Genomic DNA, 72,089 nt, shown 5'->3' with positions numbered 1-72,089 from the left:
TTCCGTGGCCTCCAATTGCTCTTAAATACAAGTAAAACTAAATGCATGCTCTTCAACCGATCGCTACCTGCACCTACCCGCCTGTCCAACATCACTACTCTGGACGGCTCTGACTTAGAATACGTGGACAACTACAAATACTTAGGTGTCTGGTTAGACTGTAAACTCTCCTTCCAGACCCATATCAAACATCTCCAATCCAAAGTTAAATCTAGAATTGGCTTCCTATTTCGCAACAAAGCATCCTTCACTCATGCTGCCAAACATACCCTTGTAAAACTGACCATCCTACCAATCCTCGACTTTGGCGATGTCATTTACAAAATAGCCTCCAATACCCTACTCAGCAAATTGGATGCAGTCTATCACAGTGCAATCCGTTTTATCACCAAAGCCCCATATACTACCCACCATTGCGACCTGTACGCTCTCGTTGGCTGGCCCTCGCTTCATACTCGTCGCCAAACCCACTGGCTCCATGTCATCTACAAGACCCTGCTAGGTAAAGTCCCCCCTTATCTCAGCTCGCTGGTCACCATAGCATCTCCCACCTGTAGCACACGCTCCAGCAGGTATATCTCTCTAGTCACCCCCAAAACCAATTCTTTCTTTGGCCGCCTCTCCTTCCAGTTCTCTGCTGCCAATGACTGGAACGAACTACAAAAATCTCTGAAACTGGAAACACTTATCTCCCTCACTAGCTTTAAGCACCAACTGTCAGAGCAGCTCACAGATTACTGCACCTGTACATAGCCCACCTATAATTTAGCCCAAACAACTACCTCTTTCCCAACTGTATTTAATTTTTATTTATTTATTTATTTTGCTCCTTTGCACCCCATTATTTTTTATTTCTACTTTGCACATTCTTCCATTGCAAAACTACCATTCCAGTATTTTACTTGCTATATTGTATTTACTTTGCCATCATGGCCTTTTTTGCCTTTACCTCCCTTCTCACCTCATTTGCTCACATTGTATATAGACTTGTTTATACTGCATTATTGACTGTATGTTTGTTTTTACTCCATGTGTAACTCTGTGTCGTTTTATCTGTCGAACTGCTTTGCTTTATCTTGGCCAGGTCGCAATTGTAAATGAGAACTTGTTCTCAACTTGCCTACCTGGTTAAATAAAGGTAAAATAAAATAAATAAATAAATAATTTTCAGAGTAGCTTTCCCAACGCTATCATGTATGTGTGTGTGTGTGTCTGTGTCCACCTTGTTGGAATGGAAATCCAAAGCGTGTATCTTAATTAGGCCCCAATGCAGCCAGCAGTAACTGAATTAATGATTCAGAGGCTTCTCTTGTGTGTGTGTGTGTGTGTGTCCTCTCCTGCCTTACATAAGGCTTCTCTAACAGTGCTGGGCAGAGTGCCACCAATACACCCTGAAGGGTCTTTCTCCTTATTCCTCTTTATTAGAGCTAACGCAGCTCTCTACATACATATTAACTTACACTCCCTCCCTCCCTCCCTCTCTTGATCTCTCCCTCTCGCTGCCATCTGGACAGCACTATCTGGTTTGTCCTTCAGGCAATGACTCTATTTTGGAACTCAGAACTCATCTGATTCTCTTTTGGAATTCCCGAATCCTTGTAAGATTCTATTTTGGAACTTGGAATGCTTCCAAGATTCTCTTTGGGAAAGCTAAATCCTCGTTGGATTCTTTTGGGGAATTTATTTTTGTTCTTTACCTCTTCTTCCTTTTCTCTTAACTGCTGATTTAAGTCAAAGAAAGAAAATAAATTCCCCAAAAGAATCCAATGAGGATTTAGCTGCCCCAAAGCGAATCTTGGAAGCATTCCAAGTTCAAAAATAGAATCTCTCTTTACCTCTTCTTCCTTTTCTCTTAACTGCTTATTTAAGACAAAGAGAGATCAAGTGAGGTGGTTGTAATAGCAGAGGGAGTGATGGAGAAAGAAGAAAGGATGAAGAGGTGAAGGGATGAGGGGGTAAAAGTGGTGTTGACCTCTGTCTGTTTACATCCAGATCCTAAATGGAATGGTCACGGCTGATGGATGGCCAGTAACCATGGAGATGACAGATGTGGATGACGCATCGTGACTGTATGACCTTATAAGGTTGTTCCCCTTGCTGCTTCCTGTTGGTAAAGTTAAAATGAGAGGAATTAGAACCAACCAGTGTGTGTGTGGTTGTGTGTGTGTGTTGGTACAGTCAAAAAGAGAGGAATGGGAACACAGGTTAAGTAGGAGGAAAATGGTCAGAACACTGCAGTTGTGCGAGATCTCAAATTCTCTCTCTGTCTCTTTCTCTCTCTTTCCTCTCTCTCTCTTTTTCCATCTGCTTGTATTTTTTCTCTATACTATATGTTTATCTATGTCCTGTCTTTCTCTCCCTCTTTCATTCTCTCTCTCTCTCTCTCTCTTCTCCCTCTGTTGCCTCTGTCATGCATCACCGATGTTCAGTTTCATTGAGAAAAATCTTGCTTCCCGTTTTCCACTTGATCGGAGGGCTGATGTATGGTTTGTGAATGTAAACACACACGTACATACGCACACAATTGGAGGGATGGGAAGGAAAGGGAAAGGTGACTGCAGATATGTGGGAGAGGAAGGAGAGAGATTCTATTAGAGAAGTGCTCATCGGGGTGTGACGGAGGGAGGGAAAGAGAGAGGGAGGAAAGGAGAGAGATAGAAAGAGAGCAGGGAGAGCGAGAGAGAGACCAGTGTAGTGGCAGTGATGAATGAAAGGTGAAGTGTAATTCAGAAACGAGATAAATGCAGTCTGAGAGAGAGAGAGAGAGAGAGAGAGAGAGAGAGTGTGCACCCACACACACACACACTTACACGCACGCATGCACACAGACACACACACTCTCTCAAACACACTATTGACTTACCAGACACACATTTAGATAGAAAATGGATGATTAAATGTGAACAAAAATCTAAATCAAAATGACCTTGAGTGCTTCTCCTTTTTGCTGCTCACTTTGCAAGCATTTGCGTACACTGTGTCTATGTGAGCGCCTGTGTCGCTCTGTATCTCCATGTGTGTGTGTGTTGTCTCTGTGTGTCTGTCTGCCTGTCTGTCTGTCTTCCTGTGTGTGTGTGTGTGTGTGTGTGTGTGTGTGTGTGTGTGTGTGTGTCTCATCCACAGCTGTGTGTCCGGTTGAATTCACCTATCCAGCTAATGTTTGAGCAGTGGCATTATTATTGCGGCTGGCAGGTGATTTGCTGCTTTGTTTGATCCGATGGAGCTTCTGGTCCAAGTCTGTCTCTCCCACGCACCTTCACCCCCCATTGCACACTGTGTGGGCGGCAGGGTTGGGAGGGGCGGACGGAGGGATGGAGAGGGAATGGGGTGCAATCGGGAGTTAGAGAAAAGGTGGAAGAGGTGGGATGGAGGGATAGAGAAGTGGGAGGAGGGGTGCAATCAGGAGTTGGAGTTGGAGAAAGAGGTCCGCATCGTCTGTCGAGCGTAATGTTCAGGGATGGGTTTGGTCTGGGATAGATTCATATTAAATTAAAGGGGCACTTAGCAGTTGATACAATAACAAAGGATATCCCCGTCCGGTTTTGGTAAAAAGCAGAGGGATGGGGCTGTAGAAATGTAACCACTCTGAAATGCATAGACAGATACAGTAAAAATCGTCCGATTTAATCGGTATCGGCTTTTTTTGGTCCTCCAATAACCGGTATCGGCGTTGAAAAGTCATAATCGGTCAACCTCTAATTGTAGCTCACCAACCAATAAGCAGTCCTCTGAGAAGCCCAGTTTAGAGAGAGAGAGAGAGAGAGAGAGAGAGAGAGAGAGAGAGAGAGAGAGAGAGAAAACACGTGTGTAGGCGTGTGTGAGTAGCACAAGAGATATATGTTTCTCTCGTTTTATTTCTCACCTTCACTGAGTGCTATAAAGGGCCACTCCCTCACTTGGCTGTAGAGATCCCCACATTAAACCTCTCTCTCTTCTCTTTCCTCTGTTTTTATCAAACAAACACATTGTCCCACTCCCTTTCTCTTTTCCTACAATGAAGTTTCATGACTTCAGTCCGCTGATTTGCTCACTGGACCATGAAACAGTCCAGACAGAGACAGAGGAAGATTTGCACGAGTACGAGTGATGTTGAACAAAAGAGAAAATACGAGGGGAAGAATTATGTTGAGAGAAAGATGATGAAGCACTCTCTGCTACTGACACTGGGAGTGAGTGAGTGTGTGTCTTCAGACAGGAAAGACTGTTTCCTTCCAGATTACTTTGACCATGTCTTGCTGATGATATGCACTAACAACGACAATAGCTCAGCTAAGCCAATTTCAATCTGAAATGGATGGAGCGAGGGGGAGAGAGAGAGGGAGGGGAGAGAAAGAGAATGCGAATGAGAGGGTAAGACAGAGAGAGAGAGAGAGAGTGAGAGAAAAAGAGTGAGGGAGAAAGAGGGAAAGAGGGAGAGGAGGAAATGCTATGAAGCATTATATGGGCAAGACAAGGTGAGTCATCGTGATGGTACTGGGCCAAAAATGGGCAAGTGGCCCCTCAACACAATCACAGAGAAGTGGAACATAAACATAAACATAAACACATACATGATTAGTTACCTGTTGAAGGTGTATTGGTTTTCTTGTTTGCATTTTGTTAACTTTGATATTAATGATTCATGAAGATTTGAGGAAGTAAATTCCATAACAATATAATTTCAAAAGTGTATTTCTAATATTAATTTAATGGGATTAAATAACACCAATAGGAACAAGCAGTTGTAAACAATGCAATATTCTCTGCATAGCAATTGTGTATAGGGACATCTGTGTTGGGTAGACTGCTTATGGAATATGATGTAGAATGCAATACATCAGTAGAGAGGAAACATGTCTAAATGTCAGAAAGATTATTTGATATCAGAAAGGTCAACAGGGAGGAAAGAAAAACAGAAGGCAAGGTAGAAAGAAGGACAAAAGGGTAGAATACAGAAAAGCAGATTTCCCAAGTTATAAATTGATATCATGGTGGCTACCACTGTACGCTTGGGTCATTTAAAAATGCTAGAATAACAGACCTTGATAGTACACACACGCACGCACACGCGTGCACACCTTAATGTCTTGTCACACTTCATTGCCTCTTGTTGCCTCTGCTGGTGCTCCAGCACACAGATCGTACAACAGCTGCTCTGTGACGTCACACACACACACACACACACACACACACACACACACACACACACACACACACACACACACACACACACACACACACACACACACACACACACTCTTTCATCCACCTATTTCTCTACCTTTGAATCAGGCAGAATGTGAATGGCCAAATACCAAGTGAGATATCTACAGTACGTGCAGACATGTTCTTTAATTTTTCTCTCTCTCCATATCTTCCTCCTCTCTCCGCCCCTCTTTCTTACTCTCTTTCTCTCTCTCAAAAGATAAAAACAAGGCGTTTTTTCTTTCTCTCAGGTCTCAGGTGAAATCCAGAATAAGGCAAGAAAAGAGAACGAATCTGCAGTCTTTAATCAGTCAACCACCAAATGGCCTTCATTTACCATCAATAATTTACTGTAACTATTAATTGTGATCTGAATTCATTCTTTCAGGAAGCTGCTGTGGATTTATTGTTAAGGATGCACAGAGCAGGGCACTACCATGTTCATCAAACTCAGGATAAGACCCAGATGCAGACAGCTAGAGTCACATATGTTAATTGACCCAAACAGGGGGCAGGCAAAAGACAGGTCAAAGGCAGGCATTGGTCCGTAATCAAGGGCAGAGTCAATAAGGTACAGAACAGCAGGCAGGCTCGGGGTCAGCGGAGGCAGAATGGTCAGAACCGGGGAAACAGAACTTAAGAAAGAAGGGAGACGGGAAAACACATTAACGAACTGGCAACATGCAAACCGAGAACACAGGTTTAAATACACTGGGGATAATGAGGAGAGATGGGCGACACCTGGATGGGGGTGGAGACAAGCACAAGGACAGGTGAAACAAATCAGGGTGTGACAGTACCCCCCCCCCCTCCCAACCCCTCTAGGGGCGTCCTACAACCAGGGATTGGAATCCCCTGCCCCGTGGTCAAACCTTCAGGAGCGCCGATGACCCGATGAGCGTGCAAAACCGGGACAAGAACCAGGATGAGAACTTATGGCCCCTGTCGGAGACCATGTCTACCGGGAGTCCATGGATCTGGAACACGTGCTGCACCATGAGCTGGGCCGTATCTTTGGCAGAGGGTAGCTTGGGGAGAGGAATGTAGTGGGCGGCTTTGGAAAACTGGTCCACTACTGTCAGGATGGCGGTGTTGCCATCAGACGGGGGAAGACCTGTGACGAAGTCCAGGGATATGTGAGTCCAGTGACGGTGAGGGACAGGCAGTGGTTGAAAGATGACCAGCTGGAGCTTGCAGAGGAGTCTTGTTCTGCGCACAGACCGTGCAGGCTGCGACGAACTGGGAGATGTCTGGGACCATGGTAGGCCACCACCAAAAGCGTTGTGGCACAAAGGTCAGGGTCTGACAGGAGCACAGGTGGCAAGCAAGCCTGGAGGAGTGGGCCCACTCCAGGACCAAGGATAGGACAGCATCAGGTGCAAACCTGATGTTATCTGGGCCCCCCCTGAGGTTTGTCTGGGAATGCTGCGCCTCACGGACCTGCTTCCCTATTCCCCAGCTGAGTGCTGCACCAGACACGAGGTGGGAAGGATGGTCTCGGGGTCTGAGGGTGTAGCCGATGGGTTATAACAATGTGATCCAGCTTGATGTTCTTGGATCCTGGTCGGTAGGAGAGGGAGAAGTTAAACCGGGTGAAAAGCAGGGCCCACCTAGCTTGCCTGGAATTGAGACGCTTGGCGGTGCTGAGATCTTCACCGCGAGAAGCTCACGATTCCCCACATTGTAGTTCCTTTCCGTGGCATTGAGGCGATGGGAGAAGAAGGTGCAGGGATGTAACTTGAGGTCCAGGGCAGAACACTGGGACAGGAAAGCCCCCACTCCGACATCCAAAGCATTGGCATCTAACCATGAACGGATGGGACGGGTCAGGATGAACCAATATGGGAGCAGTGGTGTAGCGCCCGGTCAGCAGCTGGGGACCATGTGAAAGGAACCTTGGGAGAGGTGAGTGCAGACAGGGAGGAAGCCAGGGTGCTGTGACCTCAGAAGTTGGCGATAGAAGTTGGCAAATCCCAAGAAACATTGCAGCTGCACTCTGGATGTAGGCTGGGGCCAATCCACCACCGCTCTCACCTTCCCGGGATCTATCTGTACATTCCCTGCAGTAATGATGTAACCAAGGAAGGGGATGGTGGAGCGATGGAATTCACATTTCTCCACCTTCATGAAAAGCTGGTTCTCCAGGAGGCGCTGGAGGACCTGTCGGACATGGAGCACGTGTTCTTGGTCTGAGTGGGAGAAAACGAGGATGTCAATCGAGGTGGACGAAAACGAACCGGTTCAACATGTCGCGGAGAACGTCATTAGCTAGGGACTGGAATAAAGCAGTGGTGTTGGTAAGTCCATATGGCATGACCAGGTATTCGTGGTGGCCTCTGGCCGTGTTGAAGGCAGTCTTCCACTAGTCCCCTTCCCGTATCCGCACCAGATTTTAGGCGTTCCGCAGGTTCAACTTGGAGAAAACGGTGGCTCACGGGAGCGTCTTGAAGGCCGAGGCGATGAGTGGTAGCAGGTAGAGGTTCTTCACCGTGATGTCATTGAGGCCCCGGTAGTCGATGCACGGGCGCAGGCAGGGGAGGGCAGAAGGACAGATACACCCTGCAGCTAAGAAGTCCTCGATGTAGGTCTCCATAGCCTTGGTCTCCGGACTTGACAGAGAGCACAGTCTTCCCTGAGGCAGTGTGATGCCTGGGAGAAGGTCGATCCCGCAGTCATAGGGTCGGTGCGGAGGAAGTGAAGTGGCCCGGGCCTTACTGAAAACCTCCCGGAGGTCTTGGTACTCTGCGGGAATGCGGAGTGGTCCGGGACAACTTCTTAGCCCACAGGAAGACGTCCCGGGGCAGGGTGTGCTGACTTCAGACATGGGCGTGGCAGAACGGGCTCCAGCCCATAATGGCACCAGCAGTCCAGTCCATGATGGGGTTGTGTTGCTGGAGTAGCGCTCTGGAGGAGGTAAGTGGGGTTCTCAGGACACTGGGGTAGGCTGGGAGATTACAGGTGTGACCCGCTGCCCAGTGGGGAATCTGCGGAATTGCTCCAGCAATGTATCTAACGCTTGGTCATGGAGTTTTGCCAGGGTATGGAGTCCCTCCATAAGACATTGCAGTAACTCCTCATGTCTTCCAATGGTGGCTCATTGCAGGGAGACAGCATTGTGTAGCTGGTCTGAGTCTGCTGGGTCAGTCATGGCCAGTTCGAACTCAGGATAAGACCCAGATGCAGACGGCTAGAGTCACATATGTTATTTGACCCAAACAGGGGGCAGGCAAAAGACAGGTCAAAGTCAGGCAGGGGTCCGTAATCCAGGGCAGAGTCAATAAGGTACCGAACGAACAGCAGGCAGGCTCGGGGTCAGGACAGGCAGAGGTTCCTAAACTGGTCAGAGTCAGGCCGGTACAGAATGGCAGGCAGGCTCTGGGTCAGAGTAGGCAGAATGGTCAGAACCGGGGAAACTAGGAAACAGAACTTGAAAAAGCAGGGAGACAGGAAAACACTCTGGTAAGACCTGACAGGACAAGACGAACTAGCCCTCAGAAACAGTACTTTTTGCTTGCTTTAGGTTTTTGCTTATAACCAAGGGAGGTGTTGAGTGTATGATTCATATTTAGGGTTTAGTGGGTTTGGAGAGAAGATGCGAGACCGACGGTAAGTAGCACCTGGGCTGGGAGGTTTTTAAATGACAGATTTTCCATCAAAAACTAAAAGGCTTTGTCAGTATTTTTTTATGTGGCGAACCTGAGTCACACCAACTTCCGCTGTTCTTCTGATCTGTGTTTATTGACTGTGATACCGCATTGATGATGGCACAAACACACATTTCCCAACCATGGAGCCACCAAACCAACCAAACTTCCTGTTTCAAAATTGCGTAGTCTAACACAGGCAAACCAAGTACAATTAATTATGGAAGTATAAGCAGTGTAATACGGTTGCGTGGCCAAACTCACTACAGAGCATGACACACACACAAAATGTAATTACTGTAAATGGACGTAGTAGAGAGGAGAGCGGATAGCCCCATTAGACCAAGAGAATTCTGGGAAGGATCTGTGGCCGGCATTAGAGACACATTAAATTAGAGTCTAGACTGATCCACAAGAGTGGGAAGCGCGAAGGGGGGGGGGGGGGTAGCTTTAGCCAACTCCTGCTGTAGCCTGTGAGCTAAACACACAAATGCAAACACGCACAGATGCGCAAACACACACACAAATACTCCCTCTCTCTCTCAATATCACAAGCTGCTGTGGACGTCCATGTGAGTTCAGTCAATTATGGCGAGAGAGAGAGATGAAAAGAGAGAGAGAGGAGAGAAAGAAAGAAAGAGTGGAGACAGAGAGGGAGATATATATATATATGAATGAGAGAGAGAGACAGAGACAGAGACAGACAGAGAGAGAGAGAGACAGAGAGAAAGAAAGGGGAGGAAGAGAGAAAGTGGGAGAGGAAGAGGAGAGGGAAAGGAGCTAGGGAAAGAGAGAGTGGGAGAAGGAGGGAGACGAAGAGAGAATCAGATGGGCCAGACAGAGAGCTCTTATCACTTCTGACACATTTATCAGTAGCCTACTGTGTTTGTGTGTGTGTGCGTCAATACTCAGAATGAAAAAAGGATTGATTATCTTGCTTCCAGATCACTGTCAGTGTTTTGTTCCAGAATATATAACGTGATTGATTGCTGTGCAGTATTTGCTTAATGCAAGGACTTCCCCTAGCCCATCAAAATATGTGTGTAATTTCTACATTAACATTTGTGCTTGTGTGTATGTCTATCTGTCGCGCAGTTGTGTAAATAACCAGTATTTATATGGATGACCACCTGTGTCCCTGTATCCATTTGATCTGATGTGTGTGAGTGTGTGTGCACACGCGCACATCTGTGTCCCCGTGTGTTATCTTCTCCTCCAGCCCAGCGCTGGTGACGCACGACACAGAGCTGCAGAGCTGTGAGTCATATTGCCCCCAGAGCAACCAGCCAGCTACACCCGTCCCTCTCTCCCTCCTCTCTCTCACTCTCTCCTTCCTTCTCCCCCCCTCTCTCTCCACTGTCGCTCTCTCTCCGCTATCCGTCTCTGCTAGCTCTCCCTCCTTTTCCCTCTCATTCAATCACTCCTTTTGTTTCTCCCTCCCTTATTTCTATTGTGTCTGCTTTCATCCCTTGTTCAATTTATACCCTTCTCTGCATTCTCCCTCCCTCCCTCCATCTCCCAGTATGAACACACAGCTACCTTTTCCAGATGGATTAACTAAGCTATTCCTTCATGGTAGTATATCCCTCTTCCCCCTGAGAATATGCTTTACAGAACACCATTACTAATACTAACATGTCTGTGTATGTGTGTGTGAATGCAGCCAGGTCATTCAAGAAGCAGGATGTCGGGAGATTACTTCAAAATCGGTCACTAGGGGCAGCGGTGAGCGCTACTACCATCAAGTCGGCTTAGGTTTTGCTAGGGTTTTACTTGGGTTTTGCTAAACCGCGAGCACCAGCTCAAAGGGTGTTTAATACCACTTTTTAAAAATCCTATCCCAAACCTTAGCTCTTAACCCCTTGCACTCATGGGAGTTGGCCTATATGGATAGGTCTAAACTGAAAAGTTTCTAATAGAAGAAATATGGAAAGCATATGCCTATGATAGACTATGGAGAATAAATATTAGTTCATCATAGGAGAACTGTAGGTTCGCCCACCGGTGATGTGGAGCAGAGCATGCTGGGCAATCTCCAGCTCTGAGAAGAAGTAACAAGAATAAAGTTAACTGCCAAAGGAGGCCAGATCAGACAGCATTGAGCTTTTGCTCACCCAAGAGAAAGAGGATTCACTTGCGTTTACCCTCCGCTGGCACTGCCAGTCGAACACCATGGGATATGAGCGTCAAGCTGTGGACTACAGAGTGCCGACCATGCGGAATGTGAACAAGGTGCTCGCTACCCAGTACGACCCCCTTGGGTTCATTCTGCCATACACCACTCGAGCCAAAGTGTTGGGGCAGCGCCTCTGGGACTTGGATTTTTTATTTGATTTATTAGGATCCCCATTAGCTTACGCCAATGGCCACAGCTAGTCTTACTGGGGTTCGACACATAACAAAAAAGACATTACAGACCCACTTCTCCCTCGAGACCTACTCCGGGCTTTGAACAATTGGGAAAGAGAGCTACAGATCCTGTCAAACATACACCTGCAGGTGTCGACTATTCGAGTGTCACCAGAGAGGTCCATGTGTTCTGTGTCTGTTGTGTACCTGAGAACAGAAGATAGTCACGGCAAGACTTACCTGTCCTTCCTCAAGCCAGGTCCAGAATTGTTCCTAAGCGACTACCTTCCATGCCAAGACCGGGGGTCGGTGCAGCCATCATCAGAGCCGAGCTTGCCAAGCCACTAGAGCTTACCTTGAAATTCGACCAGATCAACCTGTGGACACATTCCACAACCGTGCTGATGTGGCTGCAGTAGGAATCTTGCCGCTTCAGAGTTTCCAAGGACACCAGGGTACCCGAGATTCAAGAACCTACAGACTTCCATGCATGGCGCCATGTGGACACGGCAAGGAATCCCGCAGATTACACAAAGAGGCAAAACTCTGCAAGACCTTGCAAACCCAACAGGTGGAGCTACATTTCCTCCTTCAAAGTCAAGTCAAGATCAAGGACAGAACCAACACCAGTCCTGTCATCCGGTTAGTCGTCCTCTCAGCTACCCTGGACAGTGAAGACATAGCCCCTCCCAAGAGCCCTTAGCCTTTCTCAGGAGTCACAATTTGGGGGCAGCTGTACGAAAGGCTATGGAAAATAAATATTAGTTCATCATAGGAGAGCTGTAACTCTGTCCGCCGGTGATGTGGAGTAGAGTATGCTGGATGATTATTTAAAAAAAAACAATTATTTCACCTTTATTTAACCAGGTAGGCTAGTTGAGAACAAGTTCTCATTTGCAACTGCGACCTGGCCAAGATAAAGCAAAGCAGTTCGACACATACAACACAGAGTTACATATGGAATAAACAAACATACAATCAATAGTACAGTAGGAAAATCTATATACAGCATGTGCAAATGAGGTAGGATAAGAGAGGTAAGGCAATAAATAGGCCATGGTGGCGAAGTAATTACAATATAGCAATTAAACACTGGAATGGTGGGATGTGCAGAGGATGAATGTGCAAGTTGAGATACTGGGGTGCAAAGGAGCAAGATACATAAATACAGTATGGGGATGAGGTAGATTGGATGAGCTATGTACAGGTGCAGTGATCTGTGGGCTGCTCTGACAGCTGGTGCTTAAAGCTAGTGAGGGAGGTAAGACTCCAGCAGATTTTTGCAGTTCGTTCCAGTCATTGGCAGCAGAGAACTGGAAGGAGAGGCGGCCAAAGGAGGAATTGGCTTGGGGGTGACCAGTGAAATATACCTGCTGGAGCGCGTGCTACCGGTGGGTGCTGCTATGGTGACCAGGGAGCTGCGATAAGGCGTGGCTTTACCTAGCAGAGACTTGTAGATGACCTGGAGCCAGTGGGTTTGGTGACGAGTATGAAGCGAGGGCCAGCCAACGAGAGCATACAGGTCACAGTGGTGGGTAGTATATGGGGCTTTGGTGACAAAACGGATGGCACTGTGATAGACTGCATCCAATTTGCTGAGTAGAGTGTTGGAGGCTATTTTGTAAATGACATCACCGAAGACGAGGATCGGTAGGATGGTCAGTTTTACGAGGGTATGTTTGGCAGCATGAGTGAAGGATGCTTTGTTGCGAAATAGGAAGCCAATTCTAGATTTAATTTTGGATTGGAGATGTTTAATGTGAGTCTGGAAGGAGAGTTTACAATCTAACCAGACACCTAGGTATTTGTAGTTGTCCACATATTCTAAGTCAGAACCGTCCAGAGTAGTGATGCTGGACGGGCAGGCAGGTGCGGGTGAATACGGCTGCACAGTAATGTCTCCTATCGATGGCAGTTATGATTTTGTTTAGGACCTTGAGCGTGGCTGAGGTGCACCCATGACCAGCTCTGAAACCAAATTGCATAGCAGAGAAGGTACGGTGAGATTCGAAAAGGTCAGGAATCTGTTAACTTGGCTTTCAAAGACCTTAGAAAGGCAGGGTAGAATAGATATAAGTCTGTAGCAGTTTGGGTCTAGACTGTCTCCCCTTTGAAAGGGGGATGAACGTGGCAACTTTCCAATCTTTGGGAATCTCAGACGATAGGAACGAGAGGTTGAACAGGCTAGTAATAGGGGTTGCAACAATTTAGGCAGATCATTTTAGAAAGAGAGGGTCCAGATTGTCTAGCCCGGCTGTAGGGGTCCAGATTTTGCAGCTCTTTTGAGACAAGATAGTAGCTACTAAAAACAATTGGATACCACGAAATTGGGTAAAAAAATGTTTAAAATAATATAATACGATTTTACAGTTCTAGGCTTTCATATGGCAATTCAAAGAAGCAGATTGTAATTTGGGTGTGCATAGAATGTCATGAGTGCATTCAGATGTGTGGTCTGCGGCAAATTGCCTTCACAATACAATAAACAGACTCATTCTGTTCAGGACAACCCATGTCATCTTGCAACTGTACATCAAACATAGTAATTATAATCTTTGACACTGTGTATTAGTGTATGTGCACTGTATGTGGTTGGGTGCCTGTAGGTTATCCCTGTTCCCCATAGACTAGCTCTCCATCTCCGTTACTAACACCATGTCTCACTAAAGACTGGGATTCCCTATAGCTTCTGGCTAGCTTCAAGCAGACCTTTATACTCGGCTGGGGGTATAGAAGACAGGATACACCTGCTCAAATCGGATTACTATTGAACATACTTCTTTCCGTAAGAAATATTATAGTTTGATTACATTTTAGGGTATCTGGGGAGTCAATAGAAATGTATTTTGATTTGTTGAAAGAAAGTTTAGGGATAGATTTTCGGATTCCTTTCTCTGCATGTTGAACGAGTGGATTACTCAAATTCGATGACTACATAGACTTTTTGGGATATAAAGAAGGATTTTATCTAACAAAACTACATGTTATAGCTGGGAATCTTTGGATGACATCAGACAGATAGAACACACTTATATGTACCTAAATGTTTAATATCCATCATTTTTATGATTATTTATTTGAATTGCGCGCCCTCCAGTAAGTTGTCCCGGTAGCGGGACGCCTATCCCTAAGGCTACACAGTGCATTCGGAAAGTATTCAGACCCCTTGACTTTTTCCACATTTTGTTATGTTACAGCCTGATTTTAAAATGTATTAAATCGTTTTTTCCCCTGATCAATCTACACACAACACCCCATAATGACAAAGCAATGACACTACAAGCTTAGCACACCTATATTTGGGGAGTTTCTCCCATTCTTCTCTGCAGATCCTTTCAAGCTGGATGGGGAGCGTCGCTGCACAGCTATTTTCAGGTCTCTCTAGAGATGTTTGATCGGGTTCAAATCAGGGCTCTGGGTGGGCCACTCAGAGACATTCAGAGACTTGTCCCCAAGCCACTCCTGCGTTGTCTTGGCTGTGTGCTTGGCGTCGTTGTCCTGTTGGCAGGTGAACCGTCGCCCCAGTTTGAGGTCCTGAGCGCTCTGAAACAGATTTTCATCAAGGATCTCTGTATTTTTCCCATGATGCTGCCACAACCATGCGTCACCATAGGGATGGTGCCAGGTTTCCTCCAGACATGACACTTGGCATTCAGGCCAAAGAGTTCAATCTTGTTTTCATCAGACCAGAGAATCTTGTTTCTTGGTGGTTCTTAATCCATTTAAGAATGATGGAGGCCACTGTGTTCTTGGGGAGCTTCAATGCTGCAGACATTTTTTGGTACCCTTCCCCAGATCTGTGCCTCAACACAATCCTGTCTCGGAGCTCTACGGAAAATTCCTTCAAACTCATGGCTTGGTTTTTGCTCTGACATGCACTGTCAACTGTGGGACCTCATATAGACAGGTAATGTGCCTTTCCAAATCATGTCCAATCAATTGAATTTACCACAGGTACACTTCAATCAAGTTGTAGAAACATCTCAAGGATGATCAATGGAAACAGGATGCACTTGAGCTCAATTTCGAGTCTCACTGCAAAGGGTCTAAATACTTATGCAAAAAAAGTATGTCTCTGTTTTACATTTTTATTACATTTGCAAAAATGTCTAAAAACCTGTTTTCGCTTTGTCATTATGGGATACTGTGTGTAGATTGAGTGGGGGAAAAGTATAAGTATAAGGCTGTACAGTAACAAAATGTGGAAAAAGTCAAGAGGTCTGAATACTTGCTGAATGCACTGTACTGGTATTCCCGTGTTGACTGGTTATTTTAAGTAAACACTTGAATAGACACCAGTTGGGGAAAATCATCATTTGATACACATAATGTAGATAAACATAAATCCTCTCCCGGCTATGAGTCATTACCCTGCCTTTGTTACGTGTGGGAAACTAAGCAGCCTATATAAAAATAATGATTTGCACTGAAGTAGGATAAGTTCCCTGCACCTGTCTCCTTACTCTAGAACCCATTGAATAAGACTGAAAACCACTGAGTGGAAAGCGTGTTCACGAAAGCAACTCTTTTCCTGTCTGCAAGCAAGCGCACGCATGCACACCAGCTGGGGGAGAGAAAGGGAGAGGAAGATGCAGAGTTTATTTACTTTCAAGGGGAATAGAAAAGAAAAATATGATGGTGGATGTGACAGCAGCAACAGAGCCAGACCAGGGGTGCACAGCTGTTGCCCATGGCTACTCAATCAGTCTGCACTCTTCATATGGAAAAACAGTCGGTGTTCCAATTCAGAATTCTTCCGAAACAATTCAATTCAATTGAAAGGGGCAATCTGCAGTTCCTGCATCGATTACTGGACTTCATGATAAATTGATGATATGTACCTGTAACGGCTCTCGTTGGGAGAAGGAAGAGTGGACCAAAGCGCGGCGTGGAAAGTGTTCATGATCCTTTTATTAAAAAAATAAAAAATTAAACACTCGAACAAAAACAAAAGAGCACAGTTCTGTCAGGCAGAAATACTAAACAGAAAGCAAGATCCCACAAAACCCTCTGATTGGTCCCCAATCAGAGACAACGAAAGACAGCTGCCCCTGATTGGGAACCACACTCTGCAAAAAACAAAGAAATAGAAAACATAGACTTTCCCACCCGAGTCACACCCTGATCTGACCAAACATAGAGAATAAAAAGGATCTCTAAGGTCAGGGCGTGACAGTACCCTGATTCTTGAAGAATATAACTTATAAATACCTCATGAGCTTAGTTCAACTGTCTTACCCCATCGGAACCCAAAACATAAGCTTTTTTACTTCAATGTTTATAAACAAAGTAAATGTGAACAAACACTATCTAACCTCAAAACATAGTTAAAACTATACTTTCGATATAATGGATGGTCAGTCCTTGCTTGCATCCATATACAGTTGAAGTCAGAAGTTTACATACACCTTAGCCAAATACATTAAAACTCAGTTTTTCACAATTCCTGACATTTAATCCTAGTAAAAATTCCCTCTCTTAGGTCAGTTAGGATCACCACTATATTTAAAGAATTTGAAATGTCAATAGTAGAGAGAGTGATTTATTTCAACGTTCATTTCTTTCATCACCTTCATAGTGGGTCAGAAGTTTACATACACTCAATTAGTATTTGGTAGCATTGCCTTTAAATTGTTTCGCTTGGGTCAAATGTTTCGGGTAGCCTTCCACAAGCTTCCCACAATAAGTTGGGTGAGTTTTGGCCCATTCCTCCTGACAGAGCTGGTGTAACCGAGTCAGGTTTGTAGGCCTCGTTGCTCGCACTCTTTTTTGGTTCTGCCCACAACTTTTCTATAGGATTGAGGTCAGGGCTTTGTGATGGCCACTCCAATATCTTGACTTTGCTGTCCTTAAGCCATTTTGCCACAACTTTGGAAGTATTCTTTGGGGTCATTGTCCATCTGGAAGACCCATTTGCGACCAAGTTTTAACTTCCTGACGATGTCTTGAGATGTTGCTTCAATATATCCAAATAATTTCACTTCCTCATGATACCATCTATTTTGTGAAGTGCACCAGTCCCTCCTGCAGCAAAGCACCCCTTGACATGATGCTGCCACCCCCGTGCTTCACGGTTGGGATGGCGTTCTTCGGCTTGCAAGTCTCCCCCTTTTCCCTCCAAACATAACAATGGTCATTATGGCCAAACAGTTCTATTTTTGTTTCATCAGACCAGAGGACATTTCTCCAAAAAGTACGATCTTTGTCCCCATGTGCAGTTGCAAACCGTAGTCTGACTTTTATATGGCGGTTTTGAAGCAGTGGCTTCTTCCTTGCTGAGCGGCCTTTCAGGTTGTGTCGATATAGTACTCGTTTTACTGTGGATATAGATAATTTTGTATATGTTTCCTCCAGCATCTTCACAAGGTCCTTTGCTGTTGTTCTGGGATTGATTTCCACTTCTCGCTCCAAAATACGATCATGTCTAGGAGACAAAACGCGTCTCCTTCTTGAGCGGTATGACGGCTGCGTGGTCCCATGGTGTTTATACTTGCGTACTATTGTTTGTACAGATGAACGTGGTACCTTCAGGCGTTTGGAAATTGCTCCCAAGGATGAACCAGACTTGTGGAGGTTTACAATTTTTTTCTGAGGTCTTTTCTGAGGTCGATGTCAAGCAAAGAGGCACTGAGTTTGAAGGTAGGCCTTGAAATACATCCACAGGTATACCTCCAATTGACTCAAATTATGTCAATTAGCCTATCAGAAGCTTCTACAGCCATAACATGATTTTCTGGAATTTTCCAAGCTGTTTAAAGGCACAGTCAACTGAGTGTATGTAAACGTCTGACCCACTGGAATTGTGATACAGTGAGTTATAAGTAAAATAATCCATCTGTAAATAATTGTTGGAAAAATTACTTGTGTCATGCACAAAGTAGATGTCCTAACTGACTTGCCAAAACTGTAGTTTGTTAACAAGAATTTTATGGATTGGTTGTGTACATAAGTGTATGTAAACTTCCGACTTCAACTGTATATATATTTGTAATAATGACAATTACAACAATACTGAATGAACAATGAACACTTGTATTTTAACTTACTATAAAACATAAATAAAATATTTTTAGTCTCAAATAAATAATGAAACATGCTCAAAAACACAGTGTTGGAGAATAAAGTAGAAGAGCAACATGTGCTATGTAAAAAAAGCTAACGTTTAAGTTCCTTGCTCAGAACATGAGAACATATGAAAGCTGGTGGTTCAATATTCCAAGTTAAAAAGTTTTAGGTTGTAGTTGTTATAGAAATTATGACACGTCGACTATTTCTCTCTATACTATTTCTATTTCACCTTTGACTATTGGATGTTCTAATAGGCACTTTAGTATTGCCAGCCTAATCTCAGGAGTTGTTAGGCTTGAAGTCATAAACTGCGCTGTGAAGCAAGCATTGCAAAGAGCTGCTGGCAAACTCAGTAAACTAATGCTTGTGAATGAATGCTTACAAGCCTGCTGCTGCCTACCACCGCTCAGTCAGACTGCTCTATCAAATCATAGACTTAATTATAATATAATAAACACAGAAATACGAGCTGTTGGTCCTTAATATGGTAAAATCCAGAAACTATTATTTCGAAAACAAAGCGTTTATTCTTTCAGTGAAATATGGAACCGTTCCGTATTTTATCCAACGGCAGCAACCCTAATTCTAAATATTGTTGTTACATTGTACAACCTTCAATGTTATGTCAGAATTCTGTAAAATTCTGGCAAATTAGTTTGCAACAAGCCAGGCGGAAGTGACACAATTTCCCTAGTTTAATATTGCCTGCTAACATGAATTTCATTTAACTAAATATGCAGGTTTAAAAAAATATACGTCTGTGTATTGATTTTAAGAAAGGCATTGATGTTTATGGTTAGGCACATTCGTGCAACGATTGTGCTTTTTTCGTGAATGCGCTTTTGTTAAATCATCCCCCGTTTGGCCAAGTTGAAGTAGGCTGTGATTCGATGATAAATTAACAGGCACCGCGTTGATTATATGCATCACAGGACCAGCTAGTTAACCTAGTAATATCAACCATGTGTAGTTAACGAGGGATTATATGAAGATCGATTGTTTTTTATAAGATAAGTTTAATGCTACCTAGCAACTTACCTTGGCTCCTTGCTGCACTCGTGTAACAGGTGGTCAGCCTGCCACGCAGTTTCCTCGTGGAATGCAATGTAATCGGCCGTGTTGATTACTAATCGTTATGAAAACTTGAAATCGGTCCTAATTAATCGCCCCATTAATCGGTCGACCTCTAGCTACAATAGCCCGTTGTAGGGCTTTAAGTCAGAGGGAAAATAATGAATGAGAATGCAAAACAGAGAGCAGCGAGAGAAGAAGAAAATAGAGATATAGAATACAGAATCAATGCAAAGAATACATTTAATAGGAAATCTATACAATCACAGTTGAAGCATCTGTCTAACCTCTCAACAGAACAAGAACAGGTACTTTAGGCTTCTGACTGACTGTGCGTTGGAAAGAGGGCCTGGTCTACACAGGGAAAGGGTGTAAGGGAATGTGTCCCCACCTCACAGCTGTTTCCTTCCAAACAAAAACGCGAAGTGAACTGAGTTACATTTGAAGGTAAACTCTTTTTCCCGTCCTATAACCTTGGTTCTGTAGATTCTGAATGGAAGTGTTGACCTGTTTGTCCTCCCCTGCTGTCCTCTTCATCTCTCCTCTATCACCTCAATCTCATCTTTCTCCTCTTCATTTTCACCATTCTCTCTCTCAATCTCCCTCGCTTTTCTCTATCATTTTCTCCTCTCCTTAATTTGACCACTCTTCCCTCCATCACCCCTCCTCACCCCAAATCTCCCCACCCTTCTCTCTGCGTTCTCTCCATCTTCTTCTTCTCCATCCATCTCTCCCTTCCTGTGACGCACATTTCACCTTGCTCACCCTCCATACCTACTCTCCTTAAATCTCTCCTCTAACCTGTCTCTCCTTTTTTCCCTTCTTTTTTCTCCTCTCATCGCCCTCCACCTTTCATCTCCTATGACGCACACAAGTGATACATTTCGTCTGCATCCCAAATGATGCCCTTTTTCCTTCATCGTGCACTACTTTTGACCAGAGCCTGATGGACCCTTATGATCAAAAGTAGTGCACTATGGAATTTGGGACACAGACTCCGAGTCATCATAGAGCCACTTTAGTGCACCAGAAACTTTAAACTGTTTTTGGGGCGAGTTGACACAGAGAGGATGGGAGCTAGAAGATAATGTGTGTGTGTGTGTGTGTGTGTGTGTGTGTGTGTGTGTGTGTGTGTGTGTGTGTGTGTGTGTGTGTGTGTGTGTGTGTGTGTGTGTGTGTGTGTGTGTGTGAGATAGAAGATAGATAAGGAGAAGATCATATGAGAGTGAAAGTAGGCGTGTTTGAGCTTCCTCGCCGTCCAAATTGATGATAATTTGCCACAGAGAGTGATGTGTGTGTTAGTGTGTGAGCAGCAACGGAAGTATGTCATTACGTTCATCGCCATCCTAAGTATCATGATTAGCTGAGGACCTGTCTCTCTCTCCCCCTCTTTCTCTCCCCCGCTCTCTGACTCTCTCTCTCTCCCTCTCTCTCTCTCTATCTCTCTCTCTCTCTCTCTCGCCTTCTCTCCCCATCCCCCCCTCCTCTCTCACTTTCTCTCTCCATCTAAGGGATGCGTCATTCACAAACTGCCGGGTCAAGTGGGAAACCAATGTAAAATTATAGCAGAGAGAATAAGGGGAGAATAAATGAAGATTGGAGAGAAGACAGAGAGTTGATGAAGAGAAAGAAAGGGAGATGGAGAGAAAGAGTTGAAGAATTGCGAATAAAAGAGAGCGAAAGATAGCGAGAGAAAGGGGGAGACAGCGAAAGAAAGGAAGAGATGAAGAGTTGAGAAAGAAACGAGAGAGAAAGCGAGAGAGAGAGAGAGAGAGAGAGAGAGAGAGAGAGAGAAAACAAATCAGCCCACCTCGCGCTACCCCTTTACATGCACACGCTACACCATAAACCCTCTGAAAGGCGAGAAGAATGAATCTGAAGAACCTGCTTCTGCTCACTTACTTACTTTCACTCTCCATCTTAAACTATTCCCTTTCTCTTTCATTACTCCACTATACCTCCCTCCCTACCTTCCTCACCTCCGCCCCCCCACCCCCCCACCCAATCTTACTTTCTGTCTCACTTTACCGTTGAAAACCCTTACCCTCTCATTACTCCCCCCTCGACTCCTACGCCCCCTTCGTCCCGTCCACCCTACCTCCATCCATCCATTCTGGCAGCTTAAATTATCTCTCCCCACCAGCTATTATTTCTATGACTCACTACACTGCAACACCACCACACCAATACCGCCCTGACAAATTACTGTCTGACTCTCTGCTGCCCACTAGAGGACACACACACACACACACACACACGCACACACACACACGCGCGCATGCATACACACACATGCACGCACGCACGCATCACACACACACACACGCACATGCACATGCACACGCACACGCAAACACACACGAATACCACCCTGACAGCTTTATTGACTGACTCTGCTGCCCACTAGAGGTGGGGACTGCAGTCCATTCATAAAAACAGATGGGGGGAGGGAAGAAAATGGTCAGGATCACCTAAATTCGCCAAATACATCTGAATGTACAAGAATTTGACTCTGTGAAATGGTGCTGCCGCAATAAACATAATACACAGACAGACAATAAATATGTGTGTGTATATCACACATAAGATGTCGCCTCGCTCCGAGCCTCTGTTAAGCAATGCAGGTTTCCTACTCGTGGAAATTCTACGCTTGACCACTGCCGCAGCGCCTTTTAGACACGGGTTATAAGGCCGTCTCCCATCCTCCTTTCAGTGAAGGACCAGGATGACAATTTGCTGATCCCCATCTAACAAACAAAGACTCAAGAGGGAAGTCCCCGGGGGGTTCAGGTCTGTACACCGTTGGTCCGACCAATCAGAATAAATGACGTGATACTGATAGTGTCTTTCAAAACCCTAATCAAAAACCGTGGATTGATGGCAGCCTTGTCGGGAAACTGAAGGAGAGATGCTACTTACAAACACGGCAAGGTGACCGGGGACAAATAGTGTGGTTAAACAGTACAATTACGACGTACGCGGATCGATAAAGACGGCGAAACACCAGGACAGGAACAAAGTAGAGGAGCAATTCGTCGGTTCAGACACGGATTGCAAAAAGAAAGTCAGCCACGGCGCGGACATCTATGCCACCCTACCGGACGAGCTTAACACTTTCTCCTCACGCTTCGAGGGACAACGATGACTCTGAGCTGCCCGAGAGCCCCTGAAGGGAAAACGAGGGCTGTGTACTTATGTAAGTCGTTCAAACGTGTCAACCCTCGCAGGGCTGCCGCGCCAGACGGCATCTCTAGCTCAGGCCGCTATCGCCACCTGCTTCAAGGTGTCCACTGTCATCCCTGTGCCCAGGAAGTGGAAATAACTGAACCGACAAGCGTCCCGCAGCACTCACCTCCGTCATCATGAAGTGCTTCGAGGGGCTAATCAAAGAACATATCACCTTGGTAGACGGAATTGGAGACAAGTGGTAGTGGAGTTGCTGTGTGGGAGATAGAACGATGGTCAAAGATTTTTTTTTAAAGTATTTTTTGAAAGTAAAAATTAAACATAATAAAAAGTACATTTGAATGACACTGAGGGGCAGTGTTGTTACAACTAATGCCGGTTTGCCTGAGGCTGACGCTGTGCAGGTGTTTGTACACATGCATATACACACACTCTCATTCAAATAAACGCATACAGGAACACACACATACATGTAATAGTGCCAGACATGCACACAAACATATACAGTTGTCCTTGATGTCCTTTATTTTACATGTATTATTTGGTTTTATTATATTTTTGTTGTTTTCTTCTGTCTTTTCCTTTTTTCTCTTTTAGTTCATTCTTTTGGTTGTTGGTGCATTGGGGGATTCTTGGGGGTGGGGAATGGAATTAGTTGTATTTTTTATTTTTCTACTTGGGTGGGGGCTGTGGGAGGGGTCTCGAATGGTTGAGGGACAGCTATTGGGGAACTGTGGGGGGGGGGATCTTGGAGGGTTCGGGCTCATGTTTTTTGGCCTGATGGTAGATCGGTCAACATGCCCTTGAGCAGGGCATTGACCCTGGATGCTTCTGTGTGTCGCTCTGAATGGGAGTCTGTTGGATGACTGGTATGATGTAGCTGTTGAGCGGCTTCACCGCAAGTATATTGCATGTTTCGAATATTCAATAAATAAAATTTAAAAAGCAATATCACCTCCTTCCACCTCTCCAATTCGCCCACCACGCTGACAGATCCACTCTGCACACTGCCCTCACCCACCTGGACAAAAGGAATGCATATGTGAGGATGCTGTTCATCGACTACAGCTCGGCCTTCAATACCAGTGTCCTTGAAACTCACTGCAAAGCTCACGGCCCTGGGACTGAACTTAGGTCTTGGACTTCCTGATGGGCTGCCCCCAGGCGGTAAAGGCTGGCAACGTTACCTCCTCGACACTGATTCTCAACACGGGGGCCCCACAATGGTGCGTCCTCAGTCCCCTCTTGTACTCTCTCCCTCTCCCTCAATGTCAGCAACAACAAAAGAGCTGGGGGTTTAGTCGTGATTGACCTGAACAATTTTGCCAGAGGGGAGTCGTTGGCAGAGGGGGAGACCAGGGTAGAATGGAACAGCAAGGATCTTTCCTGCACATTGACCTTTCCCTAGAGTCGTGCAGGACCTTAACGGAGGGCAGGTGGCAGCTGATAACCCTCTCAGCAGACCAGACAATCGTTTGCAGTTTGCCCTTGGACCAGACAGTGATCGAGGATGTGAGGATGGAATCTATTGCCGTGTTTACACAGGCAGCCCAATTCTGACCTTTTGTCCATTAATTAGTCTTTTGATCAATCACATCAGATCTTTTTTAAATCAGATCTTTTTCAGAGCTGATCTGACGGTCAAAAGACCAACGAATGAAAAAAAGATCAGAAATGGTCTGCCTGCGTAGAACCGTATCAGTATTGTCTGTGAGAGTTTGATAGCGATAGTCATAAGTAAAGACGTGCAGGTAGAGGATCGGGCACACCAAGCTTATTCTGTAGATAATGTATTAGAAATTGTAAAGCTTTCTCATTTCCTATATTGCCTTAGCAAGGCTTTTACAATACACCAGGTATAATTGAATAGGTAAATCTAATATTAGTGTTCCTCCTTTCCTTATATACTGTTTTATCCGTGGCTACTGTTTACGTTGCCCCTGCCAGTACTTTATTTTGTTCCAAATAAAACCACTTGAAAACACCACACAGCCCGTTGAGAGCTACAGTACTTTGATGGCGCCTAATTGAACAACAATGCAACTAAATGTATGAAAGCTATGTTACTCACAGAGCTGTTTTGGATAGTAATGTTCTTTAATTCTCTTTGGGATCCAATTAGTCATTCTAATTAGGTAAATACAGATGTAAAATGTTTTAGTATTCAGGAACAAGCACTCAACACACACACAAGTTTTACCCTGGTTGAGACGGAGGGAATGGAGTGTGATTGAACAGACAAGACACCTAAAAGCTGAAAGCTCTGTCCTCCAACCAAGGACCTTCCTTTTAACTACGATATATACTTCACTTTACACCAGCCTGTATCATTGATAACTTTCAGATAACTGCCATTAAGATATACAGGTACTTTACAGTACATCTCAAATCAAACGTTATTGCGAGCGGAGCGAAACGCTTGTGATGTAGCAAAACACTTGTCTGGTCTGGTGTGACGTCAATTATGATTTCACACATGTTGAGATGCTACAGTTACTGGCTGATGATGTATCATAAACTAAAGCCACTGGATACAATTGTACTAGAAGATAAAGAGTCAGGAACCATGTATTCATTGTCTCACAGAGAAAGGTCATTGAGTTTACTGGAGCCACAATACCCAGCTCTTTTCTCTGTGAGAGTGAGTCAGTAACCATGTTTTGTACAGTAGCACGACAGCGTCAGTCTTCATTCAGTTCATTGAGTTCAATGATCTGAATCACCTAAAAGTACTGAATAACAGACATACTGTATCAATTAGACAGCAACCGGGATTCATAGAAGTGCTTGCAATCATGTTTTCCATGCAGCGCACACACACACACAAAAGACAATTAGCTCTGTCATTTCCCCCCTTTTTAGCTCCACCTGCTTCAGTTATAAATGGATACAGTAATGAGAGAGAGAATGATCAGCGACATTCTATTCATTTATTCTTATTGATACTGATTTGCATTTCATAGTCATGATGAATCAGTGATTTGATACACTTGTCTTTACAAACATGTATAATGATTTAACAAGAAAACATTTATTCCTGTAATGTCCCATTATAAATTCTTGCATCATCACAATAGTTTAAAAAAAAAATCAGATTCACTTCTAAAGTGCTGGCTTTGTTCCAATCAATCAAAGCAATATAAAAAGTATGTTACATACTGTATGATATATTATGTATATTGATTACATGGCTAACCCCCCCCCCCCCCCCAGCACTACACAGCTGATTCAAATAATCAAAGCAGAATAATGTGGAAAACCCTTCTCTAAGTCTAATTTGCACACTTTCTCACTGGCCTCTCTTTTGCTATCCTCTGTTCATCTCTCTCTCTCCCCCTCCCTTTCTCATCCTCTCCACATCTCCTCACATCCCTCTCTCCAGAAACAGTTGTTCCCAGTACTCTCTACACCTCCTCACCCCTGTGTATCCCTCACAGAACTCTCTCACACCCTCCCATAGCGACTTGTTCAGATACACATGAACCATCACCCTCCCCTTCACCTCCCTCCTCTCCCTCACTTTCTCAAAATGGCCAGCAAGTGCCCTCTTTGCTGAAACTAGATCAGTTCCAAACATATCGATATTGAATCTCAGCGAACCTCCCTTGTACGGGATTGGATAAGGTGGAGTGTAAAAGCTGAGGAAGGCAGGTCTTTCCAGGTTGTCGGCCAACCAGGTGAGGTTTCGCCTTGCTAAGATCACAAGGTTGCCTTTGATTGGTTGTAAGGGTTGCCAGTCTTGGATAATGGCACCACCAGGAAGTTGAACCCTGGAGGGGAGTTCAGGATCAAGGAGGATGTTCTTCAGGTGTTGCTCATCCTCTATCAGAAACATTTGAGGGACGGACACACCTGGCTCACTTCCTGTGGTGGAATGTAGTTTGTTCCTCAGGTGTGAGATGAAACCCTCAAAACTGTCGGCCTCCCCAATGAATGAGAGAGCAGCCTAGAGAGAGAGAGACGGAGAGAGATTGAGAGGGGATGGGGTGGAGAGAGAGGGGGGAGGGAGATAATGAGGGAGTGGGAGAGAGAAAGAAAACGAGTGGGTGAAACAGTGACAGCAAACGTATAGATGAGGGGGATGAAGCGTAGGTAGATGTAAAAAGAAAAAGAGGGGTGGTTTGACACCTTAATTACAAGTCCATTGTGGTGTTTGTCCCCTTGTGAAAGGTGCAGCAATAGTTTATGTGTTTGTGTGTGTGCATCCGTGTGTATCGTGTGTGTGCGCGCAAGTCTCTTAGCAATACAAGCACAGCCTATCCCTAACAAGCTCCCTCAGAAACTCAATAAATAAATCATCCATTCAACTTTATTGGCCCATAGGGCTGAGGTCAAAAGTACAGCACTATATGGAACAGGTTCCATTTGAGACACACTCTTTGACTCAGTTAGATTAGATATAACTTGTCTCCATGCGGTCCGCAGTCCTCAATGGGACTACTGCTGCAATAAACCAGTCTAAGCGTTTCCATTAGTACACAGCACTGTTTCATATTGTATTCACCACACCAGTACCCATGAGGCTTGCATCCCAAATGGCCCCCTATTCACGCTGTAGTGCACTGGAGCCCTATGGGCCTTGGTCAAAAGTAGTGCACAATATAGGGGATAGGGTGCCATTTAGGACAAAGACACATGCTGTTTCTTCCTTTAGTCAGGTGTTCTTTGAAAGGCAGTTGTATAGAGCACCACACAGCCACACGCTGAGACAGACTTTTAACCACTGTGTTTCCAGGTATGAGATACTGACATTTGGGCTGGTTTCTAGGAAGAAATAGGAAATGCAGACAGACTGTCTGCACATTTGCCTTTCAAAAGGCTTTGACACAGAAGTAAAAATTTAAAAAAACGGACTAGGATTAACGATCAATAGGAGTTGGTTTTCAGTTCAACATCTGTTTAGGATCTGTGGGATGTCAGTCTTGAACTCAGAGCTACGTTCTGTACATTGAGCCGGGGGCAGGAAACTTGTTATTTGGTTATTGGCTCAGTTGTCCTGCGAGGACTTCTGATTGGTCAACCCCTGGCTAGGATGGGGGTTATAAATGGCATCCTGTTCCTTTGTTCGGTGGGGAAAATCTGAGGACAGGGGAGACTGAACATCTACCGCCCAGCATAACACCTTGATTTGTCCTCTCTGAATATATCTATTTGTCTCCCCATGATTTGCTTTGGAGTTTGTTTTATTCAAGAATAACATAAATTGCTAACATTAGGGCTGAACCAGTATGTGGACATGAAGATAGGGTTAGGGTTGAAGCAGGATGGGGACATGATGATAGGGTTAGGGTTGAGGCTTGGGTTAGGGTTGAACCAGGATGGGGACATGAAGATAGGGTTAGGGTTGAAGCAGGATGGGGACATGATGATAGGGTTAGGGTTGAGGCTTGGGTTAGGGTTGAACCAGGATGGGGACATGAATATAGGGTTAGGGTTGAAGCAGGATGGGGACATGATGATAGGGTTAGGGTTGAGGCTTGGGTTAGGGTTGAACCAGGATGGGGACATGAAGATAGGGTTAGGGTTGAACCAGGATGGGGACATGAAGATAGGGTTAGGGTTGAACCAGGATGGGGATATGAAGTTAGGGTTAGGGTTGAGGCTGGGGTTAGGGTTGAACCAGGATGGGGACATGAAGTTAGGGTTAGGAGTGAGGCTGGGGTTAGGGTTGAACCAGGATGGGGACATGAAGTTAGGGTTAGGGTTGAGGCTGGGGTTAGGGTTGAACCAGGATGTCGACATGAAGATAGGGTTAGGGTTGAACCAGTATATGGACATGAAGCTATAGGATTAGGTTTAAGAGGGTTTCTGTTTGTGCTGATATCAAAACTTGGGTTGCACGGGCCTATTGCAACTTCCTCCTCGGTCTGCATGTGTATATGGAAATTCAGTCTGGAGAGGGTGGGGGAACATGGGGCGGTAAATCAGTCTGGTATGGAGAGGGTGGGGGAACATGGGGCGGTAAATCAGTCTGGTCTGGAGAGGGTGGGGGAACATGGGGCGGTAAATCAGTCTGGTCTGGAGAGGGTTGGGGAACATGGGGCGGTAAATCAGTCTGGTCTGGAGAGGGTGGGGGAACATGGGGCGGTAAATCAGTCTGGTCTGGAGAGGGTGAGGGAACATGGGGCGGTAAATCAGTCTGGTCTGGAGAGGGTGGGGGAACATGGGGCGGTAAATCAGTCTGGTCTGGAGAGGGTTGGGGAACATGGGGCGGTAGATCAGTCTGGTCTGGAGAGGGTGGGGGAACACGGGGCGGTAAATCAGTCTGGTCTGGAGTTTCACCATCAGGTAGAAGACTGTCTTCTCTCTCTCTCTCTGGTCAGTCTCACCGGAGGAAAGGAAGGGGAGAGTAGAGACCGTGAGAGGTGGACCCCTCTGCTGCTCTCTCCCTCCACTGATTCTAACGCCGTGTTAAAAAAAAAAAACTGGGAACTCGGGAAAATCTTTAACTTCCGACTTCAGTGCATTCAAGACAACTGGGAACTGGATTAGACTGGGAAAAATAGTTTTGAACGGTTATATAACTCGTAGACTCTAACCAAGTTCCCAGTTATCTTGAAAGCAACATGACCATCAGATGCTGGTATCATCAGTCCAGTAAAATTAAAAAGCTAATTATTAACAAACGATTCAAAAAAAAATGTGACCAGCTGTGCCTCGCAAGTGTTACACAAACTAATCTGTTATCAAAACTCGAGTTTTGAAATATAATATGGTCTGAGAATAACAATGTTGGCATTTGGCCAATGTATTAGGCCTTACTGCACAAACCTCATTCCTACAGAACTGTTTTTACTAGGTTAATGTTAAAAATGTTTAAGTCATGTTTTTTTTCCGGAGCAGGAAATCTGGTTGAAAGGGGGGGGGGGGGGGGGGAGAAATCAGGCAATCAATGTGGCTGAATTCAAGTATTTTTGTTGTTTTATTAAACTATGTAACCCTTTTGTAACGAGAGCCCACGAGTTCTGTTAACAACAGTTCTGTTATTGACAGCACCCCCTTTCAACCTATCACAAGGCCAATAAACGGATCTCCCTTTACAACTCTGAATGGCCCTGAGGAGGTCAGGAGATAGAAAACAGATGCCATTGGCAAGTCAGCAGAACATCTTATGATCTGCACGTGTTACTGGATAAACGACCAATCAGGATTTTGAGTGCTAAGAGATTGCAAGGGAGAGAAGTCAGGGACTTTTTATTCCTAACCTTTGTCAGAAAGAGAAAATGGCGCCAATAGCGCAAATTACATGTAAAAACGTTTTATAAACACTGTATTAAACTGAAGGACTCATAACATGTTATAACTTGAAACATAATGTAATATTTATCTTCTGATCCTCCGATGTAAAAATAAAATAACTATAACGGACAATTTGCCGTAACATGAATGTATGCACTTTTACACAAGGAGTGTTGGGTACCTACAGGCTACGCATATCATGTTAGAGATTGTGAAACTACCTTCTGTTCAAGAAAAACATGATATAAACACTTGAGTATGTCTTATACCCTGACTACACCGCTTGTTTCACTTGCGTGAGCGTTGCAAAATAAATGTATAAATCTATGTTATTCAATTATTGCACCCAAACGTTAACGAGCGCCTGCGTTGCCAAAGGCTAAAATAGAAGTCCTTTCTATTTCTGACGCAGATCGCGCTGCAAGTCCTGCCTCTCCCATCTCCTCATTGGTTTATAGAAGCAGGGACCCATGTGCCATCTCCTCATTTGTTATACCCACATGGGTGATTGAAAGATGAACTGAGTTGCAGGTCGTCGTGGTAATACTATGAAAGTGTAGATGCCAATCACCATATAAGTTCAAAAGATTAAAAACCCTGAAGGAGGAGAGATAACTAGAAACGATTCGGTTGACCGTTGTGTGGATTAATTGTCGGAGTAGAGGACCTTGTGCATTTCAGGTAAAATAACAACTCAATGTTTATATCCCAGGACAAATTAGCTAGCAACAGCAAGCTAGCTAAATAGGATAAATTAGCTAGCAAGTGCAAGCTAACTAGCTAAATTGCCATAAATGTTTAATGCTTTTCGACCTGTCCCCAAATTCATGTCATTGGTTCAGAGTTATTTTAAAATATTTTAACCTAGGTGTTGTGATCGTGTTTGGTGTAGGGGGACAAAATAAATGTATGCACAATGGCGCACGCGCTCATCTGGTTTGGGTTCCGTGTCAGGTTTATCTCAGGCTGGGGATGTTGTGGTGGATTGTCTTGGTGAAGGTAAGCGGGAGAGTCTCACAATGGGCTCTGGGAAACAGACTGAATGGGATGGGTAGAAGGTAGGTGGAGAGGTTAGTATTATCACAACTTTCTCCACCTTTACCCCTTTCTCCATAGTCACCACCTCAGAGAGGTCTTGGGGTGTATTGGGTTGGGTCCCTGTGTTGGGTTGTGGTTGAGGGTTTGGGTTAGGGTTGTGGTTGAGGGTTTGGGTTGTGGTTGAGGGTTTGGGTTAGGGTTGTGGTTGAGGGTTACGGTAAACAATACCCGTCAAACAGTTTTCTACACCACTCAGATAAAAAAAGTTGAAGGTTTGTATAGTAAATTATACAGTAGTATAGTAAAGTATATATTAGTATAGCATGAATTATAACTCACCCGTCTCCCTAGCTCTGTGAACTTGGATAATGTCTGTGTGGGCCCAGCTGAAGGGTCGTCAGCCTTGGTTTGTCTCTTGGTCCTGACACTGGGGTACAGCTGCTGGATGTACTGGTCAGTAAATCTGTATATGTATACATTCTGTACATTTGTCTTTAATTTACGATGGACTTGAGCTGTGTATGTGATGTTATTTGTTGTTTACTATGTTTGTTGCGGTTCTTTTTGTTGTTGTGTGTAAAAACTAATCTATAAACAATTAAATCATTAAAAAAAGATCAGCGAACCTCTGGATAACCCCAGCCACGCCGCGACCCCTCTCGCTGGGACACACCCTCAACCCCTCCACCACCACTGTACACCCCTCATCAACGATTAGACCAGACTCCAGTGCCACCTGGGGGAGAGGGGAGGGATGAAGATGGATTTCGGGATGGATGGAGGAGGCAGAGGGAGGGAGGGATGGATGGTAGAAAGGGAGAGAGGGATGGATGGTAGAAAGGGAGAGAGGGAGGGATGGATAGATGGAGAGATACGGAAGGAAGAAAGGGATGGATGGAAGTAGACAGACAGACAGACAGACGGAAGTAGACAGACAGACAGACAGACGGAAGTAGACAGACAGACAGACAGATGGAAGTAGACAGACAGACAGACAGATGGAAGTAGACAGACAGATGGAAGTAGACAGACAGATGGATGTAGACAGACAGATGGATGTAGACAGACAGACAGACAGATGGAAGTAGACAGACAGACAGATGGAAGTAGACAGACAGACAGATGGAAGTAGACAGACAGACAGATGGAAGTAGACAGACCGACAGATGGAAGTAGACAGACCGACAGATGGAAGTAGACAGACAGACAGATGGAAGTAGACAGACAGACAGGGGGATGGAAGTAGACAGACAGACAGGGGGATGGAAGTAGACAGACAGACAGACAGGGGGATGGAAGTAGACAGACAGACAGGGGGATGGAAGTAGACAGACAGACAGGGGGATGGAAGTAGACAGACAGACAGACGGACAGACGGAAGTAGACAGACAGGCGGAAGTAGACAGACGGAAGTAGACAGACAGACAGACGGAAGTAGACAGACAGACGGAAGTAGACAGACAGACGGAAGTAGACAGACTGTCTGTCCGTCTGTCTACTTCCGTCTGTCTGTCCGTCTGTCCACTTCCGTCTGTCTGTCCGTCTGTCTGTCCGTCTGTCCACTTCCGTCTGTCTGTCCACTTCCGTCTGTCTGTCCGTCTGTCCACTTCCGTCTGTCTGACCGTCTGACAGATGGAAGTAGACAGACAGACGGAAGTAGACAGACAGACTGAAGTAGACAGACAGACAGACGGAAGTAGACAGACAGAGAGACAGACAGAAGTAGACAGACTGTCTGTCTGTCCGTCTGTCTACTTCTGTCTGTTTGTCTGTCTGTCTGACAGACGGAAGTAGACAGACAGACTGAAGTAGACAGACAGACGGAAGTAGACAGACCGTCTGTCTACTTCAGTCTGTCCGTCTGTCTACTTCCGTCTGTCTGTCTGTCTACTTCCGTCTGTCTGTCTGTCTGTCTGTCTGTCTGTCTACTTCTGTCTGTCTGTCTGTCTACTTCCATCTGTCTGTCTGTCTACTTCAGTCTGTCTGTCTACTTCCGTCTGTCTGTCTGTCTGTCTGTCTGTCTACTTCCGTCTGTCTACTTCCGTCTGTCCACTTCCGTCTGCCCACTTCCGTCTGTCCACTTCCGTCTGTCTGTCCGTCTGTCTACTTCCGTCTGTCTACTTCCGTCTGTCCACTTCCGTCTGTCCACTTCCGTCTGTCCGCCTGTCTACTTCCGTCTGTCTACTTCCGTCTGTCTACTTCCGCCTGTCTGTCCGTCTGTCCACTTCCGTCTGTCCGTCTGTCTACTTCCGTCTGTCCGTCTGTCTACTTCCGTCTGTCTACTTCCATCTGTCTACTTCCGTCTGTCTACTTCCGCCTGTCTACTTCCGTCCGTCTACTTCCGTCCGTCTGTCTACTTCCGTCCGTCCGTCCGTCTACTTCCGCCTGTCCGCCCATCCGTCTACTTCCGCCTGTCCGTCTGTCCGTCTACTTCCGCCTGTCCGTCTGTCCGTCCGTCTACTTCCGCATGTCCGTCCGTCCGTCCGTCTGTCTACTTCCGCCTGTCCGTCCGTCTACTTCCGCCTGTCCGTCCGTCTACTTCCGCCTGTCCGTCCGCCCGTCTACTTCCGCCTGTCCGTCCGCCCGTCTACTTCCGCCTGTCCGTCCGTCCGTCTACTTCCGCCTGTCCGTCCGTCCGTCTACTTCCGCCTGTCCGTCCGTCCGTCTACTTCCGCCTGTCCGTCCGTCCGTCTACTTCCGCCTGTCCGTCCGTCTACTTCCGCCTGTCCGTCCGTCTACTTCCGCCTGTCCGTCCGTCTACTTCCGCCTGTCCGTCCGTCTACTTCCGCCTGTCCGTCTGTCTACTTCCGCCTGTCCGTCCGTCTGTCTACTTCCGCCTGTCCGTCTGTCTACTTCCGCCTGTCCGTCTGTCTACTTCCGCCTGTCCACTTCCGCCTGTCCACTTCCGTCTGTCCGCCTGTCTACTTCCGTCTGTCTACTTCCGTCTGTCTACTTCCGCCTGTCTGTCCGTCTGTCCACTTCCGTCTGTCCGTCTGTCTACTTCCGTCTGTCCGTCTGTCTACTTCCGTCTGTCTACTTCCGTCCGTCTACTTCCGTCCGTCTGTCTACTTCCGTCCGTCCGTCCGTCTACTTCCGCCTGTCCGCCCATCCGTCTACTTCCGCCTGTCCGTCCGTCCGTCTACTTCCGCCTGTCCGTCTGTCCGTCCGTCTACTTCCGCATGTCCGTCCGTCCGCCTGTCTACTTCCGCCTGTCCATCCGTCCGTCTACTTCCGCCTGTCCGTCCGTCTACTTCCGCCTGTCCGTCCGTCTACTTCCGCCTGTCCGTCCGCCCGTCTACTTCCGCCTGTCCGTCCGCCCGTCTACTTCCGCCTGTCCGTCCGTCCGTCTACTTCCGCCTGTCCGTCCGTCCGTCTACTTCCGCCTGTCCGTCCGTCCGTCTACTTCCGCCTGTCCGTCCGTCTACTTCCGCCTGTCCGTCCGTCTACTTCCGCCTGTCCGTCCGTCTACTTCCGCCTGTCCGTCCGTCTACTTCCGCCTGTCCGTCTGTCTACTTCCGCCTGTCCGTCCGTCTGTCTACTTCCGCCTATCCGTCTGTCTACTTCCGCCTGTCCGTCTGTCTACTTCCGCCTGTCCGTCTGTCTACTTCCGCCTGTCCACTTCCGCCTGTCCGTCTGTCTACTTCCACCTGTCCGTCTGTCTACTTCCGCCTGTCCGTCTGTCTACTTCCGCCTGTCCACTTCCGCATGTCCGTCTGTCTACTTCCGCCTGTCCACTTCCGCCTGTCCGTCCGTCTGTCTACTTCCGCCTGACCGTCCGTCTGTCTACTTCCGCCTGTCCGTCCGTCTGTCTACTTCCGCCTGTCCGTCTGTCTGTCTACTTCCGCCTGTCCGTCTGTCTGTCTACTTCCGCCTGTCCGTCTGTCTGTCTACTTCCGCCTGTCCGTCTGTCTGTCTACTTCCGCCTGTCCGTCTGTCTGTCTACTTCCGCCTGTCCACTTCCGCCTGTCTACTTCCGCCTGTCCGTCTGTCCACTTCCGCCTGTCCGTCTGTCTACTTCCGCCTGTCCGTCTGTCTACTTCCGCCTGTCCACTTCCGCCTGTCCGTCTGTCTACTTCCGCCTGTCCACTTCCGCCTGTCCGTCTGTCTACTTCCGCCTGTCCACTTCCGCCTGTCCGTCTGTCTACTTCCGCCTGACCGTCTGTCTACTTCTACCTGACCGTATGTCTACTTCCGCCTGTCCGTCTGTCTACTTCCGCCTGTCCACTTCCGCCTGTCCGCCTGTCTACTTCCGCCTGTCCACTTCCGCCTGTCCGTCTGTCTACTTCCGCCTGACCGTCTGTCTACTTCCACCTGACCGTCTGTCTACTTCCACCTGACCGTCTGTCTACTTCCGCCTGTCCGTCTGTCTACTTCCGCCTGTCCACTTCCGCCTGTCCGTCTGTCTACTTCCGCCTGTCCGTCTGTCTACTTCCGCCTGACCGTCTGTCTACTTCCACCTGACCGTCTGTCTACTTCAGTCTGTCTGTCTGACAGACAGAAGTAGACAGACAGATGGAAGTAGACAGACGAAAGTAGACAGTCTGACCGTCTGTCTACTTCCACCTGACCGTCTGTCTACTTCAGTCTGTCTGTCTGACAGACAGAAGTAGACAGACAGACGGAAGTAGACAGACGGAAGTAGACAGACGGAAGTAGACAGACGGGCGTAGACAGACGGGCGTAGACAGACGGGCGTAGACAGACGGGCGTAGACAGACGGACGTAGACAGACGGACGTAGACAGACGGACGTAGACAGACAGAGACGGAAGTAGACAGACAGACAGAGAGAGAGAGAGAGAGAGAACTACACTGACCAATTTTCCGTCTCTGCGTCCCAGTATAACCACTCTGTCAGGCTCAGTCATCCAATCGGCATATCGATGAGGCAGGTAGTCATTCCCTCCATAGATTTGAACAGAAATGGACATGACATCATCGTAGTCCTTTTGTTCAGCCACCCAGAATGTCAGGCCGTCGCTCTCCCCAACACAGCTACCTGCCATGGTTTCTGTCTGTAAAAGTTGTTGTTTACAAACAATGGAGTTAAGAATTATTGGCTATATATCAGTGGTCACCAACTGGTCAATCGCGATCGACTGGTTAATCTCCAAGACATTCCTAGTCAATCTGCAAACGTTTCTGTAAAAAAATAACCAAGCCTTGCATTTGTTTTTATTTATTTTTGCAGTTTTTTTAATGTTGTTGTTGTTTTTAGGGGGTGTTGGCGGTAGGTGCAGCCGAATCAGCTTCCCTGCGCACTGGATAGGCCAAGTGTTCCCATTTCTTCCACCGGGGGGTCCAGAGAGCAACTCAAGTGCACTACAGGCCTACTGCTGGCCAATCGGATGGCTCAGATTACCGTGTCTGCAGTAACGTAGCAGGTGTAAAAGAAAGGTACAGCAAAGTTGATATTGTGAGATTTCAAAACCTTGACTAGAGAGAGACTTTCAATGAATACAGCAAAGAGCTGCTGTTTTTGTGAGCGAGTTCATGTTTAACTTCCTACTCAGTACTGTCAACACTTTTATGAGCAACAAAATGCAACCTCTTCCTACGTCCACTTGCGCTACAGCCAGCACTGCGGCTGTAATGAATGAGTAGGAAAGTGTATCGATAGGCTTGCGTTATTATTAGTGGCAGGGGTCTTTTTCAATATCGAGGGATATTTCACTCTGTTCATCGGAGTAACAACATTAATTTGTGCACGAGGCAGAAATGTGGTTCCACTTGAGTTTTGCCATCAGCTGTAAGACGGAAGAGGTGTGCAGTTCGCAAATGATTCATTATTTTTGAACAACGCTTTTGACCTGCTAGTGACTCGTTCATTTTAGTCGTTATTTTGACCTGCTAGTGCTGGCCGCAATGAGTCCTTCAGCAGGATTAACTTCTTATGGCTGCAGGGGCAGTACTGAGTAGCTTGGATGAAAGGTGCCCAGAGGTGCCCAGAGTAAACGGCCTGCTCCTCAGTTCCAGTTGCTAATATATGCATATTATTATTAGTATTGGATAGAAAACAGTCTGAAGTTTCTAAAACTGTTTGAATGATGTCTGTGAGTATAACAGAACTCATATGGCAGGCAAAAACCTGAGAAGAAAGTTGTAAGTGGGAAATTGAGGTTGGTCGATTTTCAACCCAGCCCCTATTGAATACACAGTGGGAAATTGGTTATGTTGCACTTCCTAAGGCTTAGATGTCAACCGTCTTTAGAAACTTGAATGAGGCTTCTACTGTGATGTGGAGCCGGATGAGAGCTCTGAGTCAGTGGTCTGGCAGAGATCTTTATGGCTTGTTTGGGCTCTGAGCGCCGTACTCAGATTATTGCATTGTAGGCTTTTTCCGTAAAGTGTTTTTGAAATCTGACACAGCAGTTGCATTAAGGAGAGGTATATCTATATTTCCATGTTTAACAATTGTATTTTCATCGACATTTATAATGAGTATTTCTGTAAAATTATGTGGCCCTCTGCAATACACCGGATGTTTTTGGAACTAGTGAACATAACGCGCCAATGTAAAATGAGATTTTTTAAATATTAACTTTATCAAACAAAACATTAATGTATTGTGTAACATGAAGTCCTATGAGTGTCATCTGATGAAGATCAAAAGGTTAGGGATTCATTTTATCTCTATTTGTGCTTTTTGTGACTCCTCTCTTTGACTGGAAAAATGGCTGTGTTTTCTGTGAGTTGGTGGTGACCTAACAATCGTTTGTGGTGCTTTTGCTGTAAAGCCTATTTGAAATCAGACACTGTGGTGGGATTAACAACAAGATTACCTTTAAAATGGTATAAGATACATGTATGTTTGAGGAATTTGAATTATTAGATTTCTGTTGTTTTGAATTTGGTGCATGCACTTTCACTGGCTGTTGTCATGTCGATACCGCTAATGGGATTGCAGAACTAAGAAGTTTTAATGCATGCTCCTCTGTCTCCAGAGACGTGCTCCGACCACCAACTTTCTGTCATACGCGCAGGAAAATAGATCAAGAGCATAGAGATAAAAAAATACATGTTTAGAAATTATAATTGATCGCATGGTGCAAAAATGACTGCAATTCATTGATTATTGAATGTTATGGATACATCTTTGTAGAACCAAAACTTATATTACACAGCCTCTGCGCAACAAACTAGTACTCGAGAACAAATCGTTTTGGGGAAGCAGTTTGCGAACGACTGTGCTTATCATCTTGCCTGGCTACACATACTCCTTGCTCTGGCCAACGCCCACGGACATTAGTTTCTTCTCCACAATGAGAAGTATGTAGCGAATAACAGAGCAGCGGAATAATTTTGTGTGTCGTCAGGCTAATTATCATCCTCACGGCAGTCAATCAATGCATTCCGCCAAGAGTCATTCATAATCTAGTCCAAGCATAGTGGTGGCTGCATCATGTTATGGGTATGCTTGTTATCGTTAAGAGATGGGGAGTTTCAGGATAAAAATTAAATGAAATAGAGCTAAGCACAGGCTAAATCCTACAGGAAAACTCAGTTCAGTCTGCTTTCCAGCAGACACTGGGAGATGAATTCACCTTTCAGCAGAACAATAACCTAAAACAAAAGGCCAAATCTACACTGGAGTTGCTTACCAAGAAGACAGTGAATGTTCCTGAGTGGCCGAGTTAGTTTTAACTTAAATCTTCTTGAAAATCTATGACAAGACTTGAAAATGTTTGTCGAGCAATGATCAACAATCAATGACAGAGATTGAAGAATTTGAAAAGAATAATGGGCAAATATTGTACAATCCAGGTGTGCAAAGGTCTTAGAAACTTACACAGAAAGACTCACAGCTGAAATTCCTGCCGACGGTGATTCCAACAAGTATTGACTCAGGGGTGTGAAAACGTATGTAAATTATGTTTCTCTTTTTCATTTTCAATAAATTTGCAAAAATGTCTAAAAACATGTTTTCACTTTGTCATTATGGGTATTGTGTGTATGATGAGTGAGATTGTTTTATTTAATCCAATTTGAATAATGCAAAGAAATGGTTAGAACAACAATGCATTGACAGGGCAATTCAAACAAAGGCAATATGCAGTGATAATGTATAGCCTACTGCACAAACCTCATTGCTACAGTACTGTTTTTAGGGTAATGTTGCATTGAGGTGCCACTACAATCCCGGGTTCGATCCCAGGCTGTGTCACAGCCGGCCATGACCGGAAGACCCATGAGGCAGCGTACAATTGACCCAGACAGAATTTCTTGTCCCATCGTGCTCTAGCGATTCTTTGTGGCGGACCGGGCACCTGCAAGCTGACTTCGGTCGCCAGCTGGACGTGTATCCTCCGACACATTCGTGTGGCTGGCTTCCAGGTTTAGCGAGTAGTGTCAAGAAGCAGTCCTCAGTAATCAATCCTCAGGTTGTTTTTAAAATATATAATCGATAATATATCAACCGGGACTGTAGCTTTTTCAATAGGAGAGGGAGAGACAATGGCTGCCAAACTCTGTTGCGCAAGCAAAACTCTGCGAACACCCAGCTATCCACTGACGAGATGTGATCTTTAACGCTCATTTTTCAAAATAAAAGCCTGAAACTATGTCTAAAGACTGGTGACACCTTGAGGAACAGAGAGCTTTCAGGAAAAACAGCACTTCCTTGTTGGATTTTCTTCAGGTTTTCGCCTGCAATATCAGTTCTGTTATATTCACAGACAATATTTTGACAGTTTTGGAAACTTTAGAGTGTTTTCTATCCTAATCTGAAATTATATGCATATTCTAGTTTCTGGGCCTGAGAAATAGGCAGTTTCAAATGGGTACGTTTTTAGCCAAAACCAAAGTATTGGTGAATTAGGCAATCGTTTCCTTTCTTTTTCAGCTTCAGACTGGCCTATTTCTCACTTGAAACATCGTTTTTGTGTTTAATAGTTAATAGGCTAAATTACACGATGTAGTGAACTACTGTCACGCCCTGACCTTAGTATTCTTTGTTTTCTTTATTATTTTGGTTGGGTTAGGGTGTGACATGGGTGATGTATGTGTTTTTGTTCCAGTCTAGGGGTTTTGTATGTCTATAGGGGTTTTGTATGTCTATGGTCGCCTAGATTGGTTCTCAATTAGAGGCAGCTGTTTATCGTTGTCTCTGATTGGGAACCATATTTAGGCAGCCATATTCCTTGGTTATTTCGTGGATTATTGTCTATGTGTTAGTTGCCTGTGTCTGCACTTATCATATATAGTTTCACGTTAGTTTAAGTGTTCTTCGTTTCATTAAATAAGATGTATTCATCTCACGCTGCGCCTTGGTCTCATCCATACAACGAACGTGACAACTACTTTTTCAAAGTAACAGCATTATTCTTAAAGGTAGATTTAGAGTAGTTTACCTTCTTCCAGTGTGAAGTAATTGCTTGGTAAACAGTTTTCAGAGTAGCTTCCCCAACACCGGTCAGTGTCCCACGTCGGTTCTAAAGCAATTCCGTGTCCTATCTGTTACATTGCAAAATCACCATCCTGAATAAACCAAGGGTTTGCTAATTTACTGTAGGCTTGTAATCAGACAGACAGACAGGCAGCAGGTGTAGTTAGACATTCAACACAGGACAACACACGCAGGCTATGTCAGCCAATAACGAAAACCAATCCATTGTTGGCTATACAGGGATCAGCTTTCAATGCACCCCAACAAAACATACTGTGTTATTGCAATGTTACAATTACTTTTCCATTAAGAAGTTGTTAAACATAGGGCTAGACTTGCAAACACTGAACATTATCACAATAGCAGACGTTTTCTCATTGCAACTTTATCCCGAAAAGTAATATGATAAAAAAAAAAATTAACTTAATGTGTGAAGAATTTATATACAGAGACTGAACAACGTTTCATACCCCGTGACTTACTTTGAGTCGCATGGAAAAACCGTCAATTCCGTGAGTTTACTAGTATTCTGCCAGCAGCACCAAAAACAACGTCATATTTATATCGTAATGAGAAACCTTCAAAATAAAAGCCCGCATTTCAGAACATTGCAATATCGTTGAATCATTCAAATGATGCTTAATTTTCATCAATGGCCACATTTATTGTCCCAACAATAAAAGGCTATTAGTAATTCATGTCTCAGCTAATGTGGGGTGGAAAATATGTTAAAAGTAAAGTATGTTAAAATAAAGTTAGGACAAAGATTTTTGGTACACATCTTTAAGGTGTCTAGTTTTGATATATGCATTTGCAATTACTCCACTTTGTTCAGTGTGGTCATAGAATGTGTAAACATGTTGACGGCAACAATAGTGACCGGCGGGATAACACAGTGTATCTAGGTATACACATAGTTATACACATACATAGTTCTTGTTTTACCTAACTTTCTACTCTGTTCTTTCTTTTAGTTTCACTTTGAGTCAAGGTCTGGATATGTTGGATCTAGGTGACTGCCCAGACAAGGTATGCAACATTGCAGTTATGATGATGCTGTCCTGAGGGATTGTGATAGCGATGGGTCAGATATGGACTATGGCCAGGCCGTTTGCCAGAAAAAACAAAAACAGTTTTTTTTTAAACAACAGAAATACCTTACTTAGATAAGTGTTCAGACCCTTTGCTATGAGACTCGAAAAAATTTAGCTCAGAGACAGGATTGTGTTGAGGCACAGATCTGGGGAAGGGTACCAAAACATTTCTGCAGCATTGAAGGTCCCCAAGAACACAGTGGCCTCCATCATTGTTAAATGGAAGATATTTGGAACCACCAAGACTCCTCCTAGAGCTGGCCGACAGGCCAAACTGAGCCATTGGGAGAGAAGGGCCTTGGTCAGGGAGTTGACCAAGAACCCGATGGTCACTCTGACAGAGCTGCAGAGCTCCTCTGTGGAGATGGGAAAACCTTGCAGATGGACACCCATCTCTACAGCACTCCACCAATCAGGCCTTTATGGTAGAGTGGCCAGACGGAACCACTCCTCAGTAAAAGGCACATGACAGCCCGCTTGGAGTTTGCCAAAAGACACCTAAAGGACTCTCAGACCATGAGAAACAAGATTCTCTGATCTGATGATTCAAGATGAAACTCTTTAGCCTGAATGCCGAGCTTCACATCTGGAGGAAACCTGACACCATCCCTACGGTGAAGCATTGTGGTGGGATATTTTTCAGCAGCAGGGACTGGGAGACTAGTCAGGATCGAGGGAAAGATGAACGGAGCAAAGTACAGAGAGATCCTTGATGAAAACCTTCTACAGAGCGCTCAGGTTCACTTTCCTACAGGACAACAACCCTACATTAAGCACACAGCTAAGACAACGCAGGAGTGGCTTCGGGGCAAGTCTCTGAATTTTTCTGAATTTGAGTGCCCCAGCCAGTTTTAGATTAAGGCTGTAAGGTAACAAATGTGGAAAAAGTGAAGGGGTCTGAAAATGTCAGAATGCACTGTAGACATATGCATTTAGTCCTGTATGTTATATTAATTCCATAACATACATTAATGTACTGATGCTGTGTTGAATATCGGTTGGAAAGACAATACACCGTAACACTTTGTTTTGCTTACCCTGTTTGCTTCCAGTGTGAAATGAAAAGCCTTTCCATACAAGACTTTCAAGCACTCTTGTCCTTGCCCTGATGGAGGTGCCAAATACAGATTCTTAGCAGTTGACTGTTCGAGAAGCCAACTGCATCAAAGGACACAGTGTGAGCAGTGATGGACTGGCATACCCTTTAACGACCTAGATTAACCTAAAGGTGATGCTGATGGCTGCACCTTTACACATTTAGATCAACTCAAGGCCAGCCTTAACATGAGCCAAAATATGCATGAATTTAATCGCTTGGCCTGGCAAATAAAACATTTTTGATGCAGTATCCTAGTAAAATCATGTTGCTACAGGTTTCTAACACTACAATTATGCAGAGCCTTCCAACGATTTTCTTAAACCCACGTTGGTCGCAGTTAATCCAAAGATATGCCTCTTTGATAAGGGTGTTGGACTGATTCATGGGTCATAGCCCATCTCTACAAATTGTAATTTGCGAGAAAATGCAAATTATTGTTACTTGGCCTTATTAGAAGTCCTGTCTTAGGGCCTCCTGAGTGACGCAGCGGTCTAAGGCGTCACTACAGTCCCGGGTTCGATCCCAGGCTGTGTCACAGCCGGCCATGACTGGAAGACCCATGAGGCGGCGTACAATTGGCCCAGCCAGGATTTCCTTTTCCCATCGTGCTCTAGCGACTCATTGTGGCGGGCCGGGCGCCTGCAAGCTGACTTCGGTCGCCAGCTGGACGATGTTTCCTCTGACACATTGGTGCGGCTGGCTTCCAAGTTAAGCAAGTAGTGTGTCAAGCAGTGCGGCTTGGCAGGGTCGTGTTTCGGAGGACGCATGGCTCTCGTCCTTCGCCTCTCCCGAGTCCATTGGGGAGTTGCAGCGATGAGACAAGACTGTAACTATCAATTGGATATTACGGGGTAAAAAGTACAAACAATTATACTGGTTAATATTCATTACATTTAACAGGTAAATCAAATTGATTTTCCTTTTGATAAAAAAAACATTTAGCTTTTGTGATTATTTTGTTGTTGTTGAGTGGGTATTGATTTCAGGACCATGGATAGTACCAGGTCATTTACAGCTGTGTTGTTGGATATGTACGACACGATCCCCATTCAAAACTAACCATATTTGGTTAGTAAAGACCCTACGGAGTATTTTCAACCCCACTTTAGCTGAGACAGGTAGAATAGATATTGATAAAAGTCACTTTGTCCGAGAGAAATATCCGTGAATCTACAGCCCTTATTTGATGTGTTTCTAAAATCCCCTAAGGGAAAAATGAATGGTGGAAAAAATGTTTGACTGCTAGGTTTCATGGGTATTATGACACCTCCACTGTGTGGCTCTATTCCAGTGGGGGCAATAGAGGGGACAGAGCAAAAAGCCAGCAACAGGCTGTGTGACACAGTCCCCCTCAAAAACAAACCATATTTGGTTAGTGGAGATCTGACTGAGTATTTCACACACCAGTTCAAATGAAACAGGTTGTACATGTATTTCACTACAACCCAATAAATATCCCATATACCCCTCAAACTCAGCTCTGGACCTTGAAGCCAGCTTTTTTTCATTGTTCCCCAATAATCAGGGACTGATTTAGACCGGTGCGCAATTATTTATCAGGTAGCACAGAAAACCAGCAGACTCCGGACCTCATAGGGTAGGAGTTGAATACCCCTGCCGTGTATAGTGTATTGTATTGCAGTGAATGGAGTGGGTGGAGTAAGGAGTCTGTTCCAAAACAGCATTCTGTTTTGGAGACTCTATTGAGTAATTCCGAAAACATTAATTTGTATTTTATTAAAAGTGTATTTCTTCAAATACATCCTACACAATACATACCAGTATTTGTGTAAACGTTCAAAAGAAATGCTGGTATAAAAATCAAATACATCAAATTAACAATAATTTTTTAAAGGTGGTTGCAATGCTTTGTAAAAAAGTTGTACTGCACCATAGTCCGAAATATGTATATATATATATATATATATATATATATATATATATATATATATATATATAGATAGATATTTTCCAAAGTTTAGCAAGTCTTTGCAGGAAGACTCTTGTTTTTTTTTAAAGAAAAGAAACCTGCACTCCCCTGCTGCCAGCATAATATTCTGCTGCTAGGAGAACAGTAATTGCTGAGTTTGAAGCCTTTCCCTTTCCCCTGCTGCAACCTGGACTCAGGTGTAGATGTAACATAATATAAGCAATCATGAAAAATCTATGAGTATGGCATTTTACATTTGTTATGGTTTGTCTTCATTTGTGGAAGTTCATCATCCAATATGTATGATACAGTTTTAAGTCGAAAGTTTACATACACCTTAGCCAAATACATTTAAACTCAGTTTTTCACAATTCCTAACGTTTAATTCTCGTAAAAATTACCTGTCTTAGGTCAGTTAGGATCACAAATGTATTTTAAGAATGGGAAATGTCAGAATAATAGTAGAGAGGATGATCTTTTTCAGCTGTCATTTCTTTCATCACATTCCCAGTGGGTCAGAAGTTTACATACACTCAATTAGTATTTGGTCAAACGTTTCGGGTAGCCTTCCACAAGCTTCCCACACTAAATTGGGGGAATTCTGTCCCATTCCTCCCGACAGCTGGTGTAACTGAGTCAGGTTTGTAGGCCTCCTTGCTTGCACACACTTTTTCAGTTCTGCCCACATATTTTCCATAGGATTGAGGTCAGGGATTTGAAGCCATTTTGCAACAACTTTGCAAGTATGATTGGGGTCATTGTCCATTTGGAAGACGCATTTGCGACCAGGCTTCAACTTCCTGACTGATGTCTTGAGATGTTGCTTCAATATATTCTGGGATTGATTTGCACTTTTCCCACCAAAGTACGTTCATCTTTAGGAGACAGAACGCGTCTCCTTCCTGAGCAGTGGGATGGTTGCGGGGTCCCATGGTGTTTATATTTGCGTACTATTGTTTCGACAGATGAACGTGGTACCTTCAGGCATTTCGAAATTGCTCCCAAGGATGAGCCAGACTTGTGGAGGTATACCATTTTTTTCTGAAGTCTTGGCTGATTTCTTTTGATTTTCCCATGATGTCAAGCAAAGAGGCACTGAGTTTGAAGATAGGCCTTGAAATACATCCACAGCTACATCTCCAATTGACAGAAATGATGTCAATTAGCCTATCAGAAGCTTCTAAAGCCATGACATCTTTTTCTGGAATTTTCCAAGCTGTTTAAAGGCACAGTCAACTTAGTGTAAATAAACTTCTGACTCACTGGAATTGAGATACAGTGAATTATTAGTGAAATAATCTGTCTGTAAACAGTTGTTGGAAAAATTACTTGTGTCATGCACAAAGTAGATGTCCTAATCGACTTGCCAAAACTATAGTTTGTTAACAAGAAATTTGTGGAGTGGTTGAAAAACGTGTTTTAATGACTCCAACCTAAGTGTATGTAAACTTGAGAATTACAATTCGCATGATATGTTCTGAATTATGAGTCGTACAATATGTTACATATTTGCCATACGTATGATATGCTACAAATTCCAATTTGTTGTTGTTAATGCTAGCTAGTTGGCTAGGTGCCTAACGTTAACGTTAACTAAGTAGGCTAGGCTAGGGGTTAGGGTTAGAGGTTAGGTTTAGGTTAGGGTTAGGGGTTAAGGTTAAGGTTAGGGCTGAGGTTAGAGTTAATGTTAAGGTTAGGAGTTAGGTTAACTAGATACAGCCGCTGGCTGATTTCTTCTTGAGCGGATGGTCAGGGGGCCGGACCACTATTACAAATAATAAATAAACTGCAAATTGACTGCAATGAGCCCAAACAGACATAATATTTGACTAAAACATAATAATTTCCATTCTTGCTTACATTTGTATACAATCACATACAGAACAAGTCAAAAGTTTGGACACCGACTCATTCAATGGTTTTTCTCTATTTTTACTATTTTCTACATTGTAGAATAATAGTGAAGACATCACAAATTTCAAATGACACATATGGAATCATGTAGTAACCAAAAATTGTTAAACAAATCAAAATACATTTTATATTTGAGATTCTACCACCCTTTGCCTTGATGACAGCTTTGCACACTCTTGGCATTCTCTCAACCAGCTTCATGAGGTAATGCATTTCAATTAACAGGTGGGCCTTGTTAATAAACGTTAATTTGTGGAATTTCTTTCCTTCTTAATGCGTTTAAGCCAATCAGTTGTGCTGTGACAAGGTAGGGGTGGTATACAGAAGATAGCCCTGTTAGGTAAAATACCAAGTCCATATTATTTCAAGAACACCTCAAATAAGTAAAGAGAAACGACAGTCCTTCATTACTTTAAGACATGAAGGTCATTCAGTTTCTTCAAGTGCAGTCACAAAAACCATCAAGCACTATGATGAAACTGGCTCTCATATGAGATCCGCTACAGGAAAGGAAGAGCCAGAGTTACCTCTGCTGCAGAGGATAAGTTCATTAGAGTTACCACCCTCAGAAATTGCAGCCCAAATGAATGCTTCACAGACAAGTAACAGACACATCTCAACATCAACTGTTCAGAGGAGATTGTGTGAATCAGGCCTTCATGGTCAAATTGCTGCAAAGAAACCACTACTAAAGGACACCAATAATAATAAGATGCTTGCTTTGGCCAAGAAACATGAGCAATGTACATTAGACAGGTGGAAATCTGTCCTTTGATCCGATGAGTCCAAATTTGAGATTTTTGGTTCCAACCGCCGTGTCTTTGTGAGATGCTGAGCAGGTGAATGGATTATCTCTGTGTGTGGAGTTCCCACCGTGATGCATGGAGGAGGAGGTGTGATGGTGTGGGGGTGCTTTGCTGGTGACACTGTGATTTATTTCGAATTCAAGGCACACTTAACCAGCATGGCTACCACAGCATTCTTCAGTAATATGCCATAACATTTGGTTTGTGCTTAGTGGGACAGTAATTTGTTTTTCAACAGGACAATGACCCTCATGGCTGTGTAAGGGCTATTTGACTAAGAAGGAGAGTGATGGAGTGCTGCATCAGATTACCTGGCCTCCACAATCAACCAACCTCAACCCAACTGAGATGGTTTTCAATGAGTTGGACCGCAGAGTGAAGGAAAAGCAGCCAACAAGTGCTCAGCATATGCAGGAACTCCTTCAAGACTGTTGGAAAAGCATTCCAGGTGAAGCTGGTTGAGAGAATTCCAAGAGTGTTCAAAGCTGTCATCAAGGCAAAGAGTGGCTACTTTGAAGAATATAAAATATAAAATATATTTTGATTTGATTTGATTAACACCTTTTTGGTTGATACATGATTTCATATGTGTTACTTAATATTTTTGATGTCTGCATTATTATTCTACAATGTAGAAAATAGTACAAATAAATAAAAACCATTGAATGAGTAGATGTGTCCAAACTTTTGATTGGTGCTGTATATTTCTCTATGCGTGGGAATGCTTCCTAATTTGAAATCCCTTGGAGCTGATTTGCTGGTGTTTTTAAGTCTTTGCTAGTGTTTTTACAGCCTTTGGCGGGCCACCAGTTGGGGAACTCTGGGTTAAAGGGATTTATGGTTAGGATTAGGGGGTTAGCTAAACTAGGCTTTAGGGGTTAAGGTTAAGGTTATGAGTTAGGTTAAAGGGTTAAGGTTAGGTTAGCTAACATGCTAATTATTTGCAAAGTAGCAAGTAATTGCTGAAGTTGCTAATTAGCTGAAATGTTCAAGTTGTCCGTGATGAGAGTTGAACACGCAACCTTTGGGTTGCTTGACATTCGCGTTACTTGCCTTAAGTAACCATCTGTCTTATGTAACCATACCAAATGTAACATCTCATCGGCCCCTAGTAATTTGAGTGTCCCCGCTTTTCATTTAGTATGTTACGTTTTGTCTGTGAGACTAGGCTGCCTAATAACATCAGGAAGGGATTGAACTTTAGTCCCAATTGTGGCCTTCTGTGTAACCGTTATAAAAGTTGACTATTCACCTGGACTTGGACTGGAAATGTCAGAAACCTGTACTGCAATATATGTAATTGTAGCAAGCGCCACATGTGCCATTGTAGCCTACTGCTATTCCCGATTTAGGCTAGCCTATTGGTTTTGACTTCTTTTCAAATGGTTTCTGGAAGAACTACTGTATCTAGTATCCATAATTAATATCCTTAGCCTCATAACACATTATTTTACATGCATTAGTCTGTTAGAACCACGTGAGTGGGGGAGAAAAACTCATAATAATGTCTGGAGCGGAACATGTGGAATGGCATCAAACACCTGGAAACACTGTTTGACGTATTTGATACCATTCCACTGATTCCACTCCAGCCATTACCACAAGCCTGTTCTCCCCAATTAAGGTACCACTAACCTCCTGTGGTTAGAACTATCCCAACTTTACCCAGTTAGGTCACTCCCATAGAATTCTATGGTCACTCCCACTAAGGCCAACTATGAATCGTTGACGTATGCGTTGTGCTAAATTTCCTGGGACCGAGGTTAGTGAATAAATGGTCTTGTGTCGTCCCCCAGTGGCCCCCCTAAAAAAGCAGGCATATTCTAGATATCAAGTGAAGGACTCAAACACTTTTGCTAGTCTGATTTTTAATTGAAACAAAGGAATAAACATTATATACAGAAATTGCAATCACAAAACCAGATACACAAGATAAAAATCACTCACTGTCTTGCTCCTTACAATAACAGATCAGTTGGCTATAACAGCTCTTTTCTAGAATCTAAAGGTCATGCAACCCAATACTATATTTAAAAGCATAATGTTCTATTCACACCGCACATCATACAGTTACTGTATGCCACACTGTTGTGAGCTCAAATGTGAGGAACATCTGAGCGATGGCCGAGACTTCAAACCCCATTGACCAGTGTGTGTGTGGTGTCTGTCTGTCTGTCTGTCTGTCTGTGTGTCTGTGTGTGTGTGTGTGTGTGTGTGTGTGTGTGTGTGTGTGTGTGTGTGTGTGTGTGTGTGTGTGTGTGTGTGTGTGTGTGTGTGTGTGTGTGTGTGTGTGTGTGTGTGTGTGTGTGTGTGTGTGTGTGTGTGTGTGTGTGTGTGTGTGTGTGAGAGAGAGAGAAATGTCTGAGTGATGGCCGAGACGTCTAACCACATGTACGATGTTCACAGTAAACAAAAAACCATGGCGATTACCTGTGAGTTTAATTTTCACTACAAATTTCCCACTGGGGCCATAATTATTAATCGTATTGATTGACAGCTAACCTTAGGAGGTCAGGGTTATTCACCCAATGTCAACAGTGCATTATTCCTCCCAACACACACGTACACACGTACACACGCACACACGCACAGCCCGCACACACACACAACAACACAACACACCTTCCCTTCATGAACCTCCTCGCTGAAGGGTTAGTCTCTGGTTTCTTCAATTTCCTCTTTCTCTGTTCCTATGTCTGATTCCAGTTCCTCCCTCTGTGCAGAAAGGGTTGATGGGAAGTTGGGTTCTAGTTCTAAATTACATTCTGGTTCTTGAACCTCCATCTGTGTTCCAGGTTCCAGGGCTAATGGATGGATAGGTTCAAGCTCAGTCTGTGGTTCCACGGTTCCTTCAAGGGTTGGTTGAGGGTCTTGTTCTTGTTCTAGATTAGGTTCTAGTTCTGGTTCTTCTGGTTCCTCTCTCTGTGACACCCGATGATCCCCCAGAAGAAAATAGACCTGATGACGATGATGACGTTATCAAATACTCTACAGTATGTGTGTGATTTCTGTGTTATTTGGCATGAGGCACAGGCTTCAACAAACATTACATAATCTTTTTCAATTTCTTTGTTTTCAATTGACTGTTTTGAAAGGCAATGTTTCCTTGTGCATAGACATAATCATTTTAAAAAACTTTCGAAAGAAAGATATACCTTTTGTGGCCCTAGTTTTGCCCCTTGTTGTGGCCCTTGCTGGTGTGGACCCTGCTGTGTTGTGGGGCCCCAGGCCTTAGCTGTCCCCTGGTAGGCCTTCCATAGTCGTCCATACAGCAGGTCCTGCTTGATCTTAGTGTAGAGCTTAGAGGGGTCAAAACCCTGGAGCTGGAGGGGAGGGGGTGAGGGAAGGGGGGGTTGATGGGGGGGCTCCTCTGTGACCTCCTGGATGGTATAGAGAGAGGGGGGGGTGGGGCAAGAGAGACTAGGTCATATGCATGTTGTTTTGAAAATAATTGGTAAGTAATGTTTCAGTTGTCCTTTTATCCTATTCTATCATGTGTAAACACTATTCAAAACAATTGGTCCTGTTGTCCGGACCTTCTCAGGCCGACTCTTTTCTCTGTATACATCAATGATGTCGCTCTTGTGATTCTCTGATCCACCTCTACGCAGATGACACCATTCTATATACCTCTGGCCCTTCGTTGGACACTGTGCTAACTAACCTCCAGACGAGCTTCAATGCCATACAACACTCCTTCCGTGGCCTCCAACTGCTCTTAAATGCAAGTAAAACTAAATGCATGCTCTTCAACCGATCGCTGCCCGCACCTGCCCGCCCGTCCAGCATCACTACTCCAATCCAAAATTAAATATAGAATTGGCTACCTATTTCGCAACAAAGCATCCTTCACTCATGCTGCCAAACATACCCTCGTAAAACTGACTATCCTACCGATCCTTGACTTCGGTGATGTCATTTACAAAATAGCCTCCAACACTCTACTCAACAAATTGGATGCAGTCTATCACAGTGCCATCCGTTTTGTCAACAAAGTCCCATATACTACCCACCACTGTGACCTGTATGCTCTCGTTGGCTGGCCCTCGCTTCATATTCGTCGCCAAACCCACTGGCTCCAGGTCATCTATAAGTCTTTGCTAGGTAAAGCCCCGCCTTATCTCAGCTCACTGGTCACCATAGCAGCACCCACCCGTAGCACGCACTCCAGCAGGTATATTTCACTGGTCACCCCCAAAGCCAATTCCTCCTTTGGCTGACTTTCCTTCCAGTTCTCTGCTGCCAATGACTGGAACGAATTGCAAAAATCACTGAAGCTGGAGACTCATATCTCCCTCACTAACTTTAAGCATCAGCTATCAGAGCAGCTTACAGATCATTGCACCTGTACATAGCCCATCTGTAAATAGCCCATCTAACTATCTCCTCCCCATATTGTTATTTTATTTATATATATATATTTTGTTGCTCCTTTGCACCCAAGTGTCTCTACTTGCACTTTCATCTTCTGCACATCTATCACTCCAGTGTTTAATTGCTAAATTGTAATTATTTCGCCACTACGGCCTAATCTTACTTCATTTGCACACACTGTATATAGACTTTTCTATTGTGTTATTGACTGTACGTTTGTTTATTTAATTTGTAACTCTGTGTTGTTGTTTGTGTCGCACTGCTTTGCTTTATCTTAGCCAGGTTGCTGTTGTAAATGAGAACTTGTTCTCAACTGGCCTACTTGGTTAAATAAAGGTGAAATAAAAAAATAAAAATAAATAAAAAGTGTGGGAAACTTATGAGCGATGGCCGAGACATCAAACCGCATTTACCAGTGTGTATTTGTGTGTGTGTGTGAGAGAGAGAGAAACGGCAGAGCGATGACCGAGACATCTAACCACATGTACGTCATTCACAGTGAACAACAGGAAACCAGGGCGATAACCGTGGTAACGGTGCCCTGTGGGTTTTCATGGTAACGTAGGTTGCTATAGTTACAGGGGTCACTCTAGCCATAGAGAGAGGACATGCTTTATCTCTATGACTCTAGAAAGGCTTGTGATTAGGGAGCCTACATTAGATGAAGTTAGGCCAATGTATTTTGGCAATGGTCCAAGGTAGCCTACTTTCAGTTACGTTAGAATTGCCTTGCGATACTTAATTTATTTTCCATTGTGTCAAAAAGGTATGTAGGGGATGTTGAGCTGGAAGAATAGCTGACAGAATAACTTTACCTCCGAGTCTGTGTGCTGGTCTGTCAGATAAGTCTCCACCTCGAACACTTGCCTCCTGGAAAAAAATATATAACAGCAGATATCTGAGATCTGATGACTTTTGGTGTTATAGTCAGTGCTACTGGAAACTTTACTGAGAGAGAGAGGCCTGTCGTTCCATGTGAGTGTGAGAGAAATAAAAGCGAAAAAGAAGACAGACGGGAAGATAAAGCAAATGATATAGAGAGAGAGTGTGAGATGGAGATTTTTATTTAAAGGAAAAGAGAGAGATGGATTGCGAGAGAGAGTTATAATGATAAAGATACACAAAGAAGAGAGAGATACAGAGATGAATGATATTGATAGACATATATATATATATATACTGTATATACAGTATATACACTGAGTGAACAAAACTAATATTGAGTTGCCGCCCCCTTTTGCCCTCAGAACAGCCCTGATTCGTTGAGGCATGGACTCTACAAGGTGTCGAAAGCGTTCCACAGGAATGCTGGCCCATGCTGACTCCAATGCTTCCCACAGTTGTGTCAAGTTGGCAGGATGTCTTTTGGGTGGTGGACCATTCTTGATACACACAGGAAACTGTTGAGTGTGAAAAACCCTGCAGGGTTGCAGTTCTTGACGCACTCAAACCTGTGCGCCTGGCACTTACTACCATTCCCCATTCAAAGTCACTTCAAGCAATAAGGGATCATAGCTTTCACCTGGATTCACCTGGTAACTCTGTGTCATGAAAATAGCATGTTTTTCACCTAACGTTTTGTACACTCCGTGTATATATTTATATACCAATCAAAGGTTTGGTCACACCTACTCATATAAGGGTTTTTATTTGTACTATTTGCTACATTGTGGAATAATATTGAAGACATCAAAACGATGAAATAGCACATGTGCAATCATAAAGTAACCAAAAAAGTATTAAGCAAATCAAAATATATTTATATTTTATATTCTTAAAAGTAGCCACCCTTTGCCTTGATGACAGCTTTGCACTCTCTTGGCATTCTCTCAACCAGCTTCACCTGGAATGCTTTTCCAACGGCCTTGAAGGAGTTCCCACATCTGCTGAGCACTTTTTGGCTGCTTTTCCTTCACTCTGCAGTCCAACTCATCCCAAACCCTCTCAATTGGGTGGAGGTCAGATGATTGTGGAGGCCAGGTCATCTGATGCAGCGCTCCATCACTCTCCTTCTTAGTCAAATAGCCCTTACACAGCCTAGAGGTGTGCAGAGGAAACTCTGGGTCTTCATTTTCCTGTGGCGGTCCTCATGAGAGCCAGTTTCATCATAGCGCTTGATGGTTTTTGCAACTGCACTTAAAGAAACTTTCAAAGTTCTTGAAATGTTCAGTATTGACTGACATTCATGTCTTAAAGTAATGATGGACTGTTGTTTCTCATTGCTTATTTGAGCTGTTCCTGCCATAATATGGACTTGGTCTTTTACCAAATAGGGCTATCTTCTGTATACCAACCCTACCTTGTCACAACACAAATGATAGACTCAAACGCATTAAGGAAAGAAATTCCACAAATTACCTTTTAAAAAGGCACGCCTGGAATGAGTAGGTGTGTCCAAACTTTTGAGAGAGAGAGAGAGAGAGCGAGAGAGAGAGAGAGAGAGAGAGAGAGAGAGAGAGGTTTGGTTGACGAGTAGGTACCTGCGGTAGCAGTGTCTGCAGCAATACTTCAAGCAGTAGTAGAGAGAGATTGCGATACTGAGGAGACAGATGGTAGGTCCCATTACTAGCAGAGCCCACTGCTCCACTTGTCTCTCCTCTAGTAAACCCTGTGGGCCTTCTGACACCTGGGCCTCCTCTGTGAGTAGACCATAGATAGACACACATTTAAACATGCTCACATAAATTCACACAAAATTGTGCATACAAGCACTACCTAACCCAAGTGGGTTGTAATGGCAAGGTTGAACTTGTGTTTTGGTGAATGTTGTGAAATAACATAATTGTAATGTTTTTTTTTTATGGATAGTTGTGATCAATAAAGAACAGGAACAGAAAATGAAAGAGGGGAAATACCAGGATGTGTGGGGATAGGAGAGAGAGAAACAGAGAGAGACAGACAAACAAGATAAAGGTACCTGTGCTTTCATTAATCCTGGCATTTGTACACTGCTCCAGCCCTCCAGAGGGAAAGGTCATGAATTTACAGCAGAACTGACTCTCCTCCAACACAGTGCTACCTCTCAGCCTGAGCGTGTAATGGCCGCTGGAGGCGTTACCCTGGATCTCCACAGTATCGTTGTACTCCGGGACCACGTAGGTACCTTAATGGCAAAATATTACATGATTCATATATATTATATTATATATCTAAGTGTGTTATTCTTGTGGCATTTTGTGTTATGCAAATTCTACCTTTCTTCAGTTTGTAAACTGGGACCAATAATCAATAGTCAAAGTAAAAGCGAGTAATATGTATTATTATGTATTACGTATTAATATGTATTATTATATTAAGTACCAAACACGGGGTGGAAGATGCCCAGTTTCAATCTGGTGGTGGTGTGGTTCGAACTGCTGGTCATCTCCCAGTTGATCTGAGAAACAGTGTCTTTGTCCCCCATGAGACGACAGGTGATAGATAGGTAACCTCCATGCCATTTGTGAGATACAGAAATCCCACTGTCTGTCATGCCTGTGGGAAGTAAGAAAGAAGACGTTGTTGTGGCAAGTTGTGTAGGTGCTAGTAAAAACTAGCAGTGAAACCTCCAGTGAAATAATGCTGAAACCATGTTTTTGTGGATCATACACTAAAGACACTAGAACACGTATTCAGACAGTGGTGTAAAAAAGTACTGCTTAAGTAGTTATTTTTGAGGTATCTGTACCCTACTATTTATATTTTTGACAACTTTTACCTTTACTCCATTACTTTCCCAAAAATACACTTGAGTATACAAAACATTAAGAACACCCTCCTAATATTGAAAGTGTTCCACAGGGATGCTAGCCCATGTTGATTCCAATGCTTTCCATGGTTGTGTCAAGTTGGCTGGATGTCCTTTGGGTGGTGGACCGTTCTTGATACACGCGGGAAACTGTTGAACTGCAGTGTTGCAGTTGTTGACACAAACCTGTGTGCCTGGCACCTACTACAATATCCTGTTCAAAGGCACTTCAATCTTTAGTCTTGCCCATTCACCCTCTGAATGTCACACATACACAATCCATGTCTCAATTATCTCAAGGCTTAAAAATCCTTCTTTAACTTGTCTCTTCCTCTTCATCAACACTGATTGAAGTGGATTTAAACAAGTGACATAAATAAGGGATCATAGCTTTCACCTGGATTTGCCTGGCCAGTCTACAGTATGTCATGTATAGAGTATGTATCCATGTTTTGTACACTCAGTGTATGTACTTTTTTACTCCCATACATTTTCCTTGGCACCCAAAAGTACTTGTTACATTCCAAATGCTCAGGCAGGACCGCAATATGGCCCAATTCACGCATCTATCAGGTTAACGCGTTGTTGTTTCCATAACGCCTCTGATCTGGCGGACTCGATAAACACAAATGCTGCGTTTGTGAATTATGTCTGAGTGTTGGTGTGTGTGTAAATATAATTAAACACTTAAAGAAAAGTGTGGCGTCTGTTTAGCGTAATATAAGGAATTTGATGTATAGCATTTACTTTTACTTTGTACTTTTACTCAATTATGACAATTGAGTACTTTCTCCACCTCTGTACTTAACTACATTTAAAACTAGATACTTTTGGACTTTTACTCAAGTAGTATTTTATTGGGTGACTTTCATTTTTACTTGAGTCATTTTCTATTAAGGTATCTTTACTTTTACTCAAGTATGGCAATTGTGAGTACTTTTTCCACAACTGCATTCAGACATGCATGCACACACACGCACAAACACAACGGTCTAAACCTGCAACATACTTTCCTTTTTGTCGAAACCTTGCACTTTTTTAAATCAGCTGGATGTGTATTACCCTACATTCAACTGTTAAAATAGGTTTTAGTACTGCATAACCATAACAATGCAATGTAATGAAACCTTGGTTTTTGAAGACCACAACGGAAATATATATATTTTTTTTTTACATGCTCAATTTTTATGTTAATTCAGTTTTTGCTAAACTAAAACTTGAATCTTGTTCTAGACGAGTTAGTCTAACCAACCTGTCTGTATCAGCATGAGGACCAGAAGAGTGCCGACACAGCGTTTTCTCATATCCGACTCTGTCATCTGTCGCAATGTTCAGCCTTCTCCTTTCCTCTTCACTTGTTGTCTTTTTGTTGTGTTTTCCAGTTCAGTTTCATCCGTTGTTTTTTATTTATTTTTTACCTCTGTCCTTTTTTCCACTCCACCATACTTACTCTAATTTGTGTATCTCTGTCTTCACACCAATTTCTTGTCTCTGACTCACAACTCTCAACTTCCTCTTTCCGAACACTTCCGGCCTTAGCACCTTTCATATCATTTCGCTGTATGTATCTCTGTATCTCCCTCTCTCTCTCCCTCGCTCTCTCTCTCTCTCACTAACTCTCACTCACTCACTCACTCGAAAGGAAGAGGAAGAGGAAGTGAACAGAGTCACGATACAGCTTCTGACATGTTCACGGGTTACTTCGGTTTTCCCATTCTGCTATCATTTGAACTACACAGACACACACACACACACTGACTCAATGAAGCCTGAAACACAGACATTATAGAACCGTGAGGTTGGTGTGGCTGAATAGACAGTACCCTAAAGAAACCAGAAACCAATAACATATCCCATCACTAATATTAGGATGCAGCTTTGGATCTCTTGATGTGGTTTGGACAGCAGTCATAAGGCCTAATCTGTCATAAGGCCTAATCAGTCATAAGGCCTAATCAGTCATAAGGCCTAAGATCTGTCATAAAGCCTAATCAGTCATAAGGCCTAATCAGTCATAAGCCCTAATCTGGGATCTTTCCTGCTGTTCATGGTCATTTCAATTGTGACACATACAGGGCCAGTTCCAAGCATAAACAACGTCATTTTGTGTGTGTGGGGGGGGGGACTCAGTTGGGGTCTCAACTTTCTATTGAGAGTAAGAACATTAGAATACACCAGGTACAATTTTGAAATTGGGTTGTGCATCAGCAGTGTTTCTCTTGTTATGTCAGTCACTGGCAGTCACTCAATAAAACATGTCAGCTAATCATTTTTAGATTATGACCTCAAAGAAATAGAGGACAAAACTCATTTTAACTTCTATTGCCCTTTCTACCGCGATATACGCTTGCTCTTATTCCAGAAAGCACACCAGATATACCCTGGCATTATGTGGCTCAGTGATGAGGAGAAGTTGAAATGTTTTTTTGTCCATTGTGTATTTACGTTTGCGGAATATTTACATAAAGCCTGGAATAAAAGAAAAAGGGCTTCTTATAATTAAATAGTAAAAATATGTATCTCCTTTCTGGTAAATGAATCTTCTCTTTGTTTCAGACGGGGCTCAAGTGACTTCTGTCAAAAACAGAAAAAAAGTATTTAGTCAGCCACCAATTGTGCAAGTTCTCCCACGTATAAAGATGAGAGAGGCCTGTAATTTTCTTCATAGGTACACTTCAACTATGACAGACAAAATGAGAGAAAAAAATCCAGAAAATCACATTGTAGGATTTTTTATGAATTTATTTGCAAATTATGGTGGAAAATAAGTATTTGGTCACCTACAAACAAGCAAGATTTCTGGCTCTCACAGACCTGTAACTTCTTCTTTAAGAGGCTCCTCTGTCCTCCACTCGTTACCTGTATTAATTGCACCTGTTTGAACTTGTTATCGGTATAAAAGACACCTGTCCACAACCTCAAACACTCACACTCCAAACCCCACTATGGCCAAGACCAAAGAGCTGTCAAAGGACACCAGAAAAAAAATTGTAGACCTGCACCAGGCTGGGAAGATTGAACCTGCAATAGGTAAGCAGCTTGGTTTGAAGAAATCAACTGTGGTAGCAATTATTAGGAAATGGAAGACATACAAGACCACTGATAATCTCCCTCGATCTGGGGCTCCACGCAAGATCTCACCCCGTGGGGTCAAAATGATCACAAGAACGGTGAGCAAAAATCCCAGAACCACACGGGGGGACCTAGTGAATGACCTGCAGAGAGCTGGGACCAAAGTAACAAAGCCTACCATCAGTAACACACTACGCCGCCAGGGACTCAAATCCTGCAGTGCCAGACGTGTCCCCCTGCTTGAGCCAGTACATGTCCAGGCCCGTCTGAAGTTTGCTAGAGAGCATTTGGATGATCCAGAAGAAGATTGGGAGAATGTCATATGGTCAGATGAAAACAAAATATTACTTTTTGGTAAAAACTCAACTCGTTGTGTTTGGAGGACAAGGAATGCTGAGTTGCATCCAAAGAACACCATACCTACTGTGAAGCATGAGGGTGGAAACATCATGCTTTGGGGCTGTTTTTCTGCAAAGGGACCAGGACGACTGATCCGTGTAAAGGAAAGAATGAATGGGGCCATGTATCGTGAGATTTTGAGTGAAAATCTCCTTCCATCAGTAAGGGCATTGAAGATGAAACGTGGCTGGGTCTTTCAGCATGACAATGATCCCAAACACACCGCCCGGGCAACGAAGGAGTTGGCTTCGCAATAAGCATTTCAAGGTCCTGGAGTGGCCTAGTCAGTCTCCAGATCTCAACCCCATAGAAAATCTTTGGAGGGAGTTGAAAGTCCGTGTTGCCCAGCAACAGCCCCAAAACATCACTGCTCTAGAGGAGATCTGCATGGAGGAACGGGCCAAAATACCAGCAACAGTGTGTGAAAACCTTGTGAAGACTTTTCAAAAAACGTTTGACCTCTGTCATTGCCAACAAAGGGTATATAAAAAAGTATTGAGATAAACTTTTGTTATTGACCAAATACTAGAAAAACCTTTTGCAATTGTGTTAGCACAGCTGAAAACTGTTGTTCTGATTAAAGAAGCGTATCTGGAGCATCAGCATTTGTGGGTTCGATTACAGGCTCAAAATGGCCAGAAACAAAGATATTCTTGTTATGAGAAATGAAGGCTATTCCATGCGAGAAATTGCCAAGAAACTGAAGATCTTGTACAACGCTGTGTACAACTCCCTTCACAGAACTGAGCAAACTGGCTCTAACCAGAATAGAAAGAGGAGTGGGAGGCCCCGGTGCACAACTGAGAAAGAGGACAAGTACATTAGAGTGTCTAGTTTGAGAAACAGATGCCTCACAAGTCCTCAACTGGCAGCTTCATTAAATAGTACCCGCAAAACACCAGCCTCAATGTCAACAGTGAAGAGGCGACTCCCAGATGCTGGCCTTCTAGGTAGAGTTGCAAAGAAAAAGCCATATCTCAGACTGGCCAATAAAAATAAAAGATTAAGATGGGCAAAAGAACACAGACATTGGACAGAGGAAGATTGGAAAAAGGTGTTATGGACAGACAAATCTAAGTTTGAGATGTTCGGATCACAAAGATTCATTCATGAGCCGCAGAAAAAATGGACACATGCTGGACGCCATCTGTCAAGCATGGTGGAGACAATGTGATGGTCTGGGGGATGCTTTGGTGGTGGTAAAGTGGGAGATTTGTACAAGGTGAAAGGGATCTTGAAGAAGGAAGGCTATCGCTTCATTTTGCAACGCCATGCCATACCCTGTGGACGCCGCTTAATTGGAGCCAATTTCCTCCTACAACAGGACAATGACCCAAAGAACAGCTCCAAACTATGCAATAACTATTTCGGGAAGCAGTCAGCTGGCATTCTGTCTATAATGGAGTGGCCAGCACAGGGTTGAGCTGTGCTGGCCACACCATTATGGGAGAAGCTTGACCGTATGGTACGTAAGAAGTGCCAATCCAACTTGTGGGAGGTGCTTCAGGAAGCATGGGGTGAAATCTCTTCATATTATTATTGTACTGCTCTAGGGATGTAATTATTGTTTGGATAACTTTATTGACTATTATGTATTCATGTATTACATTTTTTTCACTCTTTATGTGATGCGCAATGCAGAGAACGCCGGAATAATTATTATCATTTAATTACCATAGTGAATTATTGCAATGTTTGTTAATGCGTCAATTAATCCCATAAGGGATAGGTTGAAAGTTCATTAATTCTTTCAAATTTAATTCGGTAGCTAGTCTAGCCAGCTTTCTAAACTTTTAGTAATCATGGTTGAATACCCACCGGGCCACATGCCCAGGTGCCCTGACGTCCAGGGGGCCCCATTGACCTTTTTTGTGGCATAAGTAGTTACAAATTTGCAGGAAATGAGTGGTGGAGAAAATGTATCTCCACACCATAGCGAAATGGATAGAATTGCATGAAATGTTTTTATAAAATTGCAACATTTTCTCTCCGCCTCATGGCAAAATGTGCTGAATTGCAGAACTGCAAACATTTTTTTATCTCAATATCAAATAATTCCTGGGTAACAATTAAGTACCTAATGTGATTGTTTTCAATTAAAATGACAAAAAAAGGAAAAAAATAGCGTCTTGGCAAAGAGCCATTTCTCAAGCAAGAATTCTGCTAGGACTGTCTTAGAATGGTCAGAGTGGGGAGGGGAAATTTAAGATGAGCTGTTATTGGCAGAGAGGTTTGGAACTCTCTTAGTGGTCTATTACAGGACACACGAGTGAGTATAAATGAGTCAACAGTTGAGTCGTCTACTTCATGAATTTACAGCCTGATGCGCTGGCATCTGTGAATTCAACTTCAATTGCACTGCTTCCGTGTGTCCCGCAGCAGTGGAGGGAAAGTGTACAGACACATGCCACAGTCCTAGCTAGGCTACTGAAATGTTGCAGTCTGGCTTTGATTTTTAACCAAAAAACTAAACCTGCATCAAAACACCATCTAACGGAGAAACATGTAGAGCTATTAAAGTCATATTTGAGCAGTGGCCTAGGCTGGGCTACTCAACTACAATGCATTTTGAGTGCACCATACATCAATACTGCGTTCACCTGCATCGGTGATCCATGCAGCGCAACAACAAAAAACACGTTGAAAGTTTAATAGGTTAAGTGTTACAACACACGTCTTTGTTATTTGGAGTTATTAAATACTTTTTGATTAGGGCAGCTGCATATAATGCACATCTGCGAGCAGCAAAGGCTGGACACATTATTTATCTCTTCTTTTGTTTTAATATGTTAACATGCTATATACGGCATCCTATGTACATACGTGTACATTATGGAGGGCCATCTTTCTTTCTGATAAAACAATGGCCATTTTGGGTCGCAGTCGCAAGTTGTTTTTTTTTAAAACAAGTAGGCTGTGTCTGGCCCGCGAATTCATTGTGGGTTTTTTAGCTACCTATTTATTTAGCAAGCTAAAAACATGGAGCCTAGCATTAGCTAGCTGCTGGGAGGATGTCATGTCATTGGAGGAGTGGAGGACGGACTTTTTTACCCTCATATCATTTTTTTCGGTGGCTACAGCTAGAGGTGCAGGTGTCATTTAGTTAGCTAGCAAGAAATGTGAATCACTTTGCTAGTTAGCTAGTTCCCCTTCAGTTGTCAAAACGTGGGTTGAGAAAAGCATGCATTCGCAGGCAAGCTGCAAGAAGGACACGCAGGCTACCATTCCCCATTGTTTATCAGTGCAATTTCAACTTCCAACTAGCTGGAAAAGTTTCAGATGGTTTATCTAATGTTCCCTCGTTAGATTTGAGCTCATCTCACTCTGGCTAGCATTAGTTGTTGACCTTGTTGTTGTTGATGTGCATAGGCACATTGAGGGAGAGATAGTCTACCTTTTCATGGTTGTTTGATCAATAGGACTCTGAAGTTCCCAAATGTAAGATGACTCCCGTGGTATTAACGTATTTACAGAAATCCACTCAGGTGGATTTTGGCGAATGCGTTGTAATGATCTAAAGTCGCGCTGTTGCTGCTGCCTGTAAACACACAGTCCAGTTCAAAGTGAATGGTGGCAGGCCAGTGTGGCAAATCGCTTATTTGCATATAGGCTTGCTGTAGCTCTGATTTTCTATGGCGCACCGGTCTGCGTAGATTCCGGTCGGGAACAAGACTGATGTTTTTATTAGGTTTTATTTACTGCAGTGTCTACTACTTGACCAAACGCACGGCCACTTTCCCACTCCATATTGCTATGCCTTACATTCTATGAATTTGTGAAAACTTTAAAATAACCATGTCTAAGTGCTTGCTTGTCAGAAAATGTAACAATAATACATTTTAAAAGTAACATTCTTCCTGGGGATGTATATGAACAGATTTGAATAAGATTTCATATTCCACTTAACGTTAACACACAATGATGTCACCATGGTGTGTGTGTGTGTGTGTGCCTGTTTGTGTTCTCCCACCGGGCTCTTCTATTAAATACTAACCACATGGAAATGTCAAACACGAACATCACAGCTCTCGCCACCAGAGAGCATACTGAGCTGCACCATCACCACCAGCAGCAGCATGCATGCAGTATGTTTCCTCCATAGAGATAGATAGAGGACTCATCTATGTATCTGTGACAGCATTGGCAGCGCCATTGAGACAATCTCCCTATTGAATTAGTCAATTTTCTTCTACACGGTTGGCTGATCCCTCGTGATGTCCCGGGTGGACATGACTCCAACAGGGTCACCAGGAGGGATCAGCCAATGAAATTGGAAGTCTCACACAGTTGACTACATTAAAATGGTGGAAGCACTCAATGGCACTGCCCATGCTCATATAGCCTTTTGGCCACTAGAGGACTCTATCACTCTTTATGGTTTCACCACACCAGACCTGAGACCAAATTGTATTTGTAATCTTTGAAATATGTTTAGCTTTTGCTCTATTCTTCTTGGAGTGACAGATAGAAGGGGTTTGTAGTTTTGGGATATTTTATTGGTTCCATTAAGCCAGGCAAGTTTAGTCAAACACAGATACATTTATTTGAAATTATTTAGAATAGTATTTGAACCCTGCTTTTTGCCACAAACTCACACGGAGGAGTATTTTTAGTTCTGCACAGCACACTGCAGATAGATGCTAGATATAGATGTAGCCTTCCTACACACTGGAAGCCATGTAGGTCACGTAGGTCCTGGTCAAAAGTAGTGCACTGTATAGGGCATAGGGTGCCATTTGGGACGTCTCCTGATGACTCTTTGTCTTCCTATGTTCTGTAGATTGATCAGAGCTGTGTGTGTGTGTGTGTGTGTGTGTGTGTGTGTGTGTGTGTGTGTGTGTGTGTGTGTGTGTGTGTGTGTGTGTGTGTGTGTGTGTGTGTGTGTGTGTGTGTGTGTGTGTGTGTGTGTGCGTGGGTGGGATTCATCAGTCCATTACAGACAGAGGGGAGCTTCTGTGTGCCGCTGCCCACCGTTGTCCTCCAGGAGCAGAGCAGCTAATCAGATCGCAGGGCCGGGAAGCAGAAGCCAATCAGATCGCAGGGCTGGCATGTCAAGGTTATGTAACAATGGGGTGGAATTTTGAGCTGAGTGCTGTGCTGTCTGCAGTGAGAAAGGTGCTGGAACCTGTTCTAGAGCGCCGTCAAAGTTCTATCTAGAAGCTAAAAGGTTCTTCAGCTGTCCACTTTAAGGAACCCTTTTTGGTTCCAGGTAGAACTATTTTGCGTTCCATGGAGAATCCATTGAGGGTTCTACATGGAACCAAAAAAGGGTTCTACCTGAAACCTTTTGGAATCCTTTTTTCTAAGAGTGTAGGATTGCTGTCCTAGAATCAGTTTTGCCTCTTAAATCATAGTGAATTAGAGGGGGAACCTGATCTTATATCAGACACTTAGTAAATACAGACTCAGGTCTCTGGGAAACTGTCTCTGCACGACTAGACAACCTACTGATAGATCTGCATCTGAAAGGCCCTTAGGAATGTGTGCCCATAAATAGGTCACTAATACACAGCCAAACCCAATGCTTTTACACTTTCTCTTTTGTATCCTCTTATTGTTGCTCTGAGTATTCCAAAACTCTATAGGAGATTTTGGAAACACAAAACACAAGAAAATAAAGAAGGATTATTAAAAGCAGAACCATATGCACACTGACTATTCATAATAAGCACTCACGCTAATCATATACAACCTAATCGTATACGCCCTACCCCCTTTTTAACCCTTTCACCTACACTACATGACCAAAAGTATGTGGACACCTGCTCATCGAACATCTCATTCCAAAATTATGGGCATTAATAAGAGTTGGTACCCCTTTTGCTGCTATAACAGCCCCCAATCTTCTGGGAAGGCCTTCCACTGTTGGAACATTGCTGCGGGGACTTGCTTTCATTCAGCCACAAGAGCATTAGTCAGGCACTGATGTTGGGCGATTAGGCCTGGCTCGCAGTCGGCGTTTCAATTCATCCCAAAGGTGTTCAATGGGGTTGTCAGGGCTCTGTGCAGGCCAGTCAAGTTCTTCCGCACTGAGCTCGGCAAACCATTTCTGTATGGACCTCGCTTTGTGCACAGGGGCATTGTCATGCTGAAACAGGAAGTGCCTTCCCCAAACTGTTGCCACAAAGTTGTCATTGTATGCTGTAGAATTAAAATGTCCCTTCACTGGAACTAAGGGGCCTAGTCTGAACCACAAAAAACAGCCCCAGACCATTATTCCTCCTCCACCAAACTTTACAGTTGGCACTATGCATTGGGGCAGGTAGCCTTCTCCTGGCATCCACCAAACTCAGATTCATCTGCCGGACTACCAGATGGTGAAGTATGATTCATCACGCCAGACAACGCGTTTCCACTGCTCCAGAGTCCAATGGCGGCAAGCTTTACACTACTCCTGCCGATGCTTGGCATTGCGCATGGTGATCTTAGGCTTGTGTGTGGCTGCTCGGCCATGGTAACCCATTTCATGAAGCTCCCGGTAAACAATTATTGTACTGACGTTGCTTCCGGAGGCAGTTTGGAACTCGGTAGTGAGTGCTGCAACGTAGGACAGACGATGTTCATGCACTATGCGCTTCAGTACTCGGCTGTCCTGTTCTGTGAGCTTGTGTGACCTACGACTTCACGGCTAAGCCGTTGTTGCTCCTAAATGTTTACACGTCACAATAACATCACTTACAGTTGACCGGGCAATTTAACGAACTGACTTGGAAAGGCATCCTATGATGATATCACGTTGAAAGTCATTGAACTCTTCAGCAAGGCCATTCTACTGCCAATGTTTGTCTATGGAGATCGCATGGCTGTGTGCTTGATTTTATATACCTGTCAGCAATGGGTGTGGCTGAAATAGCCAAATCCACTAATTTGAAGGGGTGTCCACATACACTATATATACAAAAGTATCTATCTAATAGCTGTAAGCTTCTCTAATGTTAAACATGTAAAGTGTTGTGTATGCAGGGCAGCTCTCTTGGTCCTCTAATATTTTCTGTTTTTACCAATGACTTGCCACTGGCATTAAATAAAGTCTATGTGTCCATGTACAGTTGAAGTCGGAAGTTTACATACACATAGGATGGTGTCATTAAAACTCATGTCTTGTTAACAAACTATAGTTTTGGCATCTACTTTGTGCATGACACAAGTAATTTTTCAAACAATTGTTTATAGACAGATTATTTCACTTATAATTCACTGTATCACAATTCCAGTGTGTCAGAAGTTTACATACACTAAGTTGACTGTGCCTTTAAACAGCTTGGAAAATTCCAGAAAATGATGTCATGGCTTTAGAAGCGTCTGATATGCTAATTTACATAATTTGATTCAATTGGACTGTGGATCTTTCCGTCGATCCTGAGTAGTCCCTGTTGCTGAAAAACATCCCCACAGAATGATGCTGCTGCTACCACCATGCTTCACTGTAGGAATGGTGCCAAGTTTCCTCTAGATGTAACTCTTGGAATTCAGGCCAAAGAGTTCAATCTTGGTTTCATCAGACCAGAGAATCTTGTTTGTCATGGTCGGAGAGTCCTTTAAGTGCCTTTTGGCAAACTCCAAGTGGGCTGTCATGTGCCTTTTACTGAGGAGTGGCTTCCGCCTGGGCACTCTACAATAAAGGCCTGCTTGGTAGAGTGCTGCAGAGATTGTTGTCCTATCTCCACAGAGGAACTCTGGAGCTCTGTCAGAGTGACCAGCGGGTTCTTGGTCAACTCCCTGACCAAGGCCCTTCTCCACCGATTGCTCAGTTTGGCCTGGCGGCCAGCTCTAGGAAGAGTCTTGTTTGTTCCAAATGTCTTCCATTTAAGAATGATGGAGGCCACTGTGTCCTTTGGGACCTTCAATGCTGCAGAAATGTTTTGGTACTCTTCCCCTAGATCTGTGCCTCAACACAATCCTGTCTCACACCTCTACGGACAATTCCGTCGACCTCATAGCTCGGTTTTTGCTCTGACATGCACTGCCAACTGTGGGACCTTATATAGTGTCGTGTCTGTGACTGATTAAATTATGTGACAAGCTATTTTATCAAACCGATTACCTGACGTTTGATTGATTACGTGATTTAATTAAACCATGCAACATTTAACTCGTTAGTAACCTGGGGCACCACGGAAGAGTGTTCATAGAGCGGCCGTCTTCCGAATAAACTCTTAAAGATCTGAAGATCTGTTATATCAATAGCAGTCAATTATTAATTGTCACCTTATTCAGTCTCATCTGAACGTCGTAAAAGTCTTGGTTATCTTCACGAACCCTGGCTAGCAAGTTGAATCAGCAATACAACATTTTCTAAAAATTGTATTTACTGAATACCTAATTAATCACACAGAATTACATATACACAGGATGGATCATACATTGATTACTAATCATGTCATAAAAGAAAAAGTCCCTGGCGGATGAAACCGATATGACGGCTGGTTACACAAAGAAAGGGTGTTGGGTTTGAATGGTAGAGTGGGAAGACTGAGGTACAAAGGAGATTGGTACTCTATCGGACCTTGAAAAGCTTTGCCAATGTAAATACAGAATCTTATGCATTCTAATAACCGCCAATTCGGAAAAGGAAAATGCAAGATATATATTTACCCTGAGCTGCGCTTTGATAGATGGGTCGAAGATGGAAGACTGGTTTGCCCAGCAGAGATCGTCCTTGTACTTTGTAGAATCTGTCTGGTCGTAGTGTTGTATGGCGGATATGTTGTAGTACCCTGTCTTCTCAGGAGATTGTCTGTCATTTCCTAGGCCACGTATGTTTACAGCTGCTGCTGATAACTCGACGTCTAGGAAAGTTCAAAGTTCATACCAAGTTGCCATACTCAGCTCGTGCCTTATTCTGGCTGGTCTAGTCGAAATTCACCATTCCAGCGTGGTGATCGTCACCTCCATGTTGAAATTAGCCCTTTTAAACATATGGACACCAGCCCTTACGTCAACGGGAACTAAATGTTAATTTCGTTAGGTTGTAGTTGAAATGAGCCTTTTTAAACACATGGAAACCAGTCTTCATGTCATCGGGAACTAAGGTTTGACTCCTGTCAACAGGCTTTTGCAGTGGGGGAGAGAAGGGCTTGTTTCATAGTTCTCAACCAAGGTCTGTTCACATGGGCGTGGCCACTGAGTGAGCATAGTTTACTTTATGAAAACAATTCTCTCATATAGAAGTTAAAATTACATTTAATCTTTTCACAAATAGTTTCATATTTAAACATTTAAATTGCACAATTCCAAGTGAATCTGATAACTAGAATGTGTAGACTTTCCAAGAAACAATTTATGTTGTCCTATCATCAGATATAATGTCCTAGACACCAACTGATCTGACATCATATTCTTTAAGTACCAACTGGTTGGATTACAGAAATATTGTTATTTTCCCCAACCTTTTTATGTTACCATACTCTCTCTATGTTAACAAAGGGCTTTCCAAGAGTCTATTATGTTGAGTGGAGAGAAAAGGGGGAAAGGTATTTATGGGGGTCGTAAACCTCCCCCAACAAGGCAACGTCATGACAATAGACAGGTGTGTGCCTTTCAAAATCATGTCCAATTAATTGAATATACCACAGGTGGACTCCAATCAAGTTGTAGAAACATCTCAAGGATGATCAATGGAAACAGGATGCACCGGAGCTCTATTTCGAGTCTCATAGCAAAGGTTGTGAATACTTATGTAAATAAGGTATTTCTGTTTTTTTTAAACCATTTTTTTCCTTGTCATTGTGGAGTATTGTGTGTAGATTAATGAGGGGGAAAAACAATGTAATCCCTTTTAAAATAAGGCTGTAGCGTAACACAATGTGGAAAAGGGGAAGGGGTCTGAATACACTTTTATATTCTGGACTCTGACATTGCTCGTTCTAATATTTATATATTTCTTCATTCCTTTTTTGGATTTTCCTGTATTGTTTTGTATTGTTAGGTATTAATGGACTGTTCTCCAGGAACATAAGCATTTTGCTTAACATCTTAAAATGATTTAGAATTGTATTTTATTTGTTCAATAATATGCATGCCAGTCTCTCTTGGCTAAGAGTTGGGGAAAGACTGACTGCATCACTTCTTGTGGTTTGCATAGTCAACATAAACACAGCACTGACACACACTTACCCCAACAGACATGCCACCAGGGGTCTTTTCACAGTCCCCAAGTCCAGAACAAATTCAAGGAAATGTTCAGCATTTTACAGAGCCAAGATTGCATGGAACTCCTTTCTATCTCATATAGCTCAAGTGAACAGCAAACCTGGTTTCAAAAACAAATGGCACGACGCCTCTCCCCCACGTGACCTACTTGTTGTGTGCATGTACCGACATGGATCTGTTACTGATAGGTGCAAACACACACTACATGTTCATGTTTTTAAATGTATGTCAATCTTTTTTTTCCTGTAATGTCTTTCTTTGTTATGTGTCGGACCCCAGTAAGACTAGCTGTCGCCATTGGCGTCGGCCAATGGGGATCCTAATCAAATAAAATCAATCATATACACACATAAGCACGCAAGACAAGGGTAAAGCCCTAAATCTTATTCTCCTTATTGCATAATGATTCCCCTTCGAAACACTTTGATCTGTTCTAGGTGACTGCCCTTGGAGTACATATATTCATCTCACTTCTATTATTACTACTTAGTGTTGATGATCACCCAAAATGTTCCAGGTTCTATTTAATCCTCCCTCTCCATCTGTCTGGTTCCCTCTCCCACTTCCTCTTCTCTCTGTCTACGTCCCTTCCTCCTTCCTTCCATCCCTCTCGTATCTCCATCTCTGTCCCGCCCTCTATTCCCCTCCCCCCTCCCCCCATCTGTCCATCCTGGTTCTATCCTCCGGTCTGGGAGGGAATATTATGCTTGAAGAGACTTCAGTTTCAGCGTCATGACACACGCACGCACACACATTCAGCTTCACGACTGTGGGGAAGAGTCCTCTGCAGTGCTGTACAAACACACATGGTTCTCACATTGAAGTAGTGGAGCAGTGATACACTCACACATATACATACACACACAGGCACTTAGTAACGCATGCATACACGCACATAGTCATGCAGGCACACATGCACACACACACACACACACACACTACACTGTGACCTCAGTTGGCACAGCATGACCATGTGTATTATAAACTATCTTGTTGCAGGAACTTATATATGTGTTTATTTAGTTTTGTTGTTATCGCTAAGATTACAAAGAAGGACCAGACAGACACAGATTGGGATATATATATTGTATACCTGCAGGTCTTAGGAAGTAATTAGCCACGAATATCTAATACATAGATATTCTATATAGATATGTCACCACTTAGTAAAGACTATGTAGGTTGGTGTAATCCCGTGTCCCTCCCTATATGTTCTATCTGCCTCGCCTACAGTCTGCTCATAATGATTAAAGAGATATATGTGTGTGTGTGTATCAGGGGGGATGAGGAGAGGGGAGGCTCGATGCGCTGCGGGGCCGTTTGTTACATCAGCCTGTAGTCCTACAGTATCCTCCATCCCCTCCTCCTTCTCCCCCTCTCCTCCTTTTCCGCTCCTCTTCTCTGATGCTGAGCCATGAGCTTGGCATGGACGCCCAAGGGCTCAGAGAGACACTGCCAGCTGGGATAACTGTGCCAGCGTGCCTCGTGCACACACATACACCACACACTACATGCACGCGCACACACACAACTCCCCTCCCACATTTACCTCAACTCTGTCCAATCAGAATTCCACCCCTCCCCCAGAGTGCAATTGGGGGGGGGGGGGGGGGGGGGGGGGGGTGTATAGGAGCGGGGGCGTAGAGGGGGAGGGAGAGGAGGAGAGGAAAATTCCACTGGGTTATTGTCTGGTCCACTGGCATTATATACACACACACACAGTGGCATTCAACCTTGGGGTGTCAGTGCCATGGTGGGATTATTGTGCGTTCGATGCCATCCGGTGTTTGCAGCAGCTAGAGGGCTGTAAATTCACGTGACACATTACTCACTCGGTGTGTACGGCTGTGTGTGTGTGTGTGTCTTTGCATACACATGATGTGTTACTGTCTGTGCAGAGCAGGGCTTCAATATGGCGCTGGATGGAAAAATACAACGTGTATGATACATGAATTAGATCTAAATGAAATGTCATATTGTTGGACCATTTCAACGAGTTATTGACTATGGTTATGAGGTATTCATACTATATCCTAAATTGATCTGCAAAATCGAAATAATAATGATAAGAGTGTGTGTGTGTGTGTGTGTGTGTGTGTGCATAAACACCATATCCTGCTACTATTTATAAACCCTATATGCGCTACAGTTTAATGCATGGAAAGAAGTACATCATATGAGACAATATCCTGATACTGGATATATACAGCGGCACAGAACAACACTCATCTCATTGCAGAGCATTTTTGGTCATACTTGTGTCCGTCTGTGTTGAGTCCCACCCACAGTGCATGTGACTACTGTGTACCTACAGTACATTATACATAAATGAACGTTATCTGTAGCCTATAGGATATCTCGTACACAAAATGCAGCTCAAAGTGAAAACTGTTGTTGTTAACTGTACGTGTGTGTGTGTGTGTGGATGTGTTTAACTATACTTGTGGGGACCAGAAGTCCCCACAAGAAAAGTAAATAAACAGACATTTGACCAACTGGGGTCAAATGCTATTTCTGGGGAGTTTAGGGTTAAGGTTAGACTTAGTGTTAGAATTAGGTTTAGGGAGGAGCTAGGGTTAGGATTAAGGTTAGGTTTTGGGGTAAGGGTTAAGGTTAGGGGTTCGGGAAAAATTGATTTTGAATGGGACTGAATTGTGTGTCCCCAGAAGGTTAGTTATACAAGACTGCGTGTGTGTGTGTGTGTGTGTGTGTGTGTTAACAGTACATGTTACTGGACCTGCCACCTTGTAAAGTGATGAGATCGTCACCTAAGATATTCATTGAGTGTAACTCTGTAAGAGTAACCGTCTGTGTGGTGTTGCTTTTACCAGGGGTTAGAACACTGTACAGTAGGTAGACTGGTGCTGTGTATCTTGAAGAAAGACATGCTAAATCAATTAAAAAACAAACGAATAAAAGAGCAAGGTAGCTTGAAGACTCAAAAGGAGTATTTTTCTAAAGCGTTCTAAAATAACGCTCCACTAAATCAATTGGAAAAGATGTACAACTCTTCCCTGTCTTAACCACCCCTGGTCAACCACGTTCCCCCTCTGTAGGGCCCCAAATGTCCCTGATTCTCTTCCCAGTCTGAGTGCAGCTCTGAGTCTATCTATGTGTGTGTGTGTGTGTTTGTTTGTGCCTATCAGTGTCTCCTGTGTGGTCTGGCCCAATTAAAACCTCAAAAAGAATACTGAATGGCCGTTGCTAATTGCGGGCAGAAAACAACACACCCAACCCAACAAATATCAACCCCTCCACCCCTTCCATACACATACCAAATGGATCCATTTGTCCATCTGTCTGTCCCAATGTGAGTGTTAGCCGCACCATGATAGAGGTGGTTGGGTTTAGGTTCAGGG

General features: G+C 43.9%; 2 protein-coding genes across 6 annotated transcripts; both read right to left on the bottom strand.

Annotated features, from left to right (window-relative positions):
- Nucleotides 1-25,413: 25,413 nt before the first annotated feature.
- Nucleotides 25,414-40,733, bottom strand: nat16l (N-acetyltransferase 16, like). Of its 4 annotated transcripts, none has more exons than XM_020490673.2 (6): nucleotides 40,646-40,733; nucleotides 40,129-40,255; nucleotides 35,596-35,793; nucleotides 31,406-31,515; nucleotides 31,119-31,242; nucleotides 25,414-26,448 (listed from the first exon to the last, which is right to left on the bottom strand). In XM_020490673.2, exons 3-6 carry the CDS (start codon nucleotides 35,782-35,784, stop codon nucleotides 25,867-25,869), a joined length of 1,005 nt encoding a protein of 334 aa, XP_020346262.1. In that variant the 5' UTR covers nucleotides 35,785-35,793; nucleotides 40,129-40,255; nucleotides 40,646-40,733; the 3' UTR covers nucleotides 25,414-25,866. The 4 variants fall into 4 exon arrangements, 3 of the variants coding, with proteins under 3 accessions (XP_020346262.1, XP_020346264.1, XP_020346263.1); XM_020490675.2 differs by having other exon boundaries at nucleotides 40,129-40,231; nucleotides 40,646-40,703; XM_020490674.2 differs by having other exon boundaries at nucleotides 40,634-40,651.
- An 8,124-nt stretch (nucleotides 40,734-48,857) lies between these two features.
- si:ch211-196f2.6 (immunoglobulin domain-containing protein) lies at nucleotides 48,858-56,687 on the bottom strand. 2 transcript variants are annotated; one of them, XM_020491272.2, is made up of 7 exons: nucleotides 56,360-56,687; nucleotides 54,681-54,854; nucleotides 54,298-54,483; nucleotides 53,861-54,017; nucleotides 52,196-52,250; nucleotides 50,162-50,386; nucleotides 48,858-49,928 (listed from the first exon to the last, which is right to left on the bottom strand). In XM_020491272.2, the coding sequence occupies exons 1-7, from the start codon at nucleotides 56,424-56,426 to the stop codon at nucleotides 49,659-49,661; spliced, it is 1,134 nt and encodes a 377-aa protein (XP_020346861.1). In that variant the 5' UTR covers nucleotides 56,427-56,687; the 3' UTR covers nucleotides 48,858-49,658. The 2 variants fall into 2 exon arrangements, with proteins under 2 accessions (XP_020346861.1, XP_020346860.1); XM_020491271.2 differs by having other exon boundaries at nucleotides 48,858-49,964; nucleotides 56,360-56,684.
- Nucleotides 56,688-72,089: the final 15,402 nt, after the last annotated feature.

Source organism: Oncorhynchus kisutch, linkage group LG9 (assembly GCF_002021735.2).
Source record: "Oncorhynchus kisutch isolate 150728-3 linkage group LG9, Okis_V2, whole genome shotgun sequence".
In the NCBI taxonomy this organism is placed as follows: domain Eukaryota; kingdom Metazoa; phylum Chordata; class Actinopteri; order Salmoniformes; family Salmonidae; genus Oncorhynchus; species Oncorhynchus kisutch.
This window is presented reverse-complemented; position numbering and strand designations above follow the sequence as displayed.

Excerpts from the sequence above, each read along its gene's own strand:
- nat16l (XM_020490673.2), bottom strand. The coding sequence starts at position 35,784 with ATGGCAGGTAGCTGTGTTGGGGAGAGCGACGGCCTGACATTCTGGGTG. Across the intron at positions 31,516-35,595 it reads GACGCAGAGACGGAAAATTG|GTGGCACTGGAGTCTGGTCT; the intron begins GTCAGTGTAGTT and ends CCTCTCCCCCAG. Across the intron at positions 31,243-31,405 it reads GTGGCTGGGGTTATCCAGAG|ATTTACTGACCAGTACATCC; the intron begins GTTCGCTGATCT and ends ATACATATACAG.
- si:ch211-196f2.6 (XM_020491271.2), bottom strand. The coding sequence starts at position 56,426 with ATGACAGAGTCGGATATGAGAAAACGCTGTGTCGGCACTCTTCTGGTC. Across the intron at positions 54,855-56,359 it reads CCTCATGCTGATACAGACAG|GCATGACAGACAGTGGGATT; the intron begins GTTGGTTAGACT and ends TACTTCCCACAG. Across the intron at positions 52,251-53,860 it reads TGCAGACACTGCTACCGCAG|GAGGCAAGTGTTCGAGGTGG; the intron begins GTACCTACTCGT and ends ATTTTTTTCCAG.